This window comes from Oculina patagonica, chromosome 2, assembly GCF_052425735.1.
Source record: "Oculina patagonica isolate OP01 chromosome 2, crgOcupat, whole genome shotgun sequence".
Classification (NCBI taxonomy): domain Eukaryota; kingdom Metazoa; phylum Cnidaria; class Anthozoa; order Scleractinia; family Oculinidae; genus Oculina; species Oculina patagonica.
In genome coordinates this window covers 8,370,841-8,442,424 of record NC_135759.1, presented here as the reverse complement: position 1 = coordinate 8,442,424, position 71,584 = coordinate 8,370,841, and the positions used below count along the sequence as shown (strand labels likewise).

At 37.3% G+C, this 71,584-nt stretch overlaps 5 protein-coding genes and 1 pseudogene across 8 annotated transcripts; 3 read left to right on the top strand and 3 right to left on the bottom strand.

Annotated features, from left to right (window-relative positions):
- Positions 1-6,807: 6,807 nt before the first annotated feature.
- Positions 6,808-15,322, bottom strand: LOC144642924 (acid-sensing ion channel 1C-like). The gene is made up of 6 exons (XM_078502028.1): positions 14,339-15,322; positions 13,486-13,648; positions 13,049-13,108; positions 12,474-12,687; positions 11,380-11,471; positions 6,808-9,477 (listed from the first exon to the last, which is right to left on the bottom strand). The coding sequence occupies exons 1-6, from the start codon at positions 15,260-15,262 to the stop codon at positions 9,368-9,370; spliced, it is 1,563 nt and encodes a 520-aa protein (XP_078358154.1). The 5' UTR covers positions 15,263-15,322; the 3' UTR covers positions 6,808-9,367.
- Positions 15,323-18,005: 2,683 nt separating this feature from the next.
- LOC144642923 (acid-sensing ion channel 1-like) lies at positions 18,006-26,984 on the top strand. The gene is made up of 6 exons (XM_078502027.1): positions 18,006-19,202; positions 20,068-20,230; positions 20,784-20,840; positions 21,357-21,591; positions 22,212-22,303; positions 25,082-26,984. Exons 1-6 carry the CDS (start codon positions 18,282-18,284, stop codon positions 25,228-25,230), a joined length of 1,617 nt encoding a protein of 538 aa, XP_078358153.1. The 5' UTR covers positions 18,006-18,281; the 3' UTR covers positions 25,231-26,984.
- A 1,388-nt stretch (positions 26,985-28,372) lies between these two features.
- On the top strand, positions 28,373-29,827 carry LOC144641762 (melanocyte-stimulating hormone receptor-like). Its single transcript, XM_078500788.1, has one exon. The coding sequence runs from the start codon at positions 28,513-28,515 to the stop codon at positions 29,431-29,433; it is 921 nt and encodes a 306-aa protein (XP_078356914.1). The 5' UTR covers positions 28,373-28,512; the 3' UTR covers positions 29,434-29,827.
- A 1,595-nt stretch (positions 29,828-31,422) lies between these two features.
- On the bottom strand, positions 31,423-32,373 carry LOC144642135 (melatonin receptor type 1A-like). The gene has a single exon (XM_078501126.1). The coding sequence runs from the start codon at positions 32,371-32,373 to the stop codon at positions 31,423-31,425; it is 951 nt and encodes a 316-aa protein (XP_078357252.1).
- A 4,825-nt stretch (positions 32,374-37,198) lies between these two features.
- Positions 37,199-45,780, top strand: LOC144642872 (homeobox protein Nkx-6.2-like). 3 transcript variants are annotated; one of them, XM_078501966.1, is made up of 3 exons: positions 37,199-37,243; positions 43,445-43,839; positions 44,774-45,780. In XM_078501966.1, the coding sequence occupies exons 2-3, from the start codon at positions 43,518-43,520 to the stop codon at positions 45,118-45,120; spliced, it is 669 nt and encodes a 222-aa protein (XP_078358092.1). In that variant the 5' UTR covers positions 37,199-37,243; positions 43,445-43,517; the 3' UTR covers positions 45,121-45,780. The 3 variants fall into 3 exon arrangements, with proteins under 3 accessions (XP_078358092.1, XP_078358093.1, XP_078358091.1); XM_078501967.1 differs by lacking the exon at positions 37,199-37,243 and having other exon boundaries at positions 43,117-43,839; positions 44,777-45,780; XM_078501965.1 differs by lacking the exon at positions 37,199-37,243 and having other exon boundaries at positions 43,123-43,839.
- Positions 45,781-50,945: 5,165 nt separating this feature from the next.
- On the bottom strand, positions 50,946-70,924 carry LOC144641761 (uncharacterized; annotated as a pseudogene). The gene is made up of 20 exons (XR_013568617.1): positions 70,598-70,924; positions 68,608-68,740; positions 67,849-67,956; positions 66,860-67,188; positions 63,927-64,071; positions 63,025-63,170; positions 61,721-61,892; positions 61,287-61,402; positions 60,462-60,606; positions 58,955-59,074; positions 58,126-58,276; positions 57,567-57,791; positions 56,934-57,235; positions 55,957-56,307; positions 55,430-55,676; positions 54,669-55,003; positions 54,097-54,186; positions 53,363-53,582; positions 52,530-52,738; positions 50,946-51,326 (listed from the first exon to the last, which is right to left on the bottom strand). The product of XR_013568617.1 is annotated as an uncharacterized LOC144641761 (transcript).
- Between the last annotated feature and the right edge of the window lie 660 nt (positions 70,925-71,584).

Below are 71,584 nucleotides of genomic sequence, written 5' to 3'. Positions count from 1 at the left end.
TTCTTTAAAACTCGAAATTGCGCATGCTTTCCAAATTTTGATTTAAAAAAATTATAGTGACATTGCCTTGTTGGCACAAGCGATCAGCGGTCTCTCCATTTATGCGGACCTCTGCGGAAGCAGCATCACACAGTATCGATATTGTCGAGATGTACGCTGTAAATGGTGATGTTTCTTCGGAATTCAGACCTCAAATCGCGGCTATGTTCTCTGAATACCAGTCTCGGAGTGTCTTTTGACTGATTCTTGAAGAAAAACGGCTCTGAAACGGTGTTCAATGAGCTATTTAGTGCGAAATGTAGCCTTGGATTCAGGCTTTCGCTCGCCAACAAGGGACTCGATAGATGCCGTGGTGCTCAAGTTTTGAAGGCAATACCTACCAATTTGCTGGAGTTATTATGGAATTTAGCAATCTGGGGATTGTTAACCGTCTAACGTTGGACATAAACCGAGATGAGAAGCAGGTAGGCTGCATGTGTGTCAAAATCTGCTCGAGAGAGTTCGATTTCAATATAGGCTAAAAAATCGAAAATGCTGGTACATGTGCTGATAAAAACGGTCACAACTTTTGAAATATTGAAAACGTACATGGGATTTTGCACATATTTGCAGATTAACGACTACTCTAGTCGGCTGTATAGGCTAGAAGTATTAGGTTGGTCCCAAAATTTAAAAAATAGCCTCTAAATCGAAGCCAATTTACAGCCTTCGCTCGAAGGCAATTAGTAGTGGTCATATTACGCTCCATTTTGTCTTTTCAGGAGAAATGAGAGGCAAATTGTGACTTTCTTGGAAAACTAGAAAGGTTTATGAGCAAGTTGATATAAAATTTGCGGCTAAATGATGCGAAAGAAATATTTTACAGTGTTACGAAAAGTGCCTATTTTTCAATTTTCGAGACGTTGTGACGGGGGCTGACAAGGGAAAATATTTTATGCCTCCTAACGCGGCCAGAATATCATTTCAAATCAAACCAAATCTGTTTTAGTTCTTACCTCGGTAAAGTCTTTCAGTTGACAGAGTTTCAGGCAAAATTATTTTTTATGCGAAATTGTGTGGGTGTTTCTAAGAAAGACGCCCTCTTAAACAATTAATGGCAACAGCATTATTGACCTGAGCTACGGCCTGCGTTTATATGGGCTCGGTAACGGTCGATTTTAGGTTTATTTTCATTAATCATGAGCTCTACACCTAAAATTGGCAAAACAAGTCGTTTATTGGCAAAATAGCAAAGGTAATTCTACAGCATTTTGAATAACACACACTTTCATACAAATTGAGATAAGCAAGAAATAAGTAGAGCAACAGTTTTCAAGCTTGGCTAATCCTCTCCAATTTTGCCCTTTCACTTTAATTTCTAATCTTTGTGTTTCTTTGATGTCTTCGATTTTAACATATTCTCACGGATGATTTCCGCAACAACACACTTTAACCAGCATTTGCTTTGCAGCAGTGCGAATTTCTTGATGGCGCAAGCAGTATACCAGCGGATTCAGCGACGAGTTTAAGTAGACAAGCATATATGACAGAGTAGTGGCCATAAAACTGGATGACTTTGAGTTTGTAATAAAAATGGCTGATGAAATCAGGACAGGAAGATAGCACAGTAAAAAGACAAGCACAAGAAGCATGCTATTTATAGCAGATTTTCTAGACGTCATCACATTCAACTGTTGTCCTTGGACATGTACTTGGTCTTGAATTTGTGCTTGGTGACGCTTTAAAACTTGATAAATTCTCAGCCACACAAAAACCACCACTGAAAGAGAAACAGTTTGTGTAACAAGTACAGTCCAATTGAAGATATTCGGGGTTAAAAGGGAAATAAATGGTATTGCGCCTCCCGTTGTCCAGATAGCCGCAAGAAGAAATTGTATTCTTCTCTTTGTTACAACTTCGCGATATCTTAAATGAAGATAAACTGCTAGATATCTGTCGATGCTTATAGACGTCATCGTTAAGAATGTAACAGCTACAAGGGTCATACTAATAAAAAAATGTTGTCGTAACCAGTGAGCAAGATGCCACCGGTTCGCTAAACAGTAGTTGTCGTTTTAATTCGATGTGAAGAGTTTGAACTACACAGCCAATGAACAGTTTCGATAAAGCCAAACCAAACAGCAAAGTATTGGAAGGTGAATGAAGCGAAGGTGTACGCCATACAGTTATAATCACCAACACATTTCCCAAGATTGCCAGGCAGCTGATTTGTATGTGAAGGGAAATGTTGAACAGGATTGCTTCAGGGTTAAAGGTATCTGACAGAAATTCATGGCAGATAAATTCTTGCAGGTCGCACGATTTGTTAATGCACGTAAACATAATAAAATATTGTCATCCAACTCAATTTATCATCAAATATTTTCAGTTTGAGGAGAAGTTGTCACTAAAGCGTTATCATTACTCTTTTCAAGTAATATTTGACAACTTTCTCTCAAAAAAAGTGATGTATAGTTTAAGCTCAAGTGGGAGGCGTGTTTGTCTTTTATAATTAAAAATACCTCAAAGTCAGGAGCAACAAAACAAATATACATGTAAAACCTCTTATTTTATCTATTGTTTTAACTGAGAGTTTTCTTGATGGGTTTGAATTACTATGAAAATGAAACAGATCTCATAAAAATAAATATTTTTTTCTTTATATGTGGTATGGTATGCCACGCAAATTTCAACTGTGATGCTTTCACAATTCATGCCCCCTATATTCAGTGTGGTACTTTTTTTAATAAGTTAAAGCTCATTCCCTTGCAAAGATTCAATCAGTCAACGGGATGAAAACGAAACAAGGCAGGGGGAAGGGTTTCATAATGTTTATTTCAAAAGAAAAATTAATTTCATTTAAACTAAGTTAGCAGATTCACACATAATTAATTAACGTTGAAATTGATTAACGTCCGATAAAGCAAAGGCAGACAATGAAGTGAATTGATTTCTCCTTTTTGGCAATTCCTTTCAGACTTTTAGAGCCTCTTACACGATTTCTAATTTAACAACAGATTTAAAATCAGGAGGATTTTGTAGTAACGCACGGAGAAGACGTATATTCAATGAATCGTTCCGGTATGACTGAGTTTGGCCGAAAGGAATTAGAAGAAGAGTCGCCCTTGTGCATGGGAGCACTTGTAAGGCTGCTTGCAGATTGCCATGTTTCCCTCGTTTTTAATATCTGTTTGAACATCATTGTTTGTATCACCGCCGCTTTAGGAAACGTATTGATCCTGGCAACTATTTGGCGAGATCCATCGTTGCGTTCTCCTTCTACAATTCTTCTAGCCAGCCTCGCTCTATCCGACTTTTGTATTGGTTTTATCGCCGAGCCAGTTTATATCACGATTCTAGTTGTTCTCTTCAACAGCGGGGAGGTCTCATGCAACCTTATTGTGGCGAGCACTGTTGTGAATGGCTTCTTGAGCTCGGTGACTTTTTCGACCATCGTATCAATAAGTATCGACAGATATCTGGCGATATCGTTCCACCTTAGGTACCAGGAGCTGATAACAGAGAGAATCAATCAACAACTTTATTAATGTGTCAAAGGAATTCTAGCCGAGAGTGAAACACTCTCTACTAATAGGGGACACATAAAATAAATAAAAATAATAATAATAAAAAGACTTAAAATTGATATTTACAATAAAAACAGACTAAAATTTAACTACGCTATTTACAAATAATTTCAATAACAATTTTATAATAAGTTAATTCGTATTTAAAATAAATCATGTACTACATAAAACGCAGTTGTGACATCCATGTTCAATTTTCAGTGAAAGGTTAGTTAAAGTGATCTGTCTTTTAAAAGATTGCAGAGACGGTAAGTTTTTTAAGTTATTTGGGAGTCGATTCCACAGCATAGGCCCGATATATCCTAGCGAGTGTTTCCCATAGGTGACAGTATTAAATCTGGGAATGTGGAAATCTGCGCCTCTAAGGTCGTAAGTAGAACTTAGAAGGGCGAAACTCTTCGTAGTAGGGTCGTGGATAACATGTGGGTTGGCAATGACTTCATTCAAAAATGTACAGCTACTTAAATAGGTCACGATACTTTCAATAAGTTTAAGCTTTGCAGTTGTTTCTTTTGTTTGGATTAGGATTTATCTGGTTGTTCGACATCACCAAGAACAAATTCATGTCCAAATGCAAGTCCCTGGACAACAAGTTGACATGGCAAGGCTAAAGAAGTCTGCCATAAACACCTGGTACATTTTATTTGCCTTTGTTATCTGTTATTTCCCTTTTATAATTGCCTTTACTACCTGGAAACCTGGTTCAAAGAATTCAAACTACGAAATTTTTATAACTGCATACACGGTTTCACTGGTAAACTCATCAGTAAATCCGCTGGTGTATTGCTGGCGTCTTCGAGACATCCGCACGGCAATTAAACAAACTATTGCGAGTTGTTTATGTTCAACATAACAATAGCTCTTATTTATATCCACACCATAATAACTAGTTTCTACCCAAGACTCGTTTTTTCAGATGCATACTTCTAACTTTATCATGAACGAATTCCCAAAGCAGCAAAGACAAATAACCACGTGAAAACAGCATGAAGGTTGCGGAGGATTGGGAAGAGACTTACGTGTAAATTAGGCTTCGGTGAAGTGTGAGCAGCTGACATCATCATAAATAAGGCGTATTCTCAAACACGGATATCAATGTTCCTACTTTTTGCATTATGGGTATTTGTTGTACATAATATTAATAGTAAAGCATATTTATACATCAATGATTAAACAATTAATGGCAACAGCATTATTGACCTGAGCTACGGCCTGCGTTTATATGGGCTCGGTAACGGTCGATTTTAGGTTTATTTTCATTAATCATGAGCTCTACACCTAAAATTGGCAAAACAAGTCGTTTATTGGCAAAATAGCAAAGGTAATTCTACAGCATTTTGAATAACACACACTTTCATACAAATTGAGATAAGCAAGAAATAAGTAGAGCAACAGTTTTCAAGCTTGGCTAATCCTCTCCAATTTTGCCCTTTCACTTTAATTTCTAATCTTTGTGTTTCTTTGATGTCTTCGATTTTAACATATTTTCACGGATGATTTCCGCAACAACACACTTTAGCCAGCATTTGCTTTGCAGCAGTGCGAATTTCTTGATGGCGCAAGCAGTATACCAGCGGATTCAGCGACGAGTTTAAGTAGACAAGCATATATGACAGAGTAGTGGCCATAAAACTGGATGACTTTGAGTTTGTAATAAAAATGGCTGATGAAATCAGGACAGGAAGATAGCACAGTAAAAAGACAAGCACAAGAAGCATGCTATTTAAAGCAGATTTTCTAGACGTCATCACATTCAACTGTTGTCCTTGGACATGTACTTGGTCTTGAATTTGTGCTTGGTGACGCTTTAAAACTTGATAAATTCTCAGCCACACAAAAACCACCACTGAAAGAGAAACAGTTTGTGTAACAAGTACAGTCCAATTGAAGATATTCGGGGTTAAAAGGGAAATAAATGGTATTGCGCCTCCCGTTGTCCAGATAGCCGCAAGAAGAAATTGTATTCTTCTCTTTGTTACAACTTCGCGATATCTTAAATGAAGATAAACTGCTAGATATCTGTCGATGCTTATAGACGTCATCGTTAAGAATGTAACAGCTACAAGGGTCATACTAATAAAAAAATGTTGTCGTAACCAGTGAGCAAGATGCCACCGGTTCGCTAAACAGTAGTTGTCGTTTTAATTCGATGTGAAGAGTTTGAACTACACAGCCAATGAACAGATCCGATAAAGCCAAACCAAACAGCAACGTATTGGAAGGTGAATGAAGCGAAGGTGTACGCCATATAGTGATAATCACCAACACATTTCCCAAGATTGCCAGGCAGCTGATTTGTATGTGAAGGGAAATGTTGAACAGGATTGCTTCAGGGTTAAAGGTATCTGACAGAAATTCATGGCAGATAAATTCTTGCAGGTCGCACGATTTGTTAATGCACGTAAACATAATAAAATATTGTCATCCAACTCAATTTATCATCAAATATTTTCAGTTTGAGGAGAAGTTGTCACTAAAGCGTTATCATTACTCTTTTCAAGTAATATTTGACAACTTTCTCTCAAAAAAAGTGATGTATAGTTTAAGCTCAAGTGGGAGGCGTGTTTGTCTTTTATAATTAAAAATACCTCAAAGTCAGGAGCAACAAAACAAATATACATGTAAAACCTCTTATTTTATCTATTGTTTTAACTGAGAGTTTTCTTGATGGGTTTGAATTACTATGAAAATGAAACAGATCTCATAAAAATAAATATTTTTTTCTTTATATGTGGTATGGTATGCCACGCAAATTTCAACTGTGATGCTTTCACAATTCATGCCCCCTATATTCAGTGTGGTACTTTTTTTAATAAGTTAAAGCTCATTCCCTTGCAAAGATTCAATCAGTCAACGGGATGAAAACGAAACAAGGCAGGGGGAAGGGTTTCATAATGTTTATTTCAAAAGAAAAATTAATTTCATTTAAACTAAGTTAGCAGATTCACACATAATTAATTAACGTTGAAATTGATTAACGTCCGATAAAGCAAAGGCAGACAATGAAGTGAATTGATTTCTCCTTTTTGGCAATTCCTTTCAGACTTTTAGAGCCTCTTACACGATTTCTAATTTAACAACAGATTTAAAATCAGGAGGATTTTGTAGTAACGCACGGAGAAGACGTATATTCTATGAATCGTACAGGTATGACTGAGTTTGGCCGTGAGGAAGCTAGTAGAAGAGTCGCCCTTGTGCATGGGAGCACCTGTAAGGCTGCTTGCAGATTGCCATGTTTCCCTCGTTTTTAATATCTGTTTGAACATCATTGTTTGTATCACCGCCGCTTTAGGAAACGTATTGATCCTGGCAACTATTTGGCGAGATCCATCGTTGCGTTCTCCTTCTACAATTCTTCTAGCCAGCCTCGCTCTATCCGACTTTTGTATTGGTTTTATCGCCGAGCCAGTTTATATCACGATTCTAGTTGTTCTCTTCAACAGCGGGGAGGTCTCATGCAACCTTATTGTGGCGAGCACTGTTGTGAATGGCTTCTTGAGCTCGGTGACTTTTTCGACCATCGTATCAATAAGTATCGACAGATATCTGGCGATATCGTTCCACCTTAGGTACCAGGAGCTGATAACAGAGAGAATCAATCAACAACTTTATTAATGTGTCAAAGGAATTCTAGCCGAGAGTGAAACACTCTCTACTAATAGGGGACACATAAAATAAATAAAAATAATAATAATAAAAAGACTTAAAATTGTTATTTACAATAAAAACAGACTAAAATTTAACTACGCTATTTACAAATAATTTCAATAACAATTTTATAATAAGTTAATTCGTATTTAAAATAAATCATGTACTACATAAAACGCAGTTGTGACATCCATGTTCAATTTTCAGTGAAAGGTTAGTTAAAGTGATCTGTCTTTTAAAAGATTGCAGAGACGGTAAGTTTTTTAAGTTATTTGGGAGTCGATTCCACAGCATAGGCCCGATATATCTTAGCGAGTGTTTCCCATAGGTGACAGTATTAAATCTGGGAATGTGGAAATCTGCGCCTCTAAGGTCGTAAGTAGAACTTAGAAGGGCGAAACTCTTCGTAGTAGGGTCGTGGATAACATGTGGGTTGGCAATGACTTCATTCAAAAATGTACAGCTACTTAAATGGGTCACGATACTTTCAATAAGTTTAAGCTTTGCAGTTGTTTCTTTTGTTTGGATTAGGATTTATCTGGTTGTTCGACATCACCAAGAACAAATTCATGTCCAAATGCAAGTTCCTGGACAACAAGTTTACATGGCGCGACTAAAGAAGTCTGCCATAAACACCTGGTACATTTTATTTGCCTTTGTTATCTGTTATTTCCCTTATATAATTGCCTTTACTATTTGGAAGCCTGGTTCAAATAATTCAAACTACGAAATTGTCATAACTGCATACACGGTTTCACTGGTAAACTCATCAGTAAATCCGCTGGTGTATTGCTGGCGTCTTCGAGACATCCGCACGGCCATAAAACAAACTATTGCGAGTTGTTTATGTTCAACTCAACAATAGCCCTTATTTATATTTTCGTCAGCCTAGCTATTTTCTCCCCAAGACTTTTTTTCCAAATGCAAACTTGTAAATTTGTGAGAACAGCATGAAGAAAAGTGAGAACAGCATGAAGGTTGCAGAGGATTGGGAAGAGTCTTACGTTTTAACTAGTCTTGGGGGCGAATTTTGAGAAGCTGACGTCATCACACATAAGGCGTATTCTCAAACACGGATATCAATGTTTCTACCTTTTTTTTATAGGTATTTGTTGTGCATAACATTAACAGTAAAGTATATCTATACAGCAATGATTAAACAATTAATAGTAACAACATTATTTAAAACCAGAGGTACAGCCTGCATTTAAAGGGGCTCGGTAACCGTCAATTCTAGGTTTATTTTCATTAATTATGAGCTCTGCACCTAAAACTGGCAAAGCAAGTCTTTTATTGGCAAAATAACAAAGGTAATTCTACAGCATTATGAATGACACAAACTTTCATGCAAATTGAGATAAGCACAAAATAAGTAGAGCCAACGTTTTCAAGCATAGCTAATCCTCTCCAACTTTGCTCCTTTATGCGAACGTCGATAACGCACAGTTCCTCTGGACGTGAACACTACGTTTTGCAAAGAGATGAGACCACATAATAGAAAAGTAGTCACGAGATTAAATATCATTGTTATAAATGACACATACTTCATACAAATTAAGGTAAGCATGAAAAAAGTCGAGCCACCATTTTCCAAGCTTAGCTAATAATAGTACATAAACCGTACCCTAGACTATACTAAAACGAACGGGTATCCCTTTGCAAAAAAAAACTATTCACAAAGGACTTTCAAAAGTGAATACACTTCTCGTATCCCCTCCAATTTCTGCCAAACTCAACTTTCCTTGGTTGGATTTATGTCAATTGTACTTGTATTGTCTGGGCACTGTATTAACATCTGTGTTCTTTTTTCTCTCTTTTCTAAAAGTTTTGCCCCCTATTACAATTTTCTTTCAACTCTAGCCATATTCCTTCCGAATTGTTTGATAACTGAACAACTATTTTGCCTTGTCAGGCTTTCCGTTTCTGCTCAATTATGTCCGCGAGAGATGTATAACACACTCTGCCTGTGCACGATTATAACGCTCTCTGCCTGTGCACGTGGGTAGTCGGCCTGGGGTTGTGGCAAGACTTACACACAAGGTTGTTTGCCTTTATTATCTTTTATATCATACTAGTACGGACTGCAGCGCAAGATGATTTACTGCAGCCTGGATAATTTTGGGACTATTAGGTTCTGCTAATTATTATGTGTCTTACTGTTTACAAATTAAAAAGCATATCTTCCTGAAGGCGAATTCAACGAATTCGAGAATTGTCAAGATGCTCATTCCGAGAAAGAGACCAAAGTTTCCTCCCAAATTTGCTGAAAAACAAAATCAAAAGAAACAATAAATAATGCATACATATATTTTCGTTTATACATTCATAAATACAGATTCCGTTAACAAATTTCGATACATTGAAATTACAGCTTGGCTGCGAGACATATAGGAAAAAAGTAATAATTAATTTTACTTTTAATTTGCTAAGATAGGCCCATTAACTCCCACCGGCAGCCAGCCAGCCAGCCAGTCAAACGGTCAGTCAGTTAGGGCCTCTTTACATGAGAGTTTTCGTCCCGGGTTGAATTCATCTCGGTGTCTGGTCATTTTCTTGTTGCTGTTTACATGATGATGATACATGATTTCGTCCCGGGATGAAACACCGGGATGAATTGTCATCCCGGGATGAAACGTGACGAAAAACTCCATGTAAACAGTCTTTCCGGGATGAAATATGATGTAATGTAAGCATGGGCGAGATGAATTCAACTCAGGCGGGAGGACGTACGTCCCGGCATCCCGGGATGAACACGCTCATGTAAAATGAATTTTTTTTTTTCATCCCTGGATGAAACTCATCTCGGCTCTCATGTAATGAGGCCCCATAAGTCAGTCCTGGTCTTTCCGGTTGGTCGTTTATTTAGGGCCTCTTTACATGAGAGCCGAGATGAGTTTCGTGCTGGGATGAAAAGAATTTCATTTTACATGAGCGTGTTCATCCCGGGTTAAGTCGTCCCGCCCAAGTTGAATTCATCTCGCCTGTACTTACATAACATTACATTTCATCCCGGGAAGGACTGTTTTCATGGGATTTTTCGTCACGTTTCATCCCGGTGTTTCATCCCGGGATGAAATCATGTATCATCATGTAAACAGCAACAAGAAAATGACCAGACACCGAGATGAATTCATCCCGGGACGAAAGTCATCCCGGGACGAAAACTCTCATGTAAAGAGGCCATAATTAGTCGGTAAGTGGATCGGTTAATTGGTCGGCCTGTCTGTCTGTCGGTTTGTCGGTCCGTCAGTTAGTTGCCATGTTGGTCTATCGGGTTGTCTGATATTCAATCAGTCCTTAGTAACTATATCTCTTATCGGTTTCACACTGGCTGTCACTTAGTGATTCACTAAGTGAAAGCAACTATTTCAGACATTTTAAAATTTAGTCAATTATTTAGCCAACCACTTCAATCTGCCACCGACGCAGTCAAACAAACAAATCAGTGATTTAGTCACAAAATTAGTCATTCTCTAAATTCATTTCGTTAGTCTTCCTTTAAGATTGATTGGTATGATTGATTATACCTCTGCACCTTATTACTATATCCTGAGTTAATCATGCAGTCACTCACTCAGTCATTTATGCAGTCAGTCAGTTAGTCAGTCAGTCATTCAGTTTGTCAAGTCAGTCGGTCAGTAAGTTGATGAGTCAAATAGTTAGACAGACAGTCGACAGACAGACAGACAGACAGACAGACAGACAGACAGACAGACAGACAGACAGAGAGACACAATCAGTTAGTCAAACATCAATTCATCGTTGGTTCATACGATCTATCCAATTCAATCATTTGTATTTTTTTCTTTCTTTTTATTATAGTCAAGTTTCGCATTAGCCAAAACCGCCAAATTGAAAGAACTAAGATTCACCAGAACAAGGTTAATCTTGATCTGAAGAAAAATACTCACAACTATTAGTGAAAACATGAACTATTGAAATCTCTGTGTATTGCATTATTTTATGCTTCAACACTTTCCTCCTGTTATTTGTGAATTTTTACTTCTGAATGACACTAACCTCATATGCGTCTTTAGTCTTTTTATTCAGCGGTCTTCGTAAGCGTGAAACTGGTCTTTTGTGATCGATAAATTATTAGCTAGTTTTTTTTTTTTTTTTTTATGCAATTTCATAGTTGTTCCTAATGATTACCAACGTGTCCTACCTATTAATGTCCATGGTTCAAAAACCGGAGTTTGTTCAATCTCATCATAGCTCATATCTTGGAAATAGATGTCCAAGGAAACAATGTTGTCACTGTCAAGATAAAATAATGGAGATTGAAAGTTTTGATATAAATACAGTGTGTTTACTTAAACAGATGAACCACAAATTCCGAGCTCGTTTTGACTTTGAATGTACTGATATGCTTAAACATTGCTCATTTAATTGTTCTTATCAAGTTTGTTAATCATAAGAACGGTGTCTCGTATTTTTCTTTTCTTGCTCCATTAATGTTTTATAATAATTTTTTTTAAAAGGTATACTTTATTGGGGTTACCATTGTTGGTTTGCACACAATTTCACTTGGAACGAAAACGCCAATTTTCCTTCCGTGATACCTTAAGCCTGATAAGTACTGGCGAAATGTAAATAAAACCATATAATTGCAACTGTTAAAGGTCTGGGAGGCAGGTAACCTAAAAATGGCAGCATCATAAGGCTAGTTCACACTTTTGAGAAAATTACAAGTATAAGCGCAAGCAAAACCACAAGGTTGTTCTCACTTGCGATAAGCACAAGCACAAGACGGCATACGCAAGCGCAGTGCTTTAGAAATTATGATAAACAATGCATGATAGGAGTCACTTCAACCGCCTAATCTTGTGCTCATACCAGGGGTCATGATGGTCCCTCGAATTTGCAGTGCTCGCAAAATTGTGGGTGCTCGTTTGCTCGTGCTCCTGCTCGCTGCTCGGTTTTAGTGGGGTGCTTTGAAGGCTCGTTGCTCGCGCTCTTTGTCTCTCGTGCTCCGCGCTCTGCTCGCATGCTCGCAAGACCATTCGATACCCCTCATACTTCCCACGGTTTCCACTCGTGAAATAAGTAAAACATTAGTGAAATAAGCATAAGCACAAGCTTGTGCTCATTTCAGTTCGGTTTACACTAGCGTGTAGCGTGTTTTCTTGTGCTTATGCTTGTGCGTAGCTCACGAGTGTGAACCAGGCTTTAGTCACCTGAAGCCAAAAATGGAGATGTACCGTACCGTGTGGGTCATTTAGGCCAAATCGCAGTAAGTGCATGAACACCAAAACTTACTCTATGTATGCCATCTTCTCCGGAACTGACATTTTCAGGAAGTGTTCATAGAATGGAAAATCCTTTGTAATGTTCACAGATGAATTAAGTTTTTGGATGAAAACATTCCTCTGTAGACCAGCATATGACAAAGACGTTCCATACTCGACGTGTTTGCATGGCTGTGTGCAGTTCTCCTCGCATTTGTCCTTTTCTTCAGATGTACCAAACGATCCTAGATACGTAAAAAAGGAACAGATATATCTTTATAACATAGTCGACAAACAATTAACTGTAACGCGACACTGAACTGTAAACACGACCGACTGACTGACCGCGGAGGGACGGACGGCTGCTGCTGCTGACTGGCTGCTGCTGACTGACTGACTGACTGACTGACTGACTGACTGACTGACTGACTGACTGACTGAAGACTGACTGACTGACTGACTGACTGACTGACTGACTGACTGACTGACAGCCGCCAGACCAACTACCTAGCTGATTTGTTCAATAAAACTTATTTCATTTCACACGATTAAACTGCATTATTTTAGCCCTAGATAGGGCAAACCATGCAATACATCAGCACTTACTGTATGCAGGAAACATGCACAGCACTGTATCATTTGGGGCACAAATCGGAACCTCAAGATCTAGAAAGGAAATCATGCATATAGTAAACTGCTGCCACTGTTTTCCTTAATTTCATGATATTAATAGTACATGATCTTTTCTCCGGTATCTAGAAGAATACTTTGTCCCACAAAGAAAAGGCCTTCCGGAAGATCAAGAGAAGATGAGTATATGAGCAAAGTAAATACCGTCACTCTTAAGGTTATTCAACTGAAATAGAATCTGCACTGAGATTTTTGTCAAGCTTTGCCTATTGATTATAGGAACGTAAATTTTGAAACCATACCATAAATTTTCAGAAGTAATAAACACATCTCGAGTTCAAATCATTTGGAGAAAAAATGCTTCCTGCCCTCTCCTTCTGGAAAATATGTTTGTATGATTTTACAACTCTCACCTTCATATTCTATAGGGCGGCAACCACACGTTTTGATAACAAACTTGCTCAGGCACTGCATCAAACAGGCGGGTTTTGAATACTTGTAACGAGTGTTTTCAAACATTTCCAAGATTCTGTTACGGGTGCATTTCGTTGAGAACGGCGACTCCAAGTTTATTATCTATGAAGAAAACAAATAAAACAAAGATTAATTTTTTAATGATGAATCTTTTATTGGGATAAGTTCAGTAAGCCTGCGCGATTATAACTTGAAATTGAAATTTTATTGCCGAAAAAAATTAGAATAAAACGGAACGAGACAGCATCTTTCGATAGCTTCCTAGGTCGATAAATCAATTAGAAGCGTGCGCGCTGAGAAAACTTTCTAAACACAGGCAGGATGGGTAACTGTTGCGATTTATCTACGTTTTCGATTAAAACTTTGATTTGTTTTGTTTCACGCACTTTCGAATAACGCTTTTTGAGCTTTTCATTTTGCCGCACCACGGTTTCAAATGCCTCTTTCATGGTTAAGTCTTACAAAAATTATGGCAACACTGGGAATTATTTACACAATAGACTCAAGTCTACAAAATATGACTACGAGTTTTTGCCTCCGTTCACTCATCTTCGATATTTTTACCTATAAACCCTATAAACCATGCTGAATAACGTGTGCAAATATTTCAAAATCAGGGTAGTTTTCCGCACGCTTTGTCTTTGGAACGAATTCGTTGACCCAATATTTTTTGAATTTCTGAAACAAGTAGTTCATTATCTGTCCGCAGTGAAATTAAAAAAATTAATCTAGCGACTAGAAAATTTTCGCGCGAACGTCCTTAAGCAAAAACAGTCTAACTTTCACATTTACCTTTTTCCTTTTTATGGAGCACAGGGTGCGAACGCCTGGCTGAACAAGAAAACCAAACTGTTCCATGAAAGGATAGGATTCTTGATCGTGTACGAGAACGGTTAGCCCAACGATTGGGTTGAGTGAATTATCTAGGTAACTGTCTCTCTCAATGTTCAGCAACAGCTTCAATCCGTTCAGGTGACCGGCCATAGTAGCATTTATCACAGGATGACCATCATGTCCGGAATTGAACGTCTGGCACTGCCCAAATACAGAGCTTGTAAACGTGGTAAAGTTCTCAGCCCCACAGACTACTCCGTTGATAAAGCAAGAATTAAATAGCGTAACTGGAAGGAGCATTTCCTCGATACGATGACTGAAGAGATGGAGATAACTAAGGTTTTTAGGAACTTTACCACGAAAACGCCAAAACAACTCCTCATGGCTTTCTTTTGACTCGTTGTTAAAGAGATCTTCTGATCGTGCCAGCATTTTTGTATACACCTCAAGTTTCAGTTCGATTTCTTCATTGCTTAAATTCCATCGCTTTTGAAACTCCATATACCTTCGCCGGTTCAGACTGTTGATGTTGCAAAGTGTCACTGCGGGAAATGTTAAGTTGATGTTCTTCTTTGCGGTCTTTTTTGTTATCTTCGTGTTAAAAGGTCGTTCCCCATAAGCATGTACAGTTTCATAAACTTGATAGATGCAAAAACCAAGGCATGATATGACAGCCAATGTCCAAACAAGTCTTCTGAAAACGTTTCCAGCAAACAAAAATCGAGCTCCGTGTAGGGACGTGTCTTCCGCAAAGGACCTCAAGGTTTCAGGTGCATTTTGGCGGCCTTTGTTCGATTTAGAATTTGTTTTTACATCCTGTACTTCACTTGCACTTTCTTCAGCACTTTGAATCTTATTACTTCCTCGCACCACAAACGTCATCCTTTTTTTCAAAATCGGTAGTTATTTTTCCTCTTTAAAACTACACTAGGAAAAAGGCGAAATAGCGTGAGAGGTTTTTTAAAATTAACAGTGACCCTGTTGTCTTCCCATCGAAGTTCGTTAATTATTGATGAAGGGTGCGAGAAAATAAAGTTTTGATAGTAATTTATTCTATGTGTACAATTTTTCAAATGAAAACAATATATTGTAATAACCTTAAACGCCCTGACGTGCAATACACCACAGAAAAAAACCTTTTTCAAAGTTAACAATTGAAGTTCATTATCGAAACCTTGTTTAAAAAGTGATTCAGATTATTGTAAAGGAAAAAGTAAACAAAACACGAAAAGTAATTAAAAATAAACTGTCACTTCAGGAATAAAATCACTTTTAATTAATACAATTTATATATTCCCGTGGAGAAATGCTGTGAAATTAAATATTCTGTTGGAACACTACGAAAAATGCTTTTTTCAAAAAGTTAACAAGTTACAAATAATAAAATATGATACCAAAAAACTTCATGTATGATAAAATCGAGAAATGAATACATAGAAATTACCTTCAAAATGAGCTATACAACCTTTATTATCAAACAGTGAGTGTAGTAATAATGAACGTAATGACAATGTATAATAAACAATATGCGCGTATATATGGAGTAAGGCACAAAAAACACATTCAATAGATATAGAAGTTGTATTAAGCTTGCGTAATAGATGCCAGAACAAGCAACTTAGCCTTAAATTACATTTTGCTCCTTTTGTTGAGAAAAATGGAACTCAGGGTGAACGTTGGCAACGGTGACATGAAGCAAAAAAATAAGAAAAATCAAATCAGTTTCCCCAGATAGCGAACTCAAACTGAAGATTTTTAGCCCTTGCGATGAAATGCCACCATCATGTAGATTAAGCCTTAGTTTCACTCAAGAAGCGCAAAAAAACTGCCGGTTTGATGCTTAAAATGTACAGTGGCGATTTATTTTGGGAAAATGTCACCATGTAGATTCAGCCGAATGCTTATCTCAGGTGCAAAAGAATCAAATGAGTTCCCCCAAATGGAGAACTCAAAATGAAAGTTTTTGACACTTGTGATGAAATGCCACCACCACGTAAGTTAAGCCTTGTTTTCACTCCAGAAACGCCAAAAACTTCCTTTTAGAAAATTGAATTGTACATTGGCGGCTTTTTGGGGAAAAGACTGCCTCGTGAATTCGGCCCAATGCTCTCTCCAGGTGTAAAAGGATCAAATGAGTTCCCCAACATGGGGAAATATAAATGAAGGTTTTTTAGCCCTTGTGATAAAATGCCACCACCACGTAGATTGTTTAAGCCGTATTTTAGTCCCAAAAACGCCAAAAACTGCCGGTTTGAAACTTCAAATGTAAATTGGCGGCCTTTTTATAGAAAATGCCACCACGCAGATTAAGTCTAATGTTCACTTCCTGTCCAAACGTATCAAATAAGTTCCCCTTCCCATATAATTTTATATAACATTGTCTGTAATTTTTGCAAAGCGAATATATTTACTTGCTACAAGAAGTTGTAGCAAGTAATTCCATGTTTTCGCCTCCTACGTCAGTGTGACACCCCGACGTCAGAAGATAAATGCGGAGCGGCCTTAAGATATTTCTCGACTTTGTAAATCAAATAAAATAGAGTAAATTATTCTAATTGAATGTGATCGAATTCAAACGCACACACATAACTAGGGCATCAAATGCTATTGTACTAACCGTGCCGAAATTGATGAAGCGGAGTACAATTGCATCTTCAATTTTATACAAGATAAACACCTCATCCGTTTGTGATCGAGCTTGTACCAGACATTATTATATTTCAGCATATTAAGTTAGTCGGTGTCTCTTAATTTGACTGAAATAAAAAATAGCATCACGGAAACTGTCCCAATGACGAACAGTTCGTCCACATGGATCGAGCTGTCGGCTCGTGACTGCCTTTATTCGTAGAAAGACCTTTTATCATTGATTCACCAAAGACATCCTCAATATTTTTAAAACTTGTTAGGCTTTTCAATGAAGATTTTTTATTTGTTTTGAAAAGTATGGATGATCAATTTATAGTACCTGCTCTTTCTCTTTGTTTACTTTTACAGGAAAAATAAAACATTTCTATTTTTCAAAATATAATTAATCGCTTTACAGTAGACACGACTTATTTTGTCTAGCAAAGTTTGGTTGAAAATCTTTCCTCTGTAAAACTTTCTATTAGAAAGAAAAGAAGAAATATCATTACTAGCCGTTTTTACAAACTGAAATGTTTGGTTTCAAAGGAAGTTTGGCTGTCACTGCATAAAAGCTCAAACACCCTTACTAAAACAATGTCAACAGCATTGAAAAAAAAAAGCTTCCCTTTCAGCTAAGTGATCTCGTCTGTTAGCGAAAACATCATAGACCATAATACCATTTTGCAAATTAGATTGCTTTCATGACTTCAAAAGAAAAAAACCACCCTGGTGCTTCTCCTGCTAACTTTTTCGACTCCAGCAAAACCATTTCCGATTGAAATATTTCATGAGAACGAAAATGTCGAGATTGATCAATATAAGGAGGAAGTGATTCCGTAAGAGAGAAATTTACCAAGGTATCTTGATAGCCAATCTTCTACCATGGCGGCATCATTGAAGTGCTTTACGACATCAATAATTAACTACAACCGTGTTAAATTGTTTTCACGTCGGTACCTTTAAGAAAAGACGCTAACGACACTTAATGGCATCGCAGGCTCCGGTTTGTCTAAGAACAAGATATCGCAAAAAAATGGCAAAACGATAAGTCGATAGGAAAATGGCACAAGGTTGTTTTCATGGTATTAGCAAGAAAGTAATACACCTGTTTGCAGCGGACGTTTTAGCAGCGTGGGGTCTAAAACAAAGATTGTTCTTTATGTCTTTTGATCGTCCATCCGAAATTTAAGATACTGCTGCTTACGAGGAGTGGACGAGAAGGTGCAATAGCCTTAAATCACTTTCACTGGTAGCATGGTATTAATATAAAACGATGAATTTTAAGGTGAGGACGATTAATCGTACCGCTAAAGATGAACTTGGCTCAAATGTCGAAAAGAACGCAAAGGTGTCCAATGATGACAACAGGGAAACAAACAATGGTAAAATGAAAAAAGTGGAAACACTCAAATGCTTTCTGATGGATACGACATTGCATGGAGCTCGCTTTGTATTTGCTGAAAGTTTGCTAAGACGCTGTCTTTGGAAACTGGCTCTTGTCGCATCTTTTGCATTTTGCTGCTATCAAGCATACTGTTCTTGGAGGCAGTTTTTCCAGCGGCCATTTAACACAAGGATGTCCTCAAAAAATGCTCTCGAAGGTGCGTTAACCTTCCCTGCTGTTACCTTGTGCAATTTCAACCCGCAAAATGCCCACAGAGTTATGGAGTTGCAATATTATAATTTTAGCGCAGAGGAAATGGAGCTAAAACTTGATGATGTTTCCAAATTGCTGCAGCTTTCAAAACGCGCTATAACTGACGATTTTCGGGAAAGAAATCCCGAATTCTTTAACCGTGAGGAAATGGTAAACAGTTGGAAATTAGCCAGTCATCAAATCGAAGAGATGCTTCTTCCACACGCTCCGCCAACATATACCTCCTGTTCATTCGATGGACTGCTATGTAGTGCAGAGAACTTTAGTAATTTTGCTAGTACCTCTTTTGGTCAGTGTTTCACCTTTAATTTGGCGCGGAACAGTAGTAAACCTTTAAAAGCAAGAATGGCTGGTAAAAATTATGGTCTAAAGCTTCGAATGAATATACAGCGTGATGCATACTTTAGAAATCCCCTCCGTCCGTTTGTTGGAATAACTGTTCTTGTGCATAAGCCAAATAATTTTCCATTTATGGACGAGTATGGCCTTGCTGTGGAGCCAGGAAAGCATTCGTTTCTTTCCATTAAAATGAAAAGGGTACGTAAAGTGTTTTTTTTCCTGAATAGCGGGGAAAAAAAAAAAAAAAAAAAAAAAAAAAAAAAAAAAAAAAAAAAAAAAAAAAAAAAAAAAAAAAAATTTTTTTTTTTACTTTTCAAAAAAAAGGGGCGGGCGAGGGAAAAAAAAAATTATTGGGAGGTCATATGTGTTTTCTCGGTTACTCTTCTAACGTTTACCATTCCTGCATGGTATGCAGTGGATTGCAATTATTTAGAGTAGTGCATCATTTAATACTCGATGTACAAAAGTTTCAGTTCAATTTCAAATCACTTCAATTACTCTCGAGCGAATTAAAGGGACTATGTCACGGGGATTTCGAAAAATTTTTGATCTAAACTGTTCTGAAATTAGTGGTAGGCAACTAAACCGCCACTAAACCGTAGATAAACATTGTGTTTGAACATCTAAAGAAATATACAACCTTTATTTGTGAATAGAAATCAAACTACGGCTATAAATATCAATATTTTAATCCGTTTCCATCCGAGCCATCTGCAGCCAAAGATGCTCGTTAACAATTTCAGTGCTCTAATATACATGTAGCAATTTTTAATAAAAATGGACTATTATTTAAGGTTTCCTGCGACACAATTATAATTTTTTTGCGGCTCAAAAATCAGTTAAAATCCGTGACATAGTCCCTTTTACGCTTGCTTATTTAAGCTCTATGTTGTGACCTTACATTTCCATAAGGCAATGAGGAGGCTAGTTCTGTCAAAATAATTAAGGTAGTAGGTACTTAAAGATTATCAAAAACGCCAGACCTATTTAGTGCATTTTCTATTTTTCTGCTTTTCTAATGTGGCAGATCTTAATAATAGCTCGTAACTCTTTGTGTTTGCAGATAACCAATTTGCCTTCTCCCTATGCCACCAATTGCACTCAAAGAAGACTCAATATGTTTACCAGCGGGACATCCTATGATTACTCCAAACCCGCTTGCCTCATGCAGTGTCGTAACGAGTTCGTTGTCAACAAATGTCAATGCACCTTGATGGAAATTCATGGTAAGAGACAAAAATCAATAATAAATCTTACATTAACCAATCGATGCTAAACTCACATACGAAAAGACTAGAAAAGCAACAACGTTTTGCCCGTCACGTCTATATGAAAACAAAATAATATACGAAAATAAAATTAAAATATATTACGCGAAACATTTTTTATTTGATCTTTGTAGCCTTCCATGTCCTTTCCTTTGTTTCATTATTATGACTAAAGTTATGTACGGCTAACATTTTTTCTCGTTTTTTGCTTTTTTTGTGTGACATTAAATATTTTTTAGAAAGCTATACAAAGACTCCAAATAATCAGAAAGTATCTAATGTATTTTAACCACTATAATAAATATTATCTCATCAAAAATAACGGGATTCGGGATAGCCATTTTAAAAAATGCGGATGCGGGATTTTCGTAAAAAAGGAGCGGGAATGCGGGATCAGGACCCCCCCCCCCCCCCCCCTTCCAGACCTTGAACAAAGAAAAGCGCTTTTATCTAACTATTGATCATATCCTCCTATTTGTTCGTATTCCCTATTCATGCTCTCTTTCTCCAGCAAAGGCTCAAGTTTGTGCTCTTAATGACACCGTCCTGTGTGTGATCCCGGCGCTTGGTAAGCAATATCGCACTGTTTCAGTTATTTACAGCTAGTTTTATGTGTCATTACGATAAAGACACTTCGCCTGTTTCCTTAGTTGCCTGCTTGCTCGATTGTTTGCCTGGCAGTCTGCTTAAATGCTTGCTTGGCAGCCTGACTGATTGACCGACCGACCGACCGAACCGACCCGACCCCACGAATTTATCAATTGATGATCGGTTGGTTGTTCGGTCAGTTGATCGGTTGATTGGTTGGTTTATTGGTTGGTTGAAAGACCTTTAAGACGTCGCATTCCTTCAAAAGAACCATGAAGTATCTGCACTTTTAAATGTTTGAAGTTCTCGCTTTTGTAGGTGTAAGCTGAACTCATGAAATGCCGCATCAAGGTTTTCAGCGATGCCTAAAACAATTTTGCCTTTTCGCCGGGTGTAGTAATACATTGATCTCTGTTGTGTAAAATTGGCACATACAACATTTTTAACACCTCTCATACAGAATGACTCATTAACTGCAGTATTCTTTAAATTGCAGAAGCATTTAGTTTGTCTAAAGAAAGCCATAAATGTGAGCACGATTGTCCCCAGCCATGCAAGCACGTGGAATACGAGACATCTTTGTCACACGCAGGTCTTCAGGGCGATGTCTTTGAAGATCACCTCTTGTCGTTTCTAAATGCTTCTCAGTCGTCATCAGCCTCTTCACCGTTATATAAGATATATCGTCCATTCTTAAATATGACGAAATCAGAGAGGCAAGATTACATAGAGTAAGTGATAAGTCACCATTTATTTTTCTTTTCATAAACTTTTTTACAACACATATTTTATGTTCCCCTTTAAAGCGTAAAGCCTTTGAAGCCTAGGTTCTTATAAGCCTAAGAGGGTCATATATAATAAACCTGGGCACCCGTTTATTTCGTACTGGCTCGTGTAGTATATTATTTTTTGTGGCAAATAAAAACGGCCCCAGCGTCTACCACAGTTTCTGACGCATGAAGTCGCTAGGAGTAGGTTCCACTGTTTTTGTGTTTTCATTCGACACTTTGCTAAGTGCTCCAAAATGTTGATGTGCATAGTGCATGTGCTGTGGTTCAATTTTTGATCTCTTTACCAATTGACATTTTCCTTTGTTCTGGTGTATGGTAATACCTGCCCGGCCCCATGCCTCACCTAGGGGCAAGGAACTAAGCCATGGTGTTACATGATAGTCAATTTAAAACAAAGGAAAAAAACAATTGTATGAAGGGTAAAATTGAGCCACGACGCATGCAGAACTTGCACGGACATATCAAACAAATAATAAGAATAATAACCTTTTCACATGCTAGAAACTTATTCATGTACATTTGACCTTATTATTTTTTTTTTTGTAATAATACTTTCATAGCAAAAACATTGTTTCTTTGGACATCTATTTCAACGACTTGAACTACGACGAACTGGAACAGTTTCCGACGTTTGAGCTTTGGGACCTGTCTGGTAAGGGTTTAACGTTTTTCAATTTTAATTGACGTTCTGTAAATATCGGTTAAAAGTTATAGTCTATCAGCTAGTGGGGTTGTATGGCTCACTTAAGGGGAACAAACGAAACTTGTCTAATATTACTCTTTGACTATTAAGCATCATAAAAATGTGTGATAGCAAGGATAAAACGGTAGCTTTCACTGTGTAAATCGAATTTGAAATTTGCCCTCATATCCTTCTTTTGGCCGCCATCTTGGATTTTAAAACAAAAATCCTTAATTTTTTTATTCGTTCTTAAATACTTACTGATTTTTTGCTTAGATTTATATTTGAGAGGTACTACATATTCGGGACATTATTTTAGCATTGTTTATGGTAATAAAAGCAAAGTACGCAATAAATGAGGTCGCAATGTCCGCCATTTTGTTTTTCAGCTCGTTTTCCTTTTGCTCCTCAATCATCTAAAATAACAAAATTACCATAAAGGCGTTCCATCGCAATACTACGTTTTTTCAAGTATACTACACCATTAATCAGTATACCCCAAATCAGATTACATAGCTACGTCCACGCATAAGGTTAGAATAGGGCTCAGTTAAGAGATTGTTGAGGACAGAACAGACAGAATCGCCACACTCGTATAAAGTCCTCCTTCACTGCTGCTATGCTTCTGTCAACTCTTCTGGAGCGGTGAAGGAATTACCGGAAGGGAATCAGTAGCTCTTCTCTAGATTGTGGCTTGAAAATTTCCTCTTGTAACATTGAGTTCGGTTAGTGGAGATGCCTCGCGTGGCGGGAGAACCTCTGGCTTTACTTTCCCGGGCGCCGTTCACTTTTCTCTGGCTTCACTTTCCCTGTCGCCGTGAATCTCATAGCACAGCACATCCACACTCTGACACGTCTTTTTCTCGTACAGCTGATACACTTATGCTTTCGTATCTTTAATGATCACCTCGGATACTGCAACTCCTCCCCGCTAATCGCCATAGCTCGGACGTACGTTTCGTACGTTGGCAAAGCTCCACTTTTCTGGTCTTCGCACCTCTTCCCTCTTTTTCAAAGTACTTTGCATGTTAGTGGGACCATATGTTTGAAATAAAGGGCTGGGTTGGAAAATGACGATTGTTTTTTAGGGGGATTTATTCAAGACACTTGAATTGCAATGGTATTTTATCTACGCGCTCTCTTCTCCTCGTGAAATAATTTTTAAATCTGCACTTTTTGCTTTATTTTGTGGTACAAACAGTCATATCATTTGTGAACAATAATCAGCCGTGGCGACGTCACATATGACATCACGTTGTTGTTTTTGAAACACCAGAATGAACGAAATCATGTTCTTAGTTCCAATAAGTTTTAAATTTGCGTTTGAAAGCGATTCGTTTACGTTAAAAGAATGCAGGCAGCTTTGTAGCTTTTTCACCCCAAAAATCCAAGATGGCGGCCAAATTAAGAAGCGTATAGGGGAGCCAATTTAAAATTCGATTTATAAGTGAAAGCTACCGTTCCAACCTTGCTATCATACATTTTTGTGATGCTCAATAGGCAAGGATTAAGATAAGACATGTTTCGTTTGTTCCCCGAAAGTGAGCCATGAACCCAAATTTTCGGATCTCAGCTGATGGACTATTAGCCGACATTAATGTTTTTATGAGTCAAATGGGTCAATAAGACAGTTGTTAATTTGAAAATAGTGCCGCCCTAATTAACAAATAAAAGCTAACCGCAAGCAAACCAGATTGAAACCAACCGTAAGCAAACCGAAGTAGTAGAACTTAACAACCCCGTATACTTTATGTAAATATCACTTTGACTCATTTGACTCATAATCAGGGGGACTCTGTGAGTCACCCGACTCGAAATGATAAACCATTAAATTAAAAATACAAAAAGTCCCTAAATAATATACTAACAACAACGATGTAAATATATTCAACAACTTTCTCAAACTAATTAACAATTCGTCAAGTAAAAAAAAGAAACCCAGAACCTAGACTTAGGCTTTAAAATCTAATCTTAACTAGCATCGATTTCTATGATTCTATTACGCCGTTATCTCCTTAGTTTCGATTGAGAAGATAACTTATTATGGGAAATTAACGCTTGTGTTAATTAAGGTATTGGAAATTAACGCGACTTAAATTAACGCGAATTGAAGGAAAAATTACTTCCCAATAAAGGAAATTAACGCGAAAGAGAGGGTAACACTTCAAAATGAAGGAAATTAACGCGACGTACACAACTGGAACAAGTTTATTTCAACACTTGTAGGCGTATAATCTTAAACGCAAAAATGTTCATGGTATTTTTCCCACTTCGAGCGTTCTTCGCAGTATCAGTGAAAGTGGTAGATGACCACCCTGATAAAATAATGATTTTTCCTTTGAGTCAAGAACGTCTGGACTGTAACGAGAAATTGGGGCCAAAATAATGAAAATTAAGGTCATGGAAATTAACGCTCTACTTAATTAACGATGCAGAAATTAACGTTAACAAAAATTAACGCGACTTAAATTAACGCGAATTTTTGAAATTCGCGTTAATTTCATGACGCGTTAATTTCCTATAATAAGGTATATCAAACACTCGAGAGAGTGTTTGATCACATTTCCAAACACCACTAAGTTCGTCAAAAATATTCCGCTGCTTGTCATATTTTCAACTTTCTTCTCGGTGTTTGCAATTGCTGTGAACCGCTTTCTCCTTCGTGTTTGATGTATATTACATCAAATGTGAGAACTAAGGCAACCCTTTATCACACTAGTGACATAAATACCATATTTTATTTTACAGCAAGTCTTGGCGGAAACCAGGGTCTCTTTCTGGGAATAAGCTATCTAACTGTATGCGAATTCCTGGACTATGGTTTCAGAAGGCTTTATCACAAGATGTTTTCTGAAAGGAACGACGCGAACAAGGACGAAAGCAGCATTCCAGGATAGCGTCTTTTCAGTTACAGAACCGCACTGATTTTAACAATTAACTGACCTTATGACTTAGTGCTTTAAATATCAAGTTTCTAAATATTCGAAAGTAAGAGGCATTTACTCAGGCTAAACACAGCAATATTAAATATAAAACAAGATAAAAAGGCTTGGAGCGGTTGTTGAGTGAATGCAAATGTTTCAGATTTTTCTACAAAAACCTGTCGTCCACTGGCTATGACATTATTTTCATGGCGTATCTCAGTATCTATCAACTAAAAGGAAACATTTAATTAAGTTTCTTTTTCTTATGACTGCTTTGTAACGGCACCAAAAAATAACAGATAACAGCAAACCATACTTCTGTTAAAAATCGTTATTAACGTTTTTATGGGAAAAGGGAGAAGGAGAAATAAGAGTGAACCACCTTTTCACCGTCAATGCTTTAAGACCCCTTTACCACCACTACAACCAATAACAATTTATTCCGTACTTTTCCGTAATTTACTTTTTTGAGTTAATAGATACTTTTACAATTATTCTAACAGCACGGTTGAAAAGGGACCTCTTAAAATAGCCATAGCTAACCAAACCTGACAAGAGGTTTAAATGTACAAATACTGGTGTATCGGTGGACGTTTCGAGGCTACCATTTCTTTACTAGCTTTAAAGAAAAGGTAATCGTTCGAGACATCTGCAAGTGATCTAACGCCGAAGAAGAATTGGGCGTTAGACTTTATCTACAAAAATCACGATAAACTAGCCAGCTATCCTTCTGTTAATATTATAATATTTCTCAAGACGCTAAGCGACAATCATTGTAAAGTCAGCAGTACATCAGTGGATATTCAGAATAATTAAAGATTATCAAAATTAAGCGTGCTTGGCGTCTGAAGGAATAAATGTGACCCATACAGTAAAAGAGTGAACAAAAGAAAATCATACAAGGACATTTAACATGTATTCATTGCAGATTCTCTGAATCTGGTCATATTGAATTTCTTGGTTTGTGCATTCATCTGATCTTGAATGTAAGCTTGGTGACGTCTTGCAATATTAAACTTATTAATTCTTTGTTACGGAGTATTTCAGAAAGGTTTTGAAATTATAAACCTAGCACTTGCTATAAGAATAAATCTGTTGAGTCAGAATGAACTTAAGACTTCAAAAATGGGTGATTAAAATATGCCATAAAAATTTTCTTTTTTGCTTACCTTATGCTTGTCAAGATTAGTTGTAGAAAAAAAAATAGAAACGACTTTCCAACTGGTACGTCTAAACGCAGGTAAGACAATGTCACCAATAAATTCCGTGTCTTCTGATGATGTTTCAGGTACACTCTTGATACTGAAGGGGAAGGCTTGAAGTCCTATTTTTTTTTTTTTTGTTACCATTAAAAAAGGTTCAGATTAGTAGTAAACAACAAGAAAAAGCGAAATTATTTTCATTTAAATTTGGTGAAAATTGCCAGTCAAAAACCGTGATCAATCTTCGAAATTGAACGTCCATTATTTTACACATATTTTCTTCCGCTTACATCAAGTACGAATGCCAGCCGCCGTTTTGTGACGTCACTACGCAATTTTCCATCCAGTGCCTTCCATTTCGCGGGGGACTGGATCAAACCTCCCGTATTGGAAACTGTACAGAATCTGGTCAATTCCAGCGAACATCAAAATGGAAAATTGCATGTGCGTAGCCACGATACAATATGGCTGCTGCTTTTCTCTTTTAGAATCAATCTGTTTTCAGGCCATTTAATCATATCGATATGTTTTTCTGCAGCCACGTATTAATCATATCGAATTATGCCAAGTTACTGATCAAAGTTCATTGCTTTTCTTGTGATAAATAAAGTGTAGAAATTTCTACGGAATGGTCAAATGATATATCGAGTATAATGGTTATTACAAATTAATAAGATTGTTTGATTTCTCGGAAAACACAACAAATAGCACTGTGCTAATGTTTTGTGGATCGGATGTAAGTCCAACATACAGATCAGATAAATTAAGGCCGCACAACAAGATTTTGGAGTTCTTTAAAAAAGATTGTATCTCGCCATATTGTGCTGCGAATAATTATGTACCAACACTATGTTGTTATATATATTGCAAATGAAACGATGATGAAATGTCCTGAAATGAAGAAATAAATTGTTGGTGTGATTGTTGTTACCCATTCACGTGGCAAATTCACAAATATGTTATAAATTTCATCTTTTTCGCTTCTGTCTTTCTTCATTAAAAATAGTAAATCTCTCAATTGCAAAATTTCGTTTTTTTTTTAAAGTAATAACAAAAATTGAAGAAACTAGAAACGTATAAAATAAAAAAATTACGAACGACGTTTCTCGCTGGTTGTACGGCATAAATTTCAGATGCAAAACAAATGCGAATCATTAGCAGATGTTTAATTTAAACCACTTTGTTCAAAACAGAAAAAATGCAACTGGCAGTCAGAGGCAAAGCAAACAACTTTAGGTCAGTCAACAACACATTTATTTGCCAGAGTGAAATTGCTTTACTTTAAAAAAAAGTATTGAAAATGTAAGCCTCACCAAGAATTTCTTTTTTTTCCTTTAAAATCGTCAAGGATAATGACCGATTGTCGAGTCTAAATATCAATTAAAACAAAAATAATATTAGTTAAAAATTAACCTGCACTAGCAAATTGATAACTATTATTATAACTCTGCGGAACAGTACAAATATAGCCATTTCAGTTATAATAAATCGAGCGCGAATTTTAAAAGTTCTCAATAATCAATTATTTAAAAGCTCTCACAAATTTCATACTCCCTTTTCAGTATTTATTCAAGGACATTTGTTTCATTATTTCTTTTTAATTTAGACAAAATTACAATACAATCGATCAGAGAATTTTCCAAATTTTAATCATTTTAATCCCTTCATTCTGCTAAAACTTTTCAGCCTTGAATACTGTATATGGCCTAGTTTATATAAATCTACTCTGAAAGCACTTTTGGGAAAATGCCAATTTTGTCAAAAGCCGAGCTCTTTTTGGTAATAGCTTTTATTAACGAGATAAATAGATAGCTCATCTAAGGAAGCAGCTGATATAATAGAGGTTCACAATATTGTCGGTGATTTATTGTTCTTACATTTGGAAGTAAGTGCTCATTTTTCAGGGTTCGGATTTAAGTGTAAAGCGTCAAAAAAAGCAAGTGAGTCCAAGATAAAGAACAAAAGGGGAATCATTCCTTACTGAACGAAAGGATTTGAGCACAGGCTACTGGGTGTAATTTTAAGAGTTGATTCGAAAGTTATTTATCGTAAAATGTCCTTGCCCAGCAACACATCATTCAGCTTAGCGGAAGTCTTTTGCCACGGCCCGCTAACTGACTCACTTCGCAACCACCTTGGCATAGCGCTTATTGTAAACATTTCTTTTCACATACTGAACAGCATTACAGCCACATTTGAGAATTTATTGGTCTTGGTTGCAATATGGCGGACGCCCTCGCTTCATTCTCCAACTAACACTCTACTATTTGGCTTGGCTTTGAGTGATTTGTGCGTAGCATGTGTGGCTCAACCGCTCTTCATTACGTTGCAGATTCTGATCTACAGTTATTATGGCTATCGATCATGTACGTTGGCTAAGGCAACGATTTTCATGAACATTTTCTTTAGTAAAGTCGCACTTTTGACAATGACAGTTATTAGCATTGACAGATATCTAGCAGTATATCTGCATCTAAGATATCGTGAAATTATCACAAAAAGAAAAATCAAGATTATGCTCCCTGCTTTGTGGATAGTAGGGGGCACAATTGCATCGACGTCTTTTTTGACAATTACGATTCTTCAATGGACGTTATTAACTGCAGAATCTATCTGTATTTTAATTGCGTTTTATGTGTGGATTAAAATTTACCAAGTAGTAAGGCATCACCTACTGCAGATTCAACATCAAGCTCATATACAAGAACAACAGTTTAACATGGTGGAGTTTAAAAAATCTGCTAGCCACTGTATGCTCCTAATGTTTGTGTACTTGCTGTGCTATCTTCCGCAATTTATATTTTTGGTGCGCATAGCGGTTAATTTGAATAAGAATAGTTTTGAGCGATTTTTTATCAGTTACACTGCTGTTGTGCTGAACTCGTCATTGAATCCGCTGGTATACTGCTGGCGTAATCGAGATATCCGCACAGCTGTGAAACAAATATTAAAAAAAATAAGTTGTCAAGTTTAAAGGAGCTAAGTCACGAGGATCTCGCGGATTTCTGGTCTAAATATTCTGAAATTAGTGGTAGGCAACTTAACCCATAAAAAAAAACATTATCTCTGAACTTCTAAAGGGAGATATAACCTTAATTTGCGGATAGAAATCAAGCAACGTCTGTTAATAGGTTTTTTTTTAAGACAACTGGAAAAGGTCGGACGTACTTTTTCAGGTTGCAATCCATTTCCATCTGAGCCGTGCGCAGCCAAAGATGCTCGTTAACAGTTTCAGTGCTCTAATATAGCATTTTTTATAAAAATGGACTATTATTTTTAGGTTTCTTGCGACACAAATATTAATTTCTGACTGTTCATAGTCCCTTTAAGATCCGTAAGTTTATTTCTTAAATTTGTTTACTTGTACTCGTTCTCTCAATAAAATGTTTAGAATTAATGTTGTTCCTTCCGTTTGACCTCGCTAACAACAGAACGTCGAGCTGTATCCCAATACCAATATTAAAACTGCTTGTAGAATGAACGCATTTAAAACAACATGTAAATTAACAGAAAGCCTTATATATATTGCGAATCAAAAGTGGCTTCAGACCTCGATGAAAAAATATTTATCCCAGATAATTCCGTATCTACATTCGAACACAATTTTATTTCAAATACAAGACAAATCTCATAAAAGCAGCATGAGTAAAAAGATTGAACAAAAACGAAGAAAACATTGTGCGCAATGGCTAATATACTTTTGAATTAATTTCTGAATGTTGTACAGATGAATAGGCAATCGCATTCTCTAGTAATAACCGTACTTGCGCAAATAGAAAAAACAATCTAATCTTTCCACGGCAACAAGTAAACAGACTTTTAATCGAAGGGAAAAAACATTTCCCGTAGCGTATAACTTGTAAAAAGCCAAATGCATGGTGTTAAAAGTTATGAAAGGTAAAGACCCATGCTAGCTGTGACTCGGTGAATTTTTAAAAAAGCTGCAACAAAGCCGGGATGTTGTGAAATTGGACACAAATGCTAATTAATTTTTCGCGTTTCGATTACGAGGCATTTTTCCAAAATACGGTTTAATAAGAACAGAGCAATTTCATATCAAATGTCCCTCGGGGCTACTCCTATTAATGGCGTAACATGCGTGTACATTTCTCGTCAAATCGCTTCGCAAAAAAACACGTTTTGTAAAGGCTCACGAAAAATGCAGGTTTCCGTTAGCGTACGCGTTCCGAGAAATGCCTTCCTATAACAGCCCTTGTCACGTGATCAGGGGATATCGATTTCAAACGAAAATCATTCAAAGAACCAATCATATGTTTTAAAAGCAGCCATCATTACCCTGGCAAAAGTAGTTACGTAACATGTTTTTTTTATGAGTTATATTTATGGTGGGAGATTGAAGAATTTGCAAAAACCTTAACCTTAACAACGTTACGGAAGCTAATACTCATCTCGATATAACTTTATTCATTTTTTTTGTCTTGAACAATTTAGATCCAACAAAACCAAAATTGAAATAATATTAAATCGGCAATTATTTACACCATCGTTCCATTGTTTGTCTAGACTTTTGTTTTTTATTACACAAATGACTTTATACTAACGGCGCCTCTCGTGTGAAACCTTTCAATAGAGATTCAGGAATAGTCCAAAAAATTATTCAACTAAGTTTTCCCTTCAGTGTTTCCCTAAATGCTCCTGGGGAAATAATTACAAATGCTAATGAAATCTAAAAATTGAACAAGGAAAAACTTCCATTAGCAATATAATATTGTTTTCATTGGCAAATACGGAAAATAAACACTAACCCTTTGGTTCATGAGTTTCCTAGTGCTTTGAGAATAAACAATAAAGGACTTAATTGAATTCCAAAAAACATATTCTGTTCACCGACTGCAGTTATATGAGGCAGAGGTAAAACAAGTTGTGCTCAGAGCACCATGTCAGGATACTAAACTGCAACGAGATGTAAATCGCTAAAAACGGCGAAAACTGTTGCACGAGTTTATGGCAGTACACCTTGCTCAACAATTTCCGGGATCTCTACAACTTCCGGTTCTTGTCTGGTTTTACAAGTTAACAAGCGCTTGAATTCGGCTCGAAATTCCCGATTGGTTGCCGCGTACACCCAAGGAGTGAGCGAGCAGCTCAGGAAGAGAAAAAACAGAACTATTCGGCTAGCGATTTGATCGAGATGTTTCGGCTGCAGTCGAATTATTATGGATATTATATACTCCGGGATCCAGCAGATCAAGAAGAACAATACGACGCCGAATACAGTTCGTGTTACTTTGATCTCTTCTATGTTGACCCGTTCGCCCGTGTGAAACGTGCACGATACTTTACGAGTGTGCTGTCGAATGTTCCAGAACACCTTGGCGTAGCAGTAGACCACCGCAACGGACGACACCCCAAAATAAAATGCCGTTTTGATGGTGCAGTAGACTATGTTCGCGCTTGGGCTGTCGAAGATCAGGATGCAGCTTACACGCTTGGCGTCAAATTCGTACTTTGCAAATGACGGCAGAGAAAACGCGGAGATGAACACAATTTGAATGGCCCAAACCAGTATCAGGATAGCGCAAGATCGCCGCTTAGAAGGAAATATCTTTTTGTACATGTGCGGCTTTGTTACTCGACAAAATCTGTTGAAGGCGGTCAGTGCGATGGTGTGAAGAGTTGCAAATTCAATGAACAAAGTCATGAACGCTTGAAAGTGGCAGAAGTGATGTCCAAAGACCCATTTTCCTCCGGCAAAGAGGGTTACCATTGTTGAAGGCCCAATGAACACGGCAAACAGAAGGCCGATAATAGCCAAAGCGGCTATATAGACGTTTGTCGGAGTGCGAAGACGCGAATTTCTGTAAATCGTCAAACATACCAGGATATTACCAACAAAAGCAGTCAAGTTGCCTAACAAAGCCAGTACGCCGGTCACAATCTCCTCGTTCCTCATCGTTTTCATAATATTATGAGAATGTTACCAAAGTGCAATGATAACGAGTCATGGAAGCGGGAACTGCACGGATCAAACCTAACCTCAGTTAGGAACATTAGAACATCATCACAATCGACATGCAATTTTGTAAGGGCTGTGTAATAAACTTCGCAGCCTTGCGTTAAAATGTTTGTTATGTCTGTGCTATTATATCCTTTTAGCTGAACGAAAGTAAACACCTCGATCCGCCGTTGCGTCTGTGAGAGTGTTAAAAAGAGAAGTTGTATTATTGTTCCAAAACTTCTCAAAAGGACATCTGTTCAGAAGTTCCATCTGTTCGTGAGTTTGCCCAGCAGTTCTGGAGCCTTTGCTTCAATTGGCAGAAGCAATTTTTCGTTGCCCCCGGTGTTTTTCACTTAAAATTAAAAAAAAAAACACAAAACAAAAAAAATATGGATGAAAGTTTTAGTCGACAGGTTCAACTTGTTAAGCTAATTGCAGTTTTAAACCAAATGCACAAAAAACTGGCACAGAAAAAAAAAACATATGGAAGTTGTTTAGCGGATTAACATTATCCTATTTATTGCTCAGAGAGATATTTTGACGGCTTTTTCATCCGTAACGTTAATAAAGCCGTTGATGTTCTATTAAAAAATTGCACTATAAAACACGCCTTCTGATTGGCCCTTGCGAAGTCGTTTTGCATGGGGCTACATATTATTAAATTTTGATTGCTTTTTTCTTTATAAAGTTTTACCGCAGGTTGAGCTTGCGAGGTTTATGATTTTGTCTGCCCATAGTTACTTTTCTTTATCTTTCACTGTCTTAATTCATAATGTGTTTGAAGAAAAGGAGAAGGTGGGTTGCGAGGGCAGCAGTTCGCCCGTCAATCCACATGGTTTCGATCGATTGCATAAACTTCGATAAAATACGCTGACTGAAAGCATTGTACACATCGAACATGGACAAGAATGAGTTTACATGCCCGGGTCCAATTCATCCTGAAGGTCCTAAAAAACGGCTGCTTTTTGAATGATTTCGAAATTACTAACGTAAGTCTGCCATCGTTTGCAGCTAGTGTAAGCATATACCGTATTTTGGGATTCTCCAAAGCTTCCTTAGCATTATGCCGCAAAAATACACACAATATATATTTATAGGTAGTTTCTTCAAACTACCTTACGTTTCCCGCTTAGTCCAAGTTCACTCTCTTGCCTTTTTCACACATAAATTTAAACTGTTCCAATCAAGTGTAGAAATAATAAAACAGTGAGTAGACAGTAATTAGAAGGAACTTGGCAGGTGCAACTCGTTCAGAATAATAAATATTTCTATCTCATACCAAAACAATTAACTAAAAAACTGCGTGAAAAAGTATAAATAAACAAACAAGCAGGGAAAGACCAAACGAACACGCACACAACAACGAACAAAACAAGCGAACGAAACGAAGAAAGAAAGGAAAGAACGTCAATCTGTAATTTGCATCTTAGAAAGTGTTGAAACGAGTGGCATTAACTCATCACGAATACAGTTCGCCGATTTAACGTATTCGGCTTTTCAACCAATTTAGAGTCGTTTTTCCAAACCGACCGAACGCGAGCAAATTACTGGGCGGAAGTTGTGAATGGTGTAAACTAAAGTGGAAAACATCCTCGTTACTGTGTATAGTAAACTGTTGCTGCCAAGTTTCCAATCAAAAACAAGCGCAAGCAGTCACGAGTGGTTGTACGTCATCAAAGCGCATTGTGACGTTGCTTATCAACTTTGATCATGAAATCTGCGGGCTCAACAGACAGCAAACCGATAGTTTCTTATTATTTCCCGATTACTTTCTACTTTGCTCAGAATTTTTTCGAGGATTACCGGGAAAGAAAGGACGACAGAACGATGATAACTTATCCACGATATCAGCCCTACTAACAAATGCCGCCGCGTTGTTGTTTTTTTCTGAGGAGACAAAAAAGTTGTAGTCTGTAAATTTTTATTTTTTCTTCTATGCTATCAGCGGGAGAACGAAAGCTTGCCCTTGGTAACCTCGATTATCTTGTACAGTACAGTCAATAATTAAAGACTTACATCTCGTACCTAAATCATTTCTCTTTTCTGAAATGTTTATTATGATCCCTTGGTCAAGTGCGTACGATAAATGTTTCGATTTTTCATAACTTGAACTTCATAACTTGAATTGGATTCTACGTCTTGTGGTCATTTTAAAGCAATATTTTGGCGAAAAATTAAAATTTTTAAGAGGAAATCCGCCAGGACTTTGAGTAGTTATTGGACAAAATTATGTACCAAAACTATTTACACATGATTGCAAGCTTTTGTGTTACTGCTTCAAATTTCTTATCGAAAGAAATCTTTTCTAACAACACCAAATATCGAAAACAAAGTTCGAAGTTCCACTGAATTCCACTGAATCGCTTAAGACGAATTTACAAAATGGCTACACGTGAGATTTTGCCTAAAGCTTGTGAACTTTGAAATTCATTTTCTCAGACTCTGATAATAAATTGTTGTTGGTGTTATCAGGGATAATTACTTACATCTTTACCTTTTACTAAGTGTAGGAAATAACGCAGTAGGATATAAATTATTCTGGTACTTAATTTTTGTCCAACTTTAATAAATATTACTCGACTTCTTAGTGGATTCCGTCTTAACCCTATTCAGACCAGGCTGTTTTTAGAACTTTTCAGACCAGGGAGAGCGGGGGATTCTCCCCTCCGTAACTTCCAGAACATTTAAGCAATCACAATGAAACTTAGAGAAAAATCTATCCGAGTTGCGTCATGTGGGATGATGACGTCACATCACGTGACAATTGCATCGTGATGTCAAAACAGCCGCCATCTTGGATCCGCCATCTTGGATTTCAAAATTTTTCCAAAACGTCAAAAAACCGCCCAAAATTACTAAAAAAAGTTTTCAAAATCAATGAAACTGTGCAAAAGAAGGTGAAAATAATAGCATTTATTATAAACTGAATTTCTGAAACTCTGAATCATTCTCAAAAGTTCAAAGTCAGATACAGTCGAAGCTCCCTTAACGGACACTCTCGTAAGCGGACAGCTCTACTTACGGCCGCCTTGTTTGAAACCCCGTTTTAACTCCCATACAAACTCTGTATTTTTACATTCTCGTAAGCGGACATTCCCGTAAGCGGCCGCGGACACTTTCAGAGATTACGACTTAGACTTTTTCTTTGTTTTTAAGCTCCCGTAAGCGGACAACCCAAAGAAAATCCTATTAACAACCTCTGTATCTTATTTTTATCAATCAACTTCACATCGCCGTTCGTCACAATGATTTTACAGTAATTACAGTACCATATTTCAGTGTTTGTTTTGCCGTCATCCACGTCTGGTTACATTTTCGAAACACCCCTTACATGCATCCCGGGATGCATATACTTCCGTAAGCGGCCATCTATCCTCTACACCTCCAGTGGCCGCTTACGAGAACCATTCTCGTAAGCGGCCAGCTCCAGTTACGGACACTTTTTCCGCGTCCCGAGGGTGTCCGCTTACGAGAGCTTCGACTGTAATGGAAAAGGATGCAAACAAGAGTTGTTAAAATCTGCCCCTTTCTCTTTGTTAATATAAATGATATGTTACCCTAGTGTAATTTATGGTCTCCGCCATAAGTTAAGATCGCTTTAGAAACTATGTCAGACCTGGATTTTTGTTCGTTCATTAGCCCCTTTAATTTAACCACTGATAATTTCAACCGCCAGTATCACAAGTGCTGGCTGGCATTCTTGAAATTCATTGGCATAGCTTAGCAACAGGTGTTGTCTCTGGAAGAATGAAACTTTTCTTTATTTAACTGAAGCAATATAGAAACCAACACCTCTTTGAATAATGAACTTATTTTCTAATACCGCGAGCTATTTACTCGGCATACGGATATTGACTTCAATTATTTTAATTGACCTTCAAGTGTGGTTTCCGTTTTTTGTGAGATGTAAGGCGTGTTAACATTTTTATGTCCTGATATAGTTGAGTGGAAAAAATAGATTGTAGATAAATTAATTCCCCCTTATCAATATTCTTATGAAAGACATGTTGGACTTTGTGATCATTTGATAAGGAAAATTTATATACAGTTTTCCACTAAGCCGACTGAAGGCGTCAAATAAGCAAAAAAATACTATTTTTAGAGGGGAAGCCTTGTCAGCTCTTGCTGGTTTTCAAACGGGTCCTCTATTCAGGTCTATTCTTTAGTCTGTAGAGAAAAAAAGCACCAAAACGGAAAAGTTTGCAAGTTGCACAGGGCAACCTTGAACGTCGGAAAAGCACTTCAATACACAAAATGTACAATAATCTAGCATTTAATATACGAGGTGTATAATACTTTCTATACATAGGTTTGAAAAGAACTGCAATTACAGTAACTAGCTATCTAATAAACGTTCAACAAGTCTTTCAGTTAGCTTTTTTTATTTCACCGCTGCACGCTTAGCCTTTAAACAGGCTTTCTGCTTGGTAGTTGGTGAAAAGAGTGTTCTTGCATGAATGTCGTTATTCGAAAACTACACCAAAACAACGTTAAGTTCACTTTCTAGCAGCGGTATAACTCAAAAGTAAGTTGACAAAAACTTGGGAATTATTCGTTTACGGCAGTTTATTTTTGGATGGCCTTTGACCCCGTGCTGTTGTTGGTTCTCAAAGGCGAACAAGAAAACTAAAGGAAACTGTCAAACAAAGTTAAATACAATGTCCAAGCTCTTATTAATGGGATCGATTTAATAATGTTTATGGAAAAGTAAACAGGAAATTACTCCATCGCAGCACGGTTGAAGTCTGGCACATGTGCCACGAACCTTAAAGAGAGGGGCAGGTGTGTCTCAGTTGTGTTCTTCAAAGACATCAGGGCAAATCAAGTAAGTTACTTAATTCAATAGCAAAACAGTGTGGCTTCTTTCAGTTTTGTACACGAGATGGAAAAGTCAATGGATTTATTGAGAGATTATCTCAAACCTTGTAGATGTAAACAAAAGTACTCTTTATTTTCTGACCAAAAGATAAGCCAGTCCTAGATATCTCAGAATCGAAGTCCCATCCATTGGCGTCAGTTTTCAACTATTTAAATCGTAAAATTAATGTTACCGTTCAAAAGTTTCATCTTCGTGTGGTTCTGTTTGCTTTAGAATATCATTCAAAATGAAAATTTTGGGACTTTTTATAATAAACTTAATACATGGTCAGTTTCGAAAGTGAAGGGAGTGTGGTATAGTGGAACGTTAACAAAAATGACATGAGCGTCCGTAAAGAAGCGTCCGTAAAGAAGCGTCCGTAAAGAAAGCATCAAGCATGTTCTAATTAAGTATAATTGAAAAGGCGGCTTAACTCTTTTGTTAGGGTAAATCATTTCCTTTTGTTCAATCCAAACTGCTGCCCATTATTACTCTTTTACAAATGGAAGTAGAAGAATGCGTTAATTACAAATTGGTGAATTGGTGTTTGTTTGTATTAAGCGCTTCCGCTCACCGTTTAACGCCACGCAAACATTGCTCCAGAACACTGATCTAGAAGTATTGAAATTTAGTCACTTTTTAAATTATGTTTTCCAGTATTCTGCAACTTATTTTCCTGTGAGTTAGTAAATCAAACTCGGTCAGCAGATACAAAACCTACCCCAACAAAGGCCAAAACACACTATACATCAGACGCAACACAAACATGGTGCTAGTTTTTTCTGCGTGTTAATCTTTTAATCCCATCTCGAGACGTGCTAAGCTTGCCACATTTCGCTCGTTATGAATCTTTATTTGCATATCTGTGAATGGAGAGGTTGTCAGGAATCTTAAGGCAGATCATATCCTGTGCGTTATGCGATGAAAAGAGTCCGTAGCATGGTGGGTTACTATTTAATTTGTTCTAAAGGTAACACCGATGGCACTGAAGTTCGCAAGAGTGTACAATAGTACAAAAGCGATCAAATAAAATGGTGGGTTTCAAACACAATTTCAAATCTTCTTAAAGGTTTACTTAAGATTGATCAGATGAGAACAACTGGTAAGTCGTGTAATCCCATATAATTAATTTGAGTCGAGGTTAATTAGTTGAATTAGTCGTTAACTTTCTCTAATCCTTTCAGTCCAAACAGTGACAACTATCTGATTCCTTTTCAAGATAAAACAATAGCAAAAGAACTAATGAACTAATTGAAAAATATACCCTGATATACCATAACATTCACAATATAAGCCCTGAGCATTGGGCTGTTTTTGTTCAAGAGGTTTTTTGGTGTACTGTGCTCATTTTCGGGTGAGCGTTTATTCGGAGAGGCTTAGTATTAGACCGAATTTTGGATTTCAAAAATGGCCGTTATTATAATGTAAAAAATATGTTAACAGAAAAAAAGGCTATGTTAAAATTCTCTAACATTTTCAAACTCTAAGTTCTACAATCAACAAACAAATGACAAAAATCTTTAAGCATATTCGAATATAAAAATCAACAGACTTAAGGTGGGGTTTTACCTAAATTTGAATGAAATTTTGAGAGGTTTAAAGAAGGGATTTAAGAAAGAAAAAAGTTTTTGAAACACCACCAAACAGTTGACCCCCACGCCAGAGCACTCCAGGTTGTCAGGGGGCTAACTGGTGTCCGTCTACCAATTTTAAACTTCAAATTCTAATTTTAAAATCACATTAAATCCCCAATATTTCCTGTTTCTCTAAATTTTACTAATCATTCGAGAAAAGTTATCTCCTCCCAAATAATGCCAAAAATCACCCAAAAATTCACAAAACACCGCAGGTATATGAAATGACTAAAGCATTTTCGGATTGCTTTAAACGCGAGCAAGATATTTCCGATAAATACACATTGAGCATTGGAAAACGGCCTTCAGGTAAATCGCCTCCTTAATATAATCGGAATAACTCATATTCTTTCTTAATGATAACGATAATGCATTTATATCACGATAATGCATTTATTAAGCGTTAAAACTTAATATAAAATACCTTATTATAGGAAATTAACGCGAATTTCAAACTTTCGCGTTAATTTAAGTCGTGTTAATTTTTGTTAACGTTAACTTCCGCGCCGTTAATTAAGTGGAGCGTTAATTTCCATGACGTTAATTTCCATTATTTTGGCCCCAATTTTTCGTTACATTCCAGATGTTCTTGACTCCAAGAAAAAAGCATAATTTTAGCTGTCACTATCATTGATACCTTGAAGAACGCTCAAAGTGGGAAAAGTACCACAAACATTGTTTTCGTTTAAGATTATACGCCTACAAGTGTTGAAATAAACTTGTTTCTGTTGTGTACGTCGCGTTAATTTCCTTCATTTTGAAATGTTACCCCCTCTTTCGCGTTAATTTCTTTTATTGGGAAGTAATTTGTCCTTCAATTCGCGTTAATTTAAGTCGCGTTAATTTCAAATACCTTAAATAACACAAGCGTTAATTTCCTATAATAAGTTACATCCAGGGATCGTTTTTGACCGAATTTCTGCGTCAAAAATTTGGGGTTAATATTCATGTTATGTTATTTTGAGGGGGTGGAAGAAATTTTAAGGTACATAATGAAATTCATGCAACTGGGCTCTAAAAAATCCCAGGGGCGTACTCCCTCCTTTGCAGGGAGTCTCCGCTCCAAAGGGGTGCCTTCTTCACGCTGTAAGTAAATATGGATTTCATTTGTTAGAGTATAGAAAAAGGGTAGAGAAAACTGTCCTTTACTTATTTAAAAAGGCATTTCAAAATATCTTGAACAGACCCACCGAACGGTTGATTCATCGAAGTATTTTAAGGGGTTACTTAAGTGAAAAGTTAAGAAAATATATGCAGTACCTTACTAAAGGTATGTGAAAGGTTTAGCTCAGTATATTCCTGTCTACCTGATGACCTCAAATAAGAATTTCAGGTAAGCTAATGCTCGTGAGTTTTTTCAGGAAAGGGTTGTGGGTCTTTAGTCCCCGGGGGGGGGGGGTACTCCATATAATGGCCTATACGGGGAGGCTCCGCCCGAAAGGGGTACCTTTTTTAGGCTTCAGGTATATAAAAGGGTAGGGATTTCACAAGTTTAGGTATATGAAAGGGTATGTAAATCCGTCATTTAGGTTTTTAAAAGGGCCTTGAATTGAAATATTTCGAACAGACGCACTTTATGGCTGTATTATTTTAATTTATAAAGCGCAACATGAAAATGACAAGAAAACGTCTAGTTCTAAGTCTATACCATGGTTTTTAGGTATATGAAAGGGGTACCTTTTTTCAGTAAAAGGTATACGAAAGGGGTACAATTTCTGTGAAAATGGTATATAAAAGGGTAAGGGGTAAGAGCTTGGGGCGGAGCCTCCCCGTATAAAACTTCTTTGAGTGCCCCCCCCGGGCTTTAGTCAAGTAATTTTTCTTAGGCACAAAGTTACTTTCAAATTGAAGGAAACCCCAAAATAATAGTTTTATAAGTAATTAAAGATGTGTTTATTGTTCATCGTGGTGTAAGATAGGAATGAACGTTTATCAAGTTGAAACGTGCCAGAGAGCCAGTAAAATTAATTCTAATACAATACAATCAGACCATTTGTCATTATAACTTATTCGGCCAATTCATATGAGAAAGTACTTTGGACATATGGATTAGCATTATGATTTTGAGGAGTTTAAAGAATACCTTTGTACAACAGTACTCGACAAATGAAAGAAAGTGACATAACGAAGTGAAGAAGATTGACGATAAGAGGATTGAAATAGATTACAATATTGGCAAAACCTGACCAGTGCCATGTTCGAAATGTTGTCTTACATGCATCTTGGTTCTGGTAGAATTTTAATGGAGCTCATCGCAATTTCATTCTATGAACTCAAAGAAAATCCATTAAGTTTATTTAGAGATATGATTATTTAAAAAGAAACCCAATGATACTCAAAATGATAATTATCGTCAAACAAACACACAAACGAATGATGCCAAAATGTTTTTTTGTCTCGGATATATTTAAGACGAAGATAGATGAAACTTCCTGCTAAAAAGCAAGTAAATTCACAATATATTTATTAAAACTATGGCACGAAAACTAAACAAAACATCTGAAAAGAAAAGGCAATATATTACAAAAAATTCAAGCAATGAAAATTTTGCCAAATGATTGGACGTTCAGCCGCTAATTCTCGCGTACGAGGGCGCTATTTTGTCCTCTCAAATAATTTTTTGCCCCGGAATTTTTTACGTGCTCCCAAATAAATTTGGAAGCAGTCTCGACTCTTTTAATTTGCAAATTTCTAAAATGAATGTTTAGTCCTCATTTTCACCTGTCTAGGCTCCCGTCTTGGCACACTCCTTTGTCAAAAACCGCAATTATTCAATTTTCAAATTAAGATGAGCTTTTAGAAAAAGTTGTAAACATTCTTGACAGCTCGTTGTCGAAACGAGGGTACATGAAAACAAATAACAATTATTACAAATGGATTTAACCCAACGGCACATTAAATAAAATAAGAAAATAGTATTTTTTCCTATTGAATCTTTGTAATTGTGGTTCATTGTATCCCTTTATTACGTTCTGTTAATATGATTCATAATTGAATGTTGTGAATATTGAACATTTCAGCTCTTAAATAACATCAACAACAAAGTTAGTATTACGGCCTGATATTGACACGAGCTTAATATGTCTAGTCTTCTCTTTTTCCCAAAAGAATATAATTATATGTTAGTTCACCTTTATCAAAATCCGAAAATTTTGTAATCATATATGCTACTTTGATGAGTTTTAAGAAGATGAAAAGCTCAGCTATCATAATAGTTTTCATTTGTTATTCTCAACATGTTTGTTTAATTTAATTTGCTATAGATTTTTATTTAAGCTAGCAGGAAAGTCAAACAATAAATATCAATCTACTATAGGAAGGAAAACGACTCACAAAAAAGAAAACTATATTCGGCAGTGTGTCAAGCTTTGTTAAGACTTGAAATTTGGTTAAATGAAAACTGAATGAAGGGAAATTAAACCCCATGTTGTTGTCTTTGAAAAAGGTAATGTTATGCAAAATGTTGTCATCCGAAGGGAACAGTTATGCCCTTGACTGTGAATGTATAAGAAAAGAATTTTCAAGTAGAAAAACGTTTTTACGGTTAATTATAAATGAAATGAGATGCTCTCTGTTGCTGTTCAAACTCTCAGACACATCAAACACTAAATGTATCAAGACCGCTCTTTGCATGAAGCAAAAATTACAATGACGTTAAGCTAACACGATAACGATGTTGTAATACTACTTTGTACTTATTAAATGTTTCGGAAATTGAAATATTGGAGTTGGCTCGAAGTTAGATGGGGTAAAATGTAATAGGCAAATTTCTCATTTTAGGATATTTTTTTTAGCAGGTGACGAAACGAAACCAAATTCTTCATTTGAGGATTATTTCAAACCATTACCTCTTATGTTTTGATATTGTTATTAACACCCTGTTTGGACGTTATCATTTTATAAGATCACTTCTTTTCTATCCCTTTGTTATTCAGTTGGCGAGCTCTTTGTTTGGCTTGCGCCGAGTAATAAACCAACAGACACATTTAACACATGGACTGCTCTCATTGCAAACAATTATTGCATAAAGACGGACAAATTGCCAATGACGCGCGAATATATTGTTTTCAATTGGTCTATAAATAGACTACAGATACGGTTCATTTCAGCTTCTTAAATGAAGCCAATTTGTAAATGATCGGTAAATGTTTCTTGAGGGTGCAAATTAAGAGCTTTTCATTCAAGGCTGCATCAAAATCGTCCCGCTGTTAGACGATTCGAGATTTTTTCCCGCTCGCTAACATTATTTTGAGGTGGAACGCAAATTCATTAACAAACCCTCAATCATTTAGGAGCATTAAGCTGGCTTCCTCCCAGAACACCTGTCAGTGATCGACCAATCAGCTCGTCCGCTTGCCTCATGAGCACTCCATTATTCGCTATCTTCCATTACAAACCTACTATATCAATTAATGTTTGCCACGACAGCCTATCAATCAACCTTGTTACGCTTGGCTGCTCTGCTGACAGGCGCATCAGAGCTAAAGTCAACTGCAGTTTATTAATGTTAACTTATTCTTCGACACCCGAGCAGGACGAAAAACATTGCAGAGCGACATCTGTAGACGATCGATCAACGAGCAGCAAAGCAGCACGAGAAAGCTACAATGGAGCGGCCATCCTTCTACCTGAGCCCGTTCGTGGATGTGAAGCCACGGAACATACACATACCGCCCTACCCACCGGTTTCTCCCGGTGTGAAGCAACCAGTTACCCCGATACCCCGAGCCCCTGTCACCAAACCGACCTCATCTTACAGAATTGATGATATACTAAGCAAGCCGGACCCTCGTCCACCCACCAGCATGCCTACGGCGGCTCACTACAGATCTTACCCTGCTGCACCACCGCGGCGGTACGGCTATGGCCCGAGCGTATCGTACCTCTGGAGTACTATGCTACAGTCGCAGTGGCGAGAAAGATACAACGGTATGTTGCATGTTTCACCTTCGCTTTCCCCTGCCAGAAAGATTTCTTCTGCCCAATGCTTTGTGACGACTACCCTCATAGCTGCCAAGAGATTAAAATAATTGTTTATCTCAATAACTTTCAAGCCAAAATATTTATACCATTCTCGACTAAACAGTTATTGTGCGCTGGTCATTACGCTTAGGTGAGATCTTATGTAAATTGCTATTAACTGGTGTTAAATTTGCTAGGATGATACAAAATTATTTGGCTTCTTATAAAAAGTACGCACTGTTTCCATACAAAGCTCCGAAATAACAATTTTGCGAGAAATGATAGTGAAAGTTTCGTATGGCTACGATATTTGACTATACGATAATTTCCTTCAAAACAACAAAAATGCATACAGTACATTTTTGCGTTCGAGTGAAAATATTTTTGGCCGCTGCACAGAAGTGGACCGGGCAAGGTATTAAATTTAATCTTCGAGAAGCTTAGTTTACCCATTGCGGTTTTGTTTTATTAGTTATTTTATCGAAAAGCTTTAACTACAGCGAGGTCATTATTCCCTTTGCTAATTTGACAGTATTGCGATAATAGATACTATAATCCTTGAGAAAAGCATATATCCTCTTCATTTCCTCTCTGCGCTTTTTATTTGCTTAAAAGCCTACACCTAAACAAACGGCGTTTACACATCAAAAAGACATCTTGGAGTAGAGACAAATGGATGATTTTGAGACAGTTTGAAATGCTTCTTGCGTGAGCAATACAGCATCCTTTCCTCAACTTAGGATTTTGTTCGTGCTATTTCAGTGCAAATTTCAAGTTTCGAATACGCTACCCTAAGCCCTGTGCTTTAGCTTATTGCATTATACAACCAACGCTTAACACTGCTAATCCCGAATTAACTCAACGTTGACCGTTTGTTCTCCCAATTTCTGCATGTTTCCAGCAGCGGCCCAGAGTCATTCAGTCTGCAACGAAAGAGACGCAGACGGAAAACGGAAACACACTCGACCAACGTTCAGTGGCCACCAGATATTTGCGCTTGAAAAAACCTTCGAACAGACGAAATACCTCGCCGGTCCGGAAAGGACAAGACTGGCATATTCCCTCGGAATGACAGAAAGCCAAGTTAAAGTTTGGTTCCAGAACCGAAGAACGAAATGGCGCAAGCGGCATGCGGCTGAAATGGGCGCGAAAAAAGCGCACGACGGCGACCAAGAAGCTGATGGTTCACAATTAGTTGATGTTAACGAAAGGCAGAGGAGTCCTTCTCCAGACGATGACAGGTTTTAATAAGAAACAAGCAACATATAGATAAAAAGAAAACATTTGCTTTCTGTAATATATTCTGAAACGGAGAGAAAAATTTCGTGCCAATGTGGATTATTCAAGAACTAAGTAATTCTAAGCTATTCGATCGAACGCCATCTCGTATTCGCGATCCGGGTACGGTTTCTCGAAGGTTTACAACATAATAAAAGCGTCAAATACGAATGTATAATAATAGGCTATAAAATATAATTATGTTATAGATTTTATTGCAAATGATGAACTGTAGAGGCTTGATAACGTATCAAGTGAATCTATACAAGTGATTGAAAATATCCTTAACCCAGAATGTGAAAATTACTCCCATATCGAATTCCTTCGGAGTTTATTCCGCCTATTTATAGTGATATGTTGTGTGTGTTTTGGTAGACTTCCATTAGATACTAATTGCTTCAAAACTTTAATTTTTAATGACAATGCTTGGAAATACGGATAACTTTCTACGGTATTTTTTTCATGTATGTAAAACCAAAGGTCCGTTTTTTGCATAACTTGAAGGAAAATATTATTGTTATCTTAGCCCAATAAAACAGTAGATCGCCCGTTTATAAAGTCATGTTTTTTTTAGTTTGAAAGCATCGTCTATTGACGAATGCCATTTGGAATAAACAATTGGAGTCTGTACTGAGGATACGATGCGTTTGTGAATAAAAAATCTTCATGCTTTAAATTGATAAAGCATCTAAAAGATGTTTGTGTTTAGCTATGCATGATTTTAGAGTTTGCCTGACTCTTTTTAAAACAACAAGCCTTTGAGCACGAATCACAAATTTCTCTGGAAAATTATGCAAAAAGATTGTTTTTAACTAACTGCAAAGAATAAACAGCTTCCAAAATTGCCCCTAATCGGTCAGAAAATGAACATTTGCCAATGTTTCAACACAAATGCCTGCGGTTCTGGTGGCCAATTTGTTGTAGGCGATACACAGCAGGTGGTAATGACTAGTCGACGATACGACTAAACTTTGCGGTTTTGAAATAACGTTATTCAACCTAGTGTAGCTTTAAATATTTAAACCTAGTCAATTAAAATTTGGCCACAAGCTTACGGTTTCAAATAATGAGCCACACGCAAACTGCCAATCTCGCATCTCATTTATCTATAAGCTATAACTCAAATATCTTTTCCTTTCGTCTCTTCCTTTTTTCGAACTTCTTGTCTTAGCCAATGTTTCTGGACTGTGAAATAATGTCAGTACCTTAAATCCCTTTTCTCGACGGGTAAATGCGCTAGGAAATAGCCCACACTGTAACTGAAAAATGCAGAACACAGATGGAACCGTAACTGCAGAAGTGACAACACCTAAAATCAATATTTCAAAGGCCTTAGGCTTCAGTATTCTCTACTCTGTCTTTTTTTTTTTTTTTTTTTTTTGAGACGAAGATTTTATTTTGGCGTAGATAAAAGGTTCATTCTATCCCCAGTTTGAATCGCTTCATGTTTAAAAAAAACTTCTCTGGTATTAAACGAGATGTAAAGGCGTCTCGCCAGGAATTTTAATTCACAGTTCATTCTAGCAGGTACAATGTACAATTGGATAACTTCGAACCCAAGAATATTGTTTCAAACGAAGCCAGTTGATACAATTATACATTTTATAAGGCGGATATTTAATTGTAACGTTGCAATTAAAATTGCTATTGGTGTCTGATAACCGTCTGAACTTAAATATCAGAAACGTTTCACCTAAACGGAATGACCATCTCAATGCCCGCCAAACATCGATAACACTGGAACAATTCTGGGGCCCTTGAAGGGAACAACGCCATAACAAGTTCCATTACTGGTAGTTCCTTGTACATCTGCAATAGTTAGGGCCTGTCTATTACGCCAGTGAAAAAAAGGGAGTTGTAGGGCGAAGTAATGTAGAGGTGCACTTTATTAGCAAACCGATAGTGGTCGTGTCGCTTTAATTACAGCGATACATGAACAACCACAATATTTAGCACTTTACAAAGAAAAACAATAGTGATCATGTAGTTTGAAATTCACACGGATCAATAACTATTTATGACGAGGAGGCTGGTTTTTTGAGAACGTGCTCAAAATGATTGAAGACTTGTAGATAAGAAAACTAAAAACTAATGGATTCGCGCTAATGCCAGAACCGTCAAGAAATTGAACCACGCTCTTCATTAAATGCTAGACAGAAAAATTGAAAAGTTTATTTGCTACACTGACACAAACATGTTTTCGTAGACAAAAGTTGTTGACATGCATTAATTTAGAGTCTATTTGTGGCTTAAGCAGTGATAATTGACCCTAATATCTGTTCATTTTTGGATTAGTTACGCTCCATTGTCCCACTCGTAAGCACCATTTATCACTTTTGCCAAAAGGAAAGTTACTCTAAGTTATCCAACATATTTTTAAAGCCTATATCAAAGTCAAAACACCGTTTTGTGTCGTTCCACCTGATCCACGCCAACCGTAGTTATTTACTTAGAAAAGGGTCTTCTAATTATCATAGACGCGCTTCATTAAAGCTCATTCCGGATGGATAAGCCTGACGAAAAAGTGTGCCACCTAAATCCCGACTTGCGTCAACTGTAAATCTTTTTTAATTCATCTTATTAGCTTAGAAGAAAAGTGGCAATAATCTCTGTAATAACTCATTTATGAAGTGCATTATTCTAGCATGCCATTTGACCCTACCACTGATTACCTAAAGCTCAACAGGAAATTTCAAGGGAAACGTCAAACAAAGTTAAATAAAAAGCTCAAATTCTTTTGTCTTGATTTAATTTTAATTATAGCTTGTGAAAGTCAAACCGGAAATAGTTGAATCGTGGCGTTCGAGCTATATTACAACGCACGCTAACAATTAAGGGCGCTCCCTTAACCAAAACTACTCAAAATTAAAGGATAATTATACATGTATGTAGATAAGCTATTTATCCACTTGGCTCTGCCATGCACTGTCGAGACGGAGCGGGCCTTTCAAAAACGATGTGTGCTTTTGTCACTAGAGTGCTTTGGTTGAAGCTAATTACTTAAAATCGTATTAACTTTAAAACTATTAACAAATACTCCTTGAAGTGTCAGTAAAAATAATTAAGTCCAACACATAACGCACGAGTATCGCACGGTTAACATATTTAAGTATATGAAATAGCCTTACAAAATGATTTTTAGCTGCTAAACTTTCGCTTAAAGGAATTTTCCTATCTCCAAGATGACACGCAGAAAGCTAGCTCGAAAAACACAACAAGCAAATGTTTAATGTTATGCATATGACGGTTGCTTTAGTTGGATAGTTTTGTTGATCTTAGCAACGCTTTTTTATGTGTCTCAAGTCAGTTATCGGTGTTAAATTTCTCTTTTATACAATACAACACATTCGTCAACTACGTATACGGGGCATTGCTTTGTTTAACTACGAAATTCTCACAACTTAAACTTGTAGACGTGCATGGAAATGAGCAAGGAGAGTTAGGTTTTCTAACTGGCGGGGGTCCCCTTAGGCCTTCGGCTCCCCCGGGCCTCGGGTACGGGGGGTCGCGGCACCATCTCGCTCAACAGCGTCCTTAGTCCCCCAGTCTCGGTGGGGTCCAGGGGCGAGGGGACATCTTCAAAGGTTTGGGTGGGGGACTGGGGCGAGCCTCCCTTCTGGCCCCCCCCCTTGGGACCACAAGATCTAGAGTTACTTTGAGGAGGGGGGTATGTGGTGTAGCGGATCGAATTTTCTCTTTTGACGCTTTTACTTCAGCAATGAAAACTCTTTTTTTAAATATGGGTAAAATATTCCTAAGCAGTAATTTAAAAACATCTGTCTGCACTTGAAATCTAGTTTTTCTCGGGATACTCAAGAAGACCTTAACCTAGTTTGGATATCCAGTCTTAATTAGCATAGATTTTACCTTCAATTTATGTTATATATCAAACACTCGAGACAGTGTTTCACCGGCTTTCCAAAACTCTCGAATTTCGTCAAGAATGCTCCGCTGCGCGTCGTATTTCCAACTCTCTTCTTGGTGTTTGGATTCCCTCACTTTCTCTCGTGTTTGATATTTTACATGAAGTGAAGGTATAAAGTTATAATAAGTTTTTTGTTTTTGCCCTTTTGTACGCCTTGTACATAGATCCCTGTAGTCATTGCTGTTTCAGTAACCGAGACACAAGACAAACATGGAGGTAATAATAACCTGTTACTCGTCTACACGGCCTTTTGACACTAATAGACTTATCCTGACTCCAGACATGTTAATTTCCTTTCATTTTGGTGTTAATGAACGTTTGTTTACTTGAGGTGTTATGCTGAAGGACTTTATTTAAAGAAAACAGGGCACACGGCTGCTCAAAATCGGCCATCGCCTTACCAAATATAGACATCTCACATTTTGAACAACGGTTTGGAAGTAGAAAGCTGTTAAATTCGATTAATTTAGAGGGAGCAAGTATAAAGAAAACATTGAATTATATTAAAAGTTCCTGGGGGCTACTCAAAAAACGTTTTGTACGGGGAGGCTCCGCCTAGAGCTCCAACCCCTTACAAACTTATGTACCATTTTCTTTAATGCATTTATTTTTCACGTCTGAAAATGTACCATTTTGACAGAAAAAAGCTTCTCTTTTCATATACCTTTTACAGAAAAAATGTACCGCTTCCATATACCGAAAAGACATGACATATGCCTAAAACAGGAAGTCTTGATGCCTTTTTTAAGGTTTCGTTTACTGATTTAGATGATACAGCTATAAGATGTGTCTGTTCGAAATATTTTAATTTAATACCTAAATGACCGATATCCCTACTCTTGCATATAACTAAATTTGCAAAATCCTTTTCCGTTTTAAAAAAGGTACCCCTTTTGGGCGGAGCCTCCCCGTATACGGTTACCCATTATAGGGAGTATCCCCCACCCCCCGGGTGAAAGGTATGCTTACTTTAACTTGGTCTCAGAGATTAGCATCGGAGCATATGACACAGGGGAATCCCTTCTATCATTTTCGTGCCTTTCTTTTTGGATAACTTATACAATCACATACACATGGTTTCCAGCTCGACAGGGACGCTATGACATCATTGAAAAATTATAATTAAGACAGCCGTTCTTTTCTTTGGGCTAAAACACAACGATGCATATTATAGTACAAAGCAGGGGAAACGTGATCAAACCTGAAGAGCGCGAGTTTGTACCCCACTGCTGGAGTCAATTTTAATGTTGTTTTTCTCGCCTCGTGCTTTTTCCCTCTTCCTTCCTGTTTTCTCCAATTTTCTTTCAAGGGTTAAAGCTCAAAACGAAATTCAGAGGTTGCTTCCAGGTGTGATTATCTAAAGCCTAGTTTACACGAGCAATTTTTTATGTGACAATTTTTATTTGTTCGTGTAGATGAGAAAAATTGGCCAATTTTTTTGTGACAAAAATAATTGTTGACAAGCTTCAGTGTTAGCGTTTATGTGACAAATAAATGCCACTTACAATAATTGCTCGTTAGACGATTCGTCCCATAAAAATGTGGAAAATATTGCGTCATTATATGTTTCCCCAATTTCCCAAACAAACGCCTACTAGGCACTGTGCGCGCGTATCTTTGTGCGTATCTCTACTGTCCAAGGTCATTACTGGCGCACGGAACTTTTGACAGCTGCTAAAATAATTGTTGTGTCATCTACACGATAAAATATATTTGCCACATAAAAATTGCCCCTGTAAACCTGACTTGAGAGATGAGAATAGTTTAAACAGATGATTATTACAAGGAATAAGAAACAAAGAAATAAAAGTGAATGAGGCTGATGTGTTCATTAATTAATTTTTAATTGTGTCACTATTAGTTTACAATATTAGTACAATTTTATATTTTACTTCTTCTCTTTGATCACTGTGGCATGCGACTGTAACACCGATTGTTCAAAGTGTCTTTTCTCGAGGCAGGAGAAGCGTGGCAACGAATTGACATTATTATTTAACATTTAACTTATTTTCTACATGAAATCCTTAAGTGTTGAAATCATTTAGCATACAATTCTGCCCTTCCTATCCTCCTTCTCGATGCTGCTTTACACTTCCGGGTATAGATTTAGAATTAACTCGTACAAGGAAATCCGAGACTCGTCATTCCTTTTTTGGTAGTTTGTGCATCTCGTATCGTCAGGTCCCGTGGGGTAACTTCCGGTCCAGTGCAGATAGTGAATCCATACGTTCATCTTGGTATAGATGGTACGCTGTAGAACAGAAGGAAAAATAAAATAAAAGTGTGCAGTGTCAATTTAAGGACAAACTTAAGGTGGCTCAACTGGATTTTAGGCCCGCTAGCCTACACATTTTGCGCGCCCCCCCCTCACACGTACCGACCCATTCAGTTGACTTGTCACGCCTCCATTATTTCTACTAATGTATCACCTTCGTCGTACATATCTCAATTACTATTCGGCCGTATTTTCGTCTTCGTCCACTCAGCAAATCAACCTCACTTCCCTCTATCTCCTGGGGGAGCAACAATCAAAGCTTTAGAGGTCTCATACACTCTATCACTTTTCAATTCGACAATCGCGTCTAACATCTAGTCGTCCGTGGATAAACATACCCGTGAATATGAGGACACTCGCTTGTAACACAAATCTCGATCAGTACATTGGCCAATTCTCCTAATCAATGCTGACTTCCTATCATAATACCTCAATTACAATTTTAAGAGCGGTTTATCTATATATTTTTTGTGACAAATACAAAGCAACAGACACGACCCTCTCTTCTTCTCCTCACAAGCATCCCCACCACTTTCCACATTCCTACTAGAAATCCCTCCTCCCCATCTCGTGTTTCTTATTCTACTCTCATATCCTCTCAAAATTTCTCATCACAGTGTGACTCACATTCTGTCGATACAGCAACGTCGTTGACGTCTCTCCTCCGCCTGGTCACTCTCCGTGGTGATCGTCGTGCACGTTGGCGACGTGTTTTCTCACTTGAGGGTCGTCTTGGCACCTTAAAGTAAAATTATATTTTTCAAAGTGTTTTCAAGTTTTTAGTTTTCGATAAAGAGGTGCAAGTCGCTGAATCACCTTCCTCTGATCTTAAATCTAACAAATCAAAATCCATTTTAAAAGCTACCTTCTGGCTAAAGCAATGTCCATAAATATTATTTCGTATAATTTTGTTTATAGACTAATCTATTCTCCTGACCAGGTAAAATTTATTAGCAGTCTTCACGTTGTATTTTGCACTTATTAAATAGTCTGCGAGTCTTGGTAAAGCGGTTAATAAGCTGTTATTTAATAATAAAAGCCATCCTTCAAGCCAACACTTGTCAATTAGTAGCTACTAAGGAATCTTCCTACCCTCACACTTCAAGTCGAGAATGCGTTTTGAAAGGTTAGTGTAAACCTTTAATGCGTATACATGATAATTTAAAATATTAAACTTACATCAAAGTCTTTGCAATTTTTATCTGTTATTTGTGAACTACTGCAAGGAGCGTTTTCGTCAATCGGCATGGAGATCTCGTATGTGCCAAATGGACTTGTACATTCCTCTGCGCCAAGAAGTATGTCATTGCATGGCGAGTCACTCAGGTAGTGACAGCACATCGGCTGAAAGCGATAGTCATCTTCCTCCATACAGAAAAGTGAATCACCTGAAATCGACCACCTATTTAGTACTTATTTTGGTTTTTGAGACAATATTTTGTGGAGCCAACTTGGACAGCTTAACACAAATTGATTATTTCAATAATTAGAAACCGTAACTTTGTCTATGGAATTACGTTAATAAATTTGGGAAAATGGCTTTTTCCTGTTCTGCTCAATCAAATATGAACTGTTTGCGCGAGTAATTCCTTTATGTACACACTGAATTTTTTTTCATCGCTCCAAGGTATAAAGAGTAAAATTTTGGCTGAATTTTGTCTTTCCTTTTTGTCTTGTCTTTTAATTTAATCTAGTAGTTTTTGTGACGTTTTGTTATCCACCTTGGAGTTTTCTACCCCATTAACCTTTACAGCTTGACTCGGTAAACTGGTTTCAACTGGAAATATCGAATTTCTTCGATCTAGCACCCCAATGAAATAGGCGCCGCTATAGAGAATAGAGCTTCTCCCATACTTAAAAAAGGCAGCCAGAATGAATATATGAAGAAAAAGAAGGCTACAAGTTGCAAGAAAATCTTGTTTTACCATGGCGTTCGACTAAGGAAATTCTGACATATGGAAATCATTACCTTTGCGCTTAAAAAGGAGAAAGAAAACTGCATGTTTACTTACTGTTGCCATTCATCTTCTCTTCGTTACATTTAGCGCTGTTAGTTATGGCGAAACGGTTGAATTCTAAATTTCTTAATGATGCCAAAGGCTGACGGAATTCCTTGATGCTCCCATTTCCATTTCTAAAGTACGAAGCACTCATATGGCGCAGTTTTAAATGGACCTTGGCTGGAAAGTTGTTCTCATTTTGTGTTGTATCTCCATAGAGCTCAACATACATCTACAAAGTAAAAAATATGCACTTTAGTACATCTTCTAGCTTAAAGCTGACAAGAGACCACATTTTTTGACGGGTTTCGATTCGTGGATGGGAAGATATATGGAAGCTTCCGAGGAAAAACATTGATTTTATCAAGCATCGACAAAATTACGGTGACAGGTTTTAATCCCAATAAAATGTGGACCCAACATTGACGTCAATATGCACAGCGAGTTGAGAATAAACAGAAAAGCAAGAAGGAGAACAGGTCATCATCATCCTCATCATCATTATCACCATTTATTAGCCACATTAGAATTGACAATTTGCAGCAATAACTATGGTCAAAAGGGCGAGGAAACCTCCAAGAAACCACCATGCTTATAGGGGAGTTGACCTCGGTTAACCGTCAAAATATATATGGGCTGCCTGTTAATCGATGTATGCTGAATTGAAAAATTTCAAACATTAGTGATTAAACCATGCGGGACATATCTGGCATTGCATAAAGTTGCCACAGCAATCACTTCCTTACCTTTAATAGGCGAACATTGTAACATGTACTGCAGCTATCAGAAACTCTTAAATTCAACCTTGTGCTTCCATTGTGTAGCTGATCAAACATCTAAGACAAAGAAAAGAAGAAGAAACATAATGAAATGATGGAAACATTTAAAAAAAAAATTTTTTTGTGCCCAAAACCCAACCCCACACACCAAACAAAGAAGAACCAACAAAAACGCGTAGAATTCAGGTTATTATATAATTACCATAGATGTTGCTTAGTCCATTTTGCATGTACCCATCTATCTTGTAAATATATCTCTAAGGTCTGGTACATAAAACGTCCTGCACACAGTTATGCATATACACATGCATAGGTACGCTCAAACACAGACACTCTCATGCTTGCACGAGCTTTACATTAATAGTGTGGTTCAATTTTGCTCTTGCTACCAACTGGTATTTTCCTTGTCTATTCATTTTACTATATAGGCTATCAAATTTAACCAGCATTAAAATTGAAAAACGACATAAACATAAATTAATTATTGTATGCACAAAGGCCTGGCAGACCAGGCGGCATACATGCAGACATGTACATACCGCCGAGTGGGTAACATTGTCAAACGACCACTTGTGTGTATTTGTGGTATACCGAAACTTGGTGAAGCACTGCCGTCCTTTGTTTTCAAGATTATCAATTTCTTGTAATGCTTTGGTCAGCTGGAGAACTCCCTGCAGTGACCCAGTGCCCGGCGCGGCTTCAGTTGCAGTTTGTTCAAATTGAACCAATGTGTCATCAACATTCCACAGGGAACGGAACTCAAAGCCTTTGTAGAACTGGTAGAGATGCTCGGTAAAACTGGCTTCCATTTGCCCATAAGAAGTGAGAAGATCATCAAGAAACATTTGTTGTATACTTTCAGCAATGGGAGAGTCTAAAAATGCCAAATATCTAGTGATTAACAATATTATTTTATTGTCGGTTATTCGTCACATTGAGACATACATATCGACATGCATCGTCGCGCTTTTTTGTATTTTGATTACACATTTTTTAAGGTTTTAGGACCAGTTAAAAAAAATTAAACGTTAATGGTCCCTAGTTTAACAGAACAGTAAAAGCATGGTACCGCTTCGAGAACCTAATTTAAATCTTTTACTGCCTAGTTTAATATTTTCATGACTAGATCTTTTCTCAGAACTGTATGTTTTCTAAAAATAACTATTTCGTCTCTGTTTAGTTCAGCCCTACAGTGATTTGTTTACACAACCATTCTTGTGAATTGTGTCTGTATATTATAGAAACTTGTGGCTAGATTTTGTTGCTAGTTCAGCTAATTTAATCAAATAGTAATTCTTACCACCAATTTCGCTAAGGCTTTGCAAGTTATTTGATGTCTCTTCTAAGTTGATGATGTCAAAGTTATATCCGCCAATGTCGTTGTCTAAGTCGATGACCTTTGCTATGAGATCAATCCTTGCTGCGCCAGCAATAAAGAATCCTGCTATCTGTGCTTCAAACATCGCCTTGTCTCGTGGTAATGACCTCTCTTCCAGCATGCAAACCAGGTCCGCTGCAAGCCCTTCCTTGTTCATTTCTAAGTTAGCCTTTGGAGCAAGTGTAAAAGAAATCACGTTTATATTCTTCTTCATGATTAGGACGAAATCTATTTAAGTAATAAAGTTGTTTCTTTTTAAAATGAGTGAACTTAACTGCCTCTGCTTTGCGCCAAATAAAGACTACACTAATTTAATTTGTCCTACTTTCTTTTTTAATATCTTTCGCCATAACATTCTTAACATTCAAATTTCAGAGAATGTTCAAGTAATTTACCAGCTATGTAAAATAAAACTAAAAATGCATTGATGCAGTTGAAATACATATTACCATCATAACTTCGGGTACAGCTCCTACGTCCATTTTGTCAAAATCTAGATCGCTAGAATCTTTTAAGGCTGCGTACGCCTTGCCAAATGTCATCCATTTCTCGATTTTGTCCAGGTTCTCCTGGAGGGTGCCAGTGTTACACTTGGTAGCAAAATGTCCAGCTACTCCTATAGCGGCACCGATAGACGCAAACGGATCCTGTCCCACAATGCCACTTGCGAATCCTGTAATCCCTTTCAGCATAACAAAGAGGTCCCCTCGGTTGAACTGCGAAGCTTCGTATACATCAGGTAGCTGAGCAATGATTTCTTCCAGAGAGCTCGTCATGCTTGATTCTAATTGTTTAATACTCTTATGAAAAAACAAAAAGAGTGGCATTAAAAGAATGGAAAATTAAACACATTTTTTTAGCTTGGTTAGCTAACGTTAAGTTTAATAGAAAAGGGTCGAAGAAATTAAGAAATTTTTAAAAACACCCGCTAGGGTTAAATTTTTATAGTTAACTTTAATACTCGCTTTCAACTTTATTTTCAACTTCATGTCTTTCTTCAATTGAATCGGTTGTTTTAGCTATTGAGAGCATTAACACAATGTAATAATATTGTATTTAGCTAATCTTAACAGTAAACGTCACTAACAATTTTGTCCGTGGTAGGGTAAGGATGGCAAGATGTAGGCCGTAGCAGATAATGTCGAATTCGGTGTCGGTGAATCGGTGCTGGTACAGGCATTTTTTTCGGCTTTATGGGTTTACCAAATTTCTTTATCCATGGTGCTCCGCTGGCGCACTTCGCGTGCTGGAGCTACGCCATAATTTTCAAATAGCTACCCATTCATTTCAGCCGTGCGGGGAAAACGTAGGAAATGCATAGCCATCGTTACAAACATTAACAATTTTACATAAATTTGGCTGTAGAAGATTTATTTTCATGGCCATCATCTTTTGCAGTTTCAAACCAACTTTAACTGTAACTTACCGCGACGTTAGCACCCTTCTCGCTTATTGCAATTCTTCTAGCCTCGACGAGTCTTTCTCTCTCACTATCGATCTGAATCTTTGCTGCCTCTGGTAGAGCTTTTAATACCTCTTTCAAATTATCCTGCCGCTCGATTGACGCCTGTACACCATTGTAAGCGTCCTCGTAAGCTTTGGCGTGATCTCTAATCTTTTCCACTCGTTCCTTATAAGCTTCCCATTTCATCAAAGGGGCAAACAGTTCGTTGTTTCCAAATCTGTCAAATCCTTCTTTGTTTAGGAAGGTTAGCCTTCGTTTTGCAACTAAGGTAAATTGAAACACACGTATTAATTTATAAAAGAACTTAGAACTCATATTTTACTTCCATTTGCCCTCAAGCGGTAAACGCTTACGGATCATTCTATCATTCTCTCACAGCAGAGGTCATAAAAGTTAAAATTGGTCACACTTTTGTACTTTTTGCTGTGAGAGAATGATCTGTAAGCGTTTAAATGGCAGAAAACCAAGAAATTTGTTAGCAAGAAAAGCATGGCGAAGGAATTGTGCAGATGCATTAATAATTGTTCTTTAATGTCAAAAGAGAAGTCACTTTCTCAGTAAAAGTGTCAACTGATGTCTAGCAAATAATCTTACCTTTTCTTAATTCAGACGCATCTGTTCTTCCTTCAGTTAAAGTTATCAAAAACTTCAATACCGCCTCGGCTTTGGCAATGTCGTTAGCCCAAATGAGATCTTCAGCGTGCCTTGTCATCAACTTCAGTAAAGCTAAAGGATACTTATCTTTCGCCCCGCGACTAAGGTTCTGCTTCTGTAGATAGAAGTTTTCCACTCGACCCTGTGAACCAGCTTTTACCAAAGCTGAAATGCATCAGAAATAAGTGGAACAGTGTAATTTGTCATACAACTGTCAAACAATTGGTTATAAAGAATGGGTTTACAAGCGAGAGAATTGAGCATTAAGAAAATCAAAGGAGACCTGCTAATTAGTACCTTTGGAGTCGGATGACGTAATTTCGCAATTCCTGCATGTTTGTTAGTTAACTTATTGTTTCCCTTTCTTTTTTTTTTTCTATGTTTAGTTTGAAATTAGTTATTTACTTGCTGCTTGATTACTTTTTTTGGTAACGAATGAATAATCCCGACGTAGAAATGAACCAAGAGTAGCAAACAAGACATTTGTACAATACTCAACTCTGCCCGTCACTTCCTTTTGTTCCAGTTCGTCCACGAGCCGCTTCACCTGTCTGACCATTTGAAGGACAGCTTGACGAACACATTAGATAAGCCGCATCGTTCATGAAATCTGCATTTGATTCCGCGGCCTCCGCGACCTCCTTGGCCACCTAAAATTATTAAATTATGTAAATAAAGTTTGTGTTAATGCACATGCCATGTCAGACATTTTTTGCGATTCCAAAATTTGGATCTCGTTCTTTTTATAATACAGTGTTCGCTATCTTATAGGAATAAAAAAGGCGATCTTTACTTAAAACTCTTATTTTCTCAATTTCAGTGAAATAATCAATGTAGCTTTTAAAAATGATTTTCCTATCGTCTTTTTGTCAAGTAAAAAAAAAGACGTGGCTGGAAATTGTTTTTAAATTTCATCTACCTGGCTTTTTTTTTCCCTTTTTTTTTTTTTTTTGTTTTTTTAAATCAATTTTCTTTCTCAGAAATTTTCTCTACTTCCTTCCTCTTTCCCTGACTGTAGTTCTACCTCTATACCTAATTGACGGAACGTTGACCCTGTGAAAAGCATAAACCATGAACGAAAAGTCTGAATGGAATTCTGGGTACACAGCCTTAGTAAGCTTAGTAATATTCATTTTATTGACAATCAAGTTGTTTTCTTTCTTTGAGAGCTTTATGCAACTTGTTTCATTATCAGTTTATTTTGTCACAGACGATGATTATCAGATTTTTTTTTTCGATTCCCCGGTAAACATGCGGGGCGTATCTTTCATGGTTTACATTTTTCATGGGTCAACGATTATTCAACTAGGTGTATACTCTAGACTAACCTGCTCCTCCAACTCCATTTCTTGCTGCCTGGCCTCCTGTTCCACGACATGTCTTTAGTTCCATCTTTCCTTGTACCATTCTGACGTTGATTGTTTGGCGTCCTGCGTTTCCACCATTTCCTGTTTTTGAGCAAACATAGTTTTGTTAGTGTGGAAACCCTGCATTACTTAAAGGAGAAGTTCATTCCAAAATGACAATTTTCTTTCTTCACGCCAACGATAATGTAATTCCAAGATATGTTTGTCACAAAAAGTTCAAAAAGTATTCAAACCCTATTAAATCCTTGTCTGAATTAGTCCGTAAATCGAGAACCAGCCGCCGCCATCTTAGAGTAATCAGTAGCCTAGCGATGTATGTGTGACGTCAAAGAGCTCAACCTTAATTTTCCCAGGAGGTTTAATTATTGAGTGATAGTGAAGAAATGAATTATTCAACGTGACACGAGCGTGGGACAAAGAAAAAATCTGAGTCCCCGACGGGAATCGAACCCATGGTCTCCCAGATACCGGTTGGGCACTCTAACCAACTGAGCTACGAGAGACTCGTTAAATACCCGACACTACTTGTTAATTTTGTATTGGCTTTTTTTTTCGAAATGCATGTTTGTAAAGCATCATTTTGCACAAACTAAACTCCCAAAGTTCAGCTTATTGACGGCGGCGGCCAGTACTCAATTTTTTGAATATTTCATGAAAGGATTTCATAGGGTTTGAAAACTCTTTGAAAACTGAAATTTTGGTGAGTAACATATATTTGTGGTATTTCCTTTCGTTGGCGTTAGGTGGGGGGGGGGGGAGAGAAAGTCGGCCCTTTTTCTTTAAGACATAGCAGTGCCTGGAAACGGTGCAAGTCTATGTCAATCAAGCCGTTGCTAAGAATAACGTCACCCAAAGTTTTGTTTTCTCAGAAAGATTTAAATATCAATGACTGTATGCGTGTGAAATACAAATAGTGGCGGTGTTTGCGTTTGATGTTTTACGCCGCCGAGATGTTTTTTGCATTTTTAGCAAGATTTCTCACCTGATGTTTCATCACTGAGAATGTTTGAATGTCACTGAGAATGTTTTTGGGGCGTGGGATAACTAGCGAAAAAATTGTCACGGTTGACATTTAACAACAAAAAAATGGTAAATCATTTCAGAGTAATTGGAGTTTGTATAATTCGCAAGCCTTACTTTTGCCAGACTGGATACCGTTATTACGGTTCGTTGTTTCGATGTCCGCAAACTTCAAAGAAGCAAGCAAAATGCAAATAGCTATCGTGTTTTATGCACGGTCAAGACCAAATCATGCGAACTTAACAATGAACTTTGTGAAGCTATTCACTACACCCTTGGCAACCATTTAAGAGCTACTGCGCACACTCGGTTGCCCCGCACCGCTATGACCATTTTTTGAGTCGTGTAACAAAGGAAGTTCCCCCCCCCCCCCCCCCCGGCGTGAGGGAAAAGAAAAAGCCATTTTGGAATGAACTTCTCCTTTAACAATTGACATGTTCACAGTTACCTGATTTTCCACCATATCCGCCGTTTCCACCAGCTCCTCCTTGTACACCTGTGGTGCCATGAATTGGTGAAGTGCATCCTCTGATGCTTCCGTAGTAATTCCTTATGGCCTTCGCGCTGCAGTCAGCCTTGGTCTTGTCCGGTCTCTATTCAAAGGAAAGTAGCAAACGATAACATATTTAGCTCTACATTATGATATAGCAACTTCTACTTTTCACTGTAAAATGTCCATGAATCGCGTTTCTGGCCTCATATTTACCAGTGTTAAAACTCGAGTTCTGTTGTTGGACTTTGTTATTTTGTTGTGCTAAAAGTGCAGGTTGCTATAGAAGCTTTAATTGCATACATCTAAACGTATACCACACGAAAATTCGCGTCAATCAAATGCATGTAAAAGTAACTTTTCGAAAATTACATTAATTTTACGTCGTATAGAATTTGTTTGTTTTATTTAGATGTCCGTTATATTACTTTAACGGTATATATTTAGGACTTCTTGAGCCGATGAAAGATACAAACTCAAGTTCTTGACGGATTTTTGGTTTTTATGACGTACAATTCCTTTTTTTGATGATGATGAGAGACGAGAGGTGATGATGATGATGATGATGATGATGATGATGATGATGATGATGATGACGATGACGATGACGATGACGATGACCATGGTTGCGATGACCGTAAAGGTCAGACTAAAAGGTAATGTTGCGGTTACCGTTTTCGTTGTGTTCAATACAGTTATCCAGTCGACATTGCCGTTATGGTCATCGTTTAACGTGGTTTCGATGTTTATATTTCCGTGAGGAGAGGTACTTAATTTCCATACCTTGTTTAAGCTGTCAGCTCCCTTTTTACCATTGGCACCGTTTTGTCCCGTTTTTCCACTTCCACCATTCGTTATTATGTTCATGTACCCTTCTGCCGTATCAGCAAATATTTCCACTAAAAGCAATAAAAGAAAGTGTATTTAGAAAAGAAACAAAAGCATTAAAAACGACTATATTAATCTGTTTGTCTGCATATCCATTTGTTAGTTGGCAAATGACCGAAATGTGTTAAGTATGGTCCACTGAGATTTAAATTATGCGACACGATTTGTTGACAAAATTAAGTTCAATAACTTTTATTGGAGAAATTAGTACTAGGTTTTTTCGAGGCTGTATAAGCTGTTAGGTATTTAGAAATATGCATCAGTTGAATTTTAACCTTGCTCACGAGTTTGCCGTCACGTCAACATGACAACACCCCTATAAACGCTACCTGTTGGTCCATGTACGCCATGTTTTCCATCGTCGCCATCATCGCCTGCAGATTGGACTTTGAAACTTTGCTGCAAATCTGGAGCTCTGAGATCTAATCGGCTTCCTTTCAGAAAGGACACTTTACGGCTGAACATTGTCAATTTTTTAATTCCACGCATTTTGATGTCGCCCTATCAAATGATATGATAATATTATTTTGTTAATGCTGGTAAAGCAAAAACACACAACAAAGTTTATTACTGAGCTAGCAAATAACCAGGTAAACCTTTTGTTCCCAAGAAAATAGGATAAGAGCTGCGAGGATACCATATAGAGCCCAGGGCCAAGTAATTCTCGCAAATACCTTCTCATATAGTTAAGGTGTTAACTCTACAAAGCAGAGATGAAAGATAGAAAACTTGTCTCTTCTCATTTCAACTAACTTCTTGCTGTATTCGATATAATTCGATAAATCGTAAAATAAGAAGCGTTAAAATATTGGATTTTGCTTCGCCAACGGCTGTTTATGCATGGCGCGAAGTGTCCACCGAGATAATAACAATGGCATGTTAACCCTTAATATGCTAAGTCCGGATTATTCCGGGATTTGGAGGAAAGGCCATTCAACCACTTATGACGTCCCAATTTACACGTCAGCAGATTTTTGTGACATGCAACTTATAGAGTTTGGATAGATCTTTCCACAGGACTGTCCGTTTTGACTATTGACCGCATCCTAACAGAGCTAATCGAAAAAAACGTGAACTGTTTTTGGTGTAAAATTGGTGCAAAAACAGGCCAATATACCCGCATCTGATCAAGGTCTCCTTTCCAGGGTTTTCCATTGATTAATATCAACTTTTCAGGCCACCATCAGGGGTGCACAGAGTAAAAGATAGAGAGAATAAGAAAGCAGAGAAAAACGAAAGAAAATCAAATTTTGGCTTATGCGCATGCGCCAAGTAAAACTTTGCACATTTTTACATGGAAATTGCATCAAAAACCTACTCGGCAGTGTCAGAAAGTGTATTCCTAGCAAAGTTTAGAAAAATTTAGGACCGTAGAGCCAAGAAAATCGATTAACGGTTAAAAAACCCTGTTTTTTGGAGAAATTTCAGCATATTAAGGGTTAAATATATACTAATTGGTGAAATCACAAATTTCAAGCCACGGGAATAATAGAATATAATAAAAAAAGTAAATAACGGGTAGAAGCATTGTTACATTGTAATAGTTTCAGGTAATAAGTGGGCACTCTTGTTTTTAAAGAAAGCCACGACACAACATTGCAATACCACAATGGGTATAAGTAATGTACCATACCTTAACATAAACAGTGTCCGCCAGAATTTCAATCTCGATGTTATTGGAGCGCTTTTGAGAATCTCCAAAATCAATATTCTTCTTTGTTCTGAGATGCTCTTGTACAAAATCCATATGGACGCTTCGGCCAATAACTTGATAGCGGTCTGTTGGCAGAATAGAGAACAAAATAAACAAACTGCATACAAAATACAATATTCATAGCACAATTTCATTTTCGCCACATTTGTGCAACAATAAGGGACACAAACAGGACGACTGCGTTCTTAACAGTTATTTTCTCACATTTATTTTCGTACCAACTCAAATGTGATAACAAGGCCGCAAACCTATGATAAGAACGCATTTGTGCGTCTTCAGCATATTCTAAAAGTTTTCTGATGCTTGTGTTTTGTAACATAGATGTAAACCACCTGTAGTGACATTGTTCAAAGTAAGGGTGTCGGCACTAGATGCAAAAGGGAAGCCCTTCCTGGTTAAAAAATAAGTGTGACAAGTTGATCGAGGGGCAATTATGCAAAGCTGGGCCCCTCTTTCTTTCGAGTGAGCAGAGGTAGGCAGAGCGAGATACTTCACACTAAGTACTAAAAATAAATTCGATCTCGTTAGTCCAAGATTAAGAAGAACTAGTTTTTTTGGAATTTCTTTCTTTCAGTATTTTTCGCACAGAAAAGTTCTGTAAAAGCGCGATTTTGTAGATAATCAGTAGGTAGAAGAGAGTGTACTATAAAATAACTACCTTTAAAAATGGTAACTTTAACAAAATGTTTTGCCCAGCCTTATCTAGCCTGCGTAGCAGACGGCTGGAAACAGGAAACGCAGGAAATTCAGGAAACGCGTAATGAGAGAGATGCGCCCAAGAACTACACAGGGAGGGGCCTTCTACGCAGGCTAAGCCTCACCTGAAAGAACGCAGCCGAAAAATTCCGCCCTCATAGAGATGTGGCCGTGCCATTCTGTTGGTTTTATTTGCACATATCGAGCTGTAATTGGTTGCAACAGTACATGGGTCACAACACTGTTCCTATCAGTGTTTCCAGAGAAAATCTATAAGCAGAAAGAAAAAGAAAAATACAGCATCAAGCGTGTCATTTAAAAAGAAACAACCCGTATAAGACTGTTGTCTAGAAACTTGCAAAGTTTAGTTATTTTACAAGGCCAAGGACGGCCCCTCCTGTTTTACTATCAAGCATCCAAGCATGAGCTGCTGTGAACAAATTGTTTTTTCATCGATTTTTACTGATACAATTGTTCGTTCTTTTTTAGAAAAAAATAATTTGAATATTTAAAAATTGTCTACGCTGTTAATCTTTATAATTGATTTCTTTTCGTTCCACAAGATCTCGAATAAAATTTATAAAATATTTAAGATAGTACGCGCGCTCTCATTGATCGATACTTGCGTTTACATGAGAGTATGTGTACGGTTGTGACGTCACGCTTTCTGTGTTTCCCGGCACAATTTGAAAACATTTCAAAGCTTTCGCAAGACTCGTAATGCGCACTTTGAGAAAATATATTTTAATCGAGAATTAGATAAACAATTCCCTTCAATTTTCAAATTTTTTTTGAGAATTATTTTTAAAAGCAATAGAGGCCTTTTTCCGTGTTTACATAGCCTCACATAAACACTTGGTTGGTTGGGAGAATTCTCGAAAGTTATGCAAACCCGAGCCGCAGTCTAGGGTTTGCATAACTTTCGAGAATTCTCCCAACCCCCTCCAGAGTTGTGTTTAAATGAGGCTATGTAAACACGGAAAAAGTCCTATATTGCTTAGTTAGTCTGAAGACTAACTAAGCATGGACTAAGGAACGGTTACAAGGTAGTGGTACTGCGCTTTTTCACCAACTTTATGAAAAACTCAATCGCTTACAGGGGATCCGTTATTTGGAACGCCCTGTCACAACGACAACACGGTAACACTAGTAATTTTAAGTCGTTTTTTAACATAGTAAAAGGCAAGAACATTCATAAAAATAGGTCACCAAGGGTGACATGAGTCTAATGCCGTATGGCATAGTGATACAGATTGCGCGGTTTTCGTAAGCCGGTTAAAATTGGTTAGAGGTTTGTGTTCGGGAGTTTAATTTAAAATGCTTATAGCAAGCTAGGGGCATCGTGGATGATTATGGATGAAAACGAAACAGTCATAAATGTTATATGCTTCACAAAATTTAAAGTATGAGCAGGAGTTGATGTTACTTCTTCCGTATTGTCCGTAAAAGCAGAAACGATTAAACATTTGGACAAGATTGCGTGACGATTTACAAAAAGCATGTTCATTACAACAAGGGTTGAAGAACTTCACATCGTTTTCTTTCAGATTTTTCACCATTTTGATGATGACTCTTGAAACAGATTTTGCAATAAAAGCACTTGAAATAGTGACTGTTACTCCATTGTACTGTAAGTACTTAGTGACAGATTTTCCTAAAAACGGGTGTAAATGCTCACGTCAATATAATGATGACCTTTTGAACGCTGGAAACTAGGCAATTATTATCGAGCTACCATACACAGGAGCGAAGACTGTTTATCATGATGTACAAATTTCGCGAATCATCACTTCCATATCAATGTAACCATTTTATGATTTTTCTAGCTGTAAGAAGAACTTAAGATCTCTGAGAGTCGTAAAAGCATGAAATTCGATTTCAGTGTATGGCAAAGGCCGGGACAGTGTAATACTGCAAAGCGGCCAAACAAACGCATTTTGATTTAGTCGCGTAACTTGATTTACATTTATCCATGTACATCTTTTATTTTTGAAGGTTTTTGTTTGCACTGTAAAGAAAAAATTGGTCAAAATTCGAATGACTTAAATACAAAAACCGAGGTAAAGTTTTCTATTTTTTAAAACAAAATAAATATTTGGTCGCATTGTGTAAATAAACGCGAGTCGCCGTCGAAATATTTTTTTCTCAAAGACGTCTTGCTTTTTAAGCAAGACGAAAACACAAGTGCTTAACTGAACTGAAAACGAAGATTTATTTTCACAAAAAGCTTACAAATGTCTTAACTGGAAAATTATTTCGTCCTGTTCAAGTGTTGAATAATCGTGGCTTGAGAAAGAACTTTTAATTATGCGTGGGAACACGTGTCGCTGATTGGCTGTTTTTAATTGAAACTAATCGTGCGTGTCCGTACGGAGTCCGTTCTTGCAGCTGATCATTGTTTTCTACATTACAGCGAACGATTATCGATCCCGAACCATTCCCTTGGGATTGCTAACAGCTTTTTTCATATAACAAAGAGTCTAATGCGCATGCGCAAAGCGCACGCAAGCATTAGACTCAAAAATATTAGCTTCGAGGCGTTATCCACGCAGACTGTCAGACTGAACGATGATGTTTTTAAATTTTATTGAATTTTTAAATTGTTATTATAATAGTGAATTTTTTCTATCTTCTTAATATTAGGATGTCTTTTTATATGTCTTTTTAAATTTTTAATTTGTACACGGCCCCACAAGCTTTTAGCTTTAAACATTTTTTACCGTGTTTAAATAAAGTTGTTGTATTTTATTGTATTGACAATGCCCTTTATAGTGAAAGCTTTTGTGTTACGAATACTTCCAGGACGTTATACAAAACATCTATGCATAGACTCCATTTCTGCTGGAGTTCACAGAAAAGGTCTTTTAGTTTAAATCTAGAATAAATATTTAATGTCTAACGTTGGCCTATAAATGTTATAAAAATCTCTTACGTAACACCATTAACCATTTCATGACGAAAGCAGGCCTTTTCCCCTCTCCAATCAAGACAACTGTTTTGGTGTTAAGTTTATTATTATTAAAAAAAGGTTTATATGTCTGACCATATCATTTTTTACCTTAACGATTCCATTCTCTTGATATGTCTGAAAAGCGGAGGAACCATCCACACTGTAAGAAAAAGTGTATTTCTTCACCCACTGTTGCCCGTCTTGCCGGCCCTGGGTTTGAAACTTTGTAATTTTGACATCTCGCCAAAAATCAACTTGAAGAAACTGATTTCGGTCGTTAGTTTCAGCTGACCAGCCACCCGTTTTTCCTCTGGTAGCCGCAAAGTTGAGCCTGGCATTTTCTGGGCCATGGTTTTTATTCCATAATGAAGAAGCGCTTATCTGTTGATCTGTGACAAGGCCGCTTTCCAAGCCAAGTGCCTCTTCTCCAGTGCATGCTGATCATGACATGAAAGTAGAAAGGAACGAATTTTAAAATATGCGTATTTTTGTAGACCCTCTTCTGCAATAAACGCAAACATCAGAGCAAAATTGCTGCTCAAGAAATGTAGACAGTTATCAAGTTGTTAGTTAGGTTTATTTTTTCAAAGTTGTCATATACTTGCTATGAAGCTTAATGTTTGCAAAGAAATTGCTTATATGGATCTAAATGACCAAGTTATAGCTTTTTAAGGTAAAGTTACAAGCAAACGAGACTCACTTAAAAAACTGTTCAGCCCAACAATATTTCAAAAACTCATATTTCAATCCGTTTTAGTCTTCGTCATTTTTGGCCATCCGTACCATCTTTTGTATTTGCCGTGTTATTGAAATGTTCATTAACTGTTTTAAAAAGTTATTTTTTATATTTCACCGAGTTGGATGGTCGATGCTTAACGAACAGCCTTTTAACTTATTACCTCTCAAAATGAAACCCACTTTCAAATTGATGCAAAATTTCAACGGAAAGGGGACTCCTTCGACATCAACGTTATCATTTCGTAAGGCATCGAGTTTCAACTTCCTCCTGAAAGTTTTTATTTTAACTTTCAAATCACAGGTTGCAGCTTTTCTGCTTCTCTTAAGTTGTTTATAACACGAACACTTGTATACAGTACCTTTTCCAAGGGAAACAACTGAAGGCGTCTCAAACCATTTCATAGCAACGTATTCGATGTCGCTGTCGAACGACTGATTTCCTCCAGTTAAAGACACGCATCTATCGTCTACGAAAAAAAACTTTAGTCAGTCAATCAGTAAATGAATAAATGGAGGTATTTACTATTTAAGTATTTACTATTTAAGTATTTAGAAAAAAGTATTTAAATAAAATTGACACTTAAAAAACTATTTTTGGGGGGCGGGATGAATACAATCGCTTATTATGAAATCCCGAAAATATTTAAACAAATTGAAGTAAAAATATGGGAGATTGCTTATTCATCAATGCCACTCCAGTTCATGAATGAACTGAAGGGACGATACCTAGCACCAGGTTCCTCGCTTTTAGTCGTGCTAATAGAGATATTAGTAAATCTAAAGAAGACGAGGAAAAGGATGTTCATTACACTGCCGACTAAAATAGTTTATTACATTATTATGTTGTGGTCAAGTGAAGCGCACTATGTAAACCGCCTATGTTGTCGGTGTTCGCCAGCAAAAACTAAAAAACAAGAAACCAGCTTTTAGAAAATAACTGACGAAAGTGCGAGGATCAGACAAGTGTATTCAGAATTAATTGAAATTATTAACTTCATAGATCCTGAGAAGGGGGGAGCAAATGTGGAACATCTTTTGGATAACACGGGCCTATGTTTCCGTACTACCAAAATTAGTTAGTCTAACTGATAGATGGATTCCTGAGAACGCACGCGTACCATTATACAACTCCACTCTGAGACAGTTCCATTTATGTTGCTTGGTTGGACGAAAGCGAAAGTATCTTGCAGACACTTGCACTGACAGTTTGTGTTGGTCAACTGTGTTGCTATCGCCTTGCCTGTGGAATTCCTTTCAAAAGAAAACAGAACGTAGTTACACAAAGCGTAACAGTCAAAATAATCAGCGCGTGCCGCCTATTATTTCGGAATAGTTTTGATTAACGGCGAACGGATTGCATTATTCGTTTCAAACATTTAAATACAATTTGAATATTGTAAATCATCCAACCGTAAACACGCGAACGTGTTAAAAATAAACCAATCAAATTGGTTTATGACACTACGCGGGCGTCAATAAACAATATTTTCTCAAAAAGTCGTTTTATTGTCCTATTGCAGTGTGTAACCTCTCACCACTTCCACGCCACTTGCGTCCTTGTAGGGTTTCCAGACATTTCCATTCGATGAGTAGGATAACTTGAAGTCCGTGACCCATTCATTGCCATTTCTGTCTCCCTGGGTAGCAACACCACACACTTGAAAAGTTGTGCCAAGATCAACCTGCAGCCAGTCGTTATTCCTGTTAGCCTCTTTAGCACACCACCCATCGCCTCTGTCTCCGTTAAGTCGTCCGTAAGCAGGCTGGTAATTATCGCCATATCGAGAAGAAGCTGTCATGTGATTATCAGGAATCTTAGTTTGGTCGGATACTCCTACAGGCTGTGTGAAGCAATAGTCCACTGGTTCTGAAGGCAAACAGTTATTCATATAAAAATGCTGAAAAGTTGGTATCACTAAAAGTCACTTAAAATTATTTTGCGCACGTCCTTCATACCCTGTTCAACAGTTTTTGCGTCAGTCTATTGCAATTGTTCTTAGTGTAATAATTTTTTTCGAAAATTATTGGTCAGGTAAAAGCTTATGATGCAAATTTCACAGCAACGAAAGTTTCCCAAAAGCCAACTTTACGCCAGGGTCAAATGTAGGCATAATGGCGTAATTTCAGTCTAACGACCCTTAAACTTTTTTTTTCCTTTTTCCCCTTTTTTTCCTCTTTTTTCTCATCCCAACATCCAATTGATAGCGTAAAGTTCATTACCAACTTGAAGGAGATAAAGCTGTCTTTACTTGTATACAAATCTCTATTTTTACGTTGTGGGTTTGAATCAAAACATTGTACTTATGGCACAGCGTGATATTTCAAAGTTTTAATTCTATTTTCAGTGCGTTGACTTACTTCCAGTGATTAAACTATACTTATTAAAGGATAGAAAGTTTAAGTCCATCTCATCCTTCACTCCACCTATTTAAGTGTTTTTAAATCTGCCTCTTAACAGCCGAAGAATCTTGCAATGAATTGGTTTTCTTTCTCTTAACTTGTTTTATACAGTTATTGTTTTACCTGGTGTGGTTGGTTTTGTTGTAGGAGGCGCTTTAATGGTTTTGCAACACAGAATTAGAAAATTAAACTCAAACGTAAATAAAATATTATATGTTGCAACAACTTCGGGTAATGTTATGTTCTAATTATTAACGGAAAGAACCTGATCGGACGAGCAAATGTGGAGCATTTTCTTCGATAACAAAGACCTGCGTTTGCTGTTTTCCAAATATTCTCATTGATAGAAGAAAAAAGAACTCACGCGTACCGCTATACAACTCCACTCTGAGACAGTTCCAATTATGTTGCTTGGTTGGATGAAAGCGAAAGTATCTTGCAGACACTGGCACTGACAACTTGTGTTGGTCAACAGTGTTGCTGTCACCTTTCCTGTGGAATTCCTTTCAATAATAATAAAAAAACGTAGTTATACGAAGTATGAAAGCCTGCATACAGCACGAGGTGTTGCTTGTTAGAAATGTGTTCAACAATTTTTGACATGCATACATAATCATTTCACCGCTCTGATTTTTTATTTTGTAAAAAAATGAATTTCGTGACCTTTAATAGCAATCAGTTTTGAAGTTAAGCAGTGTGACCTCTCACCACTTCCACGCCATTTGCATCCTTATAAGGTTTCCAGACGTTTCCATCCGATGAGTAGGACAACTTGAAGTCCGTTACCCATTCATTACCATTTCTGTCTCCCTGTGAAGCAATAGCACACACTTTAAAAATTGTGCCAAGATCAACCTGCAGCCAGTCGTCAGCCCTGGCAGATTCTTTGGCACACCAGCCATCTCCTCTGTCTCCGTTAAGTCGTCCGTAAGCGGGCTGATAGCTATTGCCATATTGAGAAGAAGCTGTCATGTGATTATCAGGAATTTTGGCTTGGTCAGATACTCCTACAGGCTTTGTGAAGCAATCATCAGTTAGGTCTGAAAGCAAACGGTTATTCATATAAAAATGCTGAAAAGTTGATATCACCAAAAGTTACTGAAAATTATTTTGCGCACGGTCTTCTAAACGTCTACTACATTTAACATACTTTATGTCTATTGCAATAGGCGTTTCTGTTTTCGATAGATATCGGTAAACTCTTATGATGAACAACTCAACTGAAACCCATTTCTTGTCAGCTTGTTAAAAAAAGAAAATATTACAGTTAGGATGGCGTCAGGTATTTTCGAACATGCTTAGTGCGTGCTAATGTTTAACGAAAACCGAAAATATAGTGACTTAAAGTAAGATCGGATGAATCATTCTAGTTGTATCAAGTCTACCAATCGCCACAGTGTATTACAGTTAGGTGCATCTCGATTAATGGTATCCAGAACAACAGATGAATATCAGTTAAAGGAAGTTAGGAATTGGACAAGAAACCTACCTTGACTTAATGTCAAGTGCACAGTGGTGAGAAAAATAAACGTTGATAGAAGATTAAAAGGCTTCATTGCCTGTTTTGATCCGCTGCACACTTGCCAAAACCGTGTTGGCACAGGAAAAATGTTACTTTCTGAGTCCTAATGTATTTATATTTCCAACGTCCAGCTTGATTAGCATTTTCAGACAAATGTTACAACGCATTTCAAT

Bases quoted from the DNA above. Each gene is read 5' to 3' on its own strand.
- LOC144641762 (XM_078500788.1), top strand. From the start codon at position 28,513: ATGTCCTTGCCCAGCAACACATCATTCAGCTTAGCGGAAGTCTTTTGC.
- LOC144642872 (XM_078501966.1), top strand. From the start codon at position 43,518: ATGGAGCGGCCATCCTTCTACCTGAGCCCGTTCGTGGATGTGAAGCCA. The intron at 43,840-44,773 runs GTATGTTGCATG...GCATGTTTCCAG, and splicing joins GTGGCGAGAAAGATACAACG to CAGCGGCCCAGAGTCATTCA.
- LOC144642135 (XM_078501126.1), bottom strand. From the start codon at position 32,373: ATGAGGAACGAGGAGATTGTGACCGGCGTACTGGCTTTGTTAGGCAAC.
- LOC144642924 (XM_078502028.1), bottom strand. From the start codon at position 15,262: ATGACGTTTGTGGTGCGAGGAAGTAATAAGATTCAAAGTGCTGAAGAA. The intron at 13,649-14,338 runs GTAAATGTGAAA...TTTTCTTCATAG, and splicing joins GCTCCATAAAAAGGAAAAAG to ATAATAAACTTGGAGTCGCC. The intron at 12,688-13,048 runs GTAAGTGCTGAT...TTACGTATCTAG, and splicing joins GTGCATGTTTCCTGCATACA to GATCGTTTGGTACATCTGAA.
- LOC144642923 (XM_078502027.1), top strand. From the start codon at position 18,282: ATGAATTTTAAGGTGAGGACGATTAATCGTACCGCTAAAGATGAACTT. The intron at 21,592-22,211 runs GTAAGTGATAAG...ATACTTTCATAG, and splicing joins GAGAGGCAAGATTACATAGA to CAAAAACATTGTTTCTTTGG. The intron at 22,304-25,081 runs GTAAGGGTTTAA...TTTATTTTACAG, and splicing joins TGAGCTTTGGGACCTGTCTG to CAAGTCTTGGCGGAAACCAG.